The sequence below is a fragment of the Pleurodeles waltl genome, chromosome 2_1 (assembly GCF_031143425.1).
Source record: "Pleurodeles waltl isolate 20211129_DDA chromosome 2_1, aPleWal1.hap1.20221129, whole genome shotgun sequence".
In the NCBI taxonomy this organism is placed as follows: domain Eukaryota; kingdom Metazoa; phylum Chordata; class Amphibia; order Caudata; family Salamandridae; genus Pleurodeles; species Pleurodeles waltl.
Genome location: NC_090438.1, coordinates 818,932,182 through 819,004,270, shown reverse-complemented (window position 1 = coordinate 819,004,270; position 72,089 = coordinate 818,932,182).

The following is a 72,089-nucleotide window of genomic DNA, read 5'->3' as shown; positions in this document are numbered from 1 at the left end:
GCACATATACCACAAAGAAACAGTGGCATGCTCAAAACAAGGAAGAGGAAGAAACAATATACAGCCATGCAGCACAATGGGGCAAAAGAAAAAAGTAGTGCCCCACACTAAGGTTTATGGCCAATTGTACAATAATCTACATAACAGGGTCAGTCTCCGAGGTGGTAACAAAGCAGCCTCAAGGTGAAACAAACGTTAAGCATTTACCTATGAAATCAAAAAAAGTTTGAAAAGTAGGCCAAAGAATGAATGAAAGTGAAGGGTGTGAGATGGGTGTGGTTCAAGCCCACAGAGGTAGACTACAACATGTTGAGAGACAGCTCATGTACGTAACCTATGCTCAATTTAAACATGAATTTCAGATTTTTTCACTATCTGGACAGGATGAACACTTCAAAATTACATGTCCAACGTTTTAAATACACTGCACCCTGCCCTTGGGGCTAACAAGGGCCTAACTTAGGGGTGACTTACATGGAATACAAAGGAAGTTTTGGGCCTGGCAAGTGGGTACATTTGCCAGGTCAAAATGGAAGTTTAAACTGCATACACAGGCTCTGCAATGGCAGGCCTGAGATATGTTTGAAAGGCTACTGTAGTGGGTGACACAACCAGTGCTGCAGGCCCACTAGTAGCATTTCACTTACAGACTCTGAGCACACAAAGTGCACTTTACTGGAGCCTTACTAGTAACTCAAATACACTGATCATGGAGAAGCCAATGTTGCCGTGTTTTAGACACAGGACACATGCACTATAGCACATATCAGCAGTAAAAAAACAGTGCACAGTGTCCTAAATCCAACAAAAACGAAGTTCAGCACACAGTCCAGTCAGAACAGGAGTTCTGAAAGCGAAAATGTAAATGGAAACCACACTAAAAGATGCCAGGTCTAGCAACATCTTTGAAAATGGTAACATCACTCCCCATCTGTTTGTTTGAATGAGTGGTAGTGTACACTTAGGTACACCTCATGACTCACTTTTTATGTGCTTGTACAGTTCTAACTTTAGATGTGTGGGCTTTACATGTACAACTTATACCAATGAAATTTCCACAACTGGTAATAGAAAAAGTAACCCACTATGTTATGGGGTGTTCTGTGCAAAAAAGAAAATCCATTTGTATCAAGGCTTATTGATGGTGAAAGAGAATGGAGCTGTCCTAGTATAGTAGACCGAAACAGCCATATCTGTGTGTACATCCACCGCTAGACTAGCCCGGTGTAATGCAGGTCAGAATTGAGGCGTAGGTCAACTGGGCTGCAGGTGGGCAATTCAGCAGTCTCTTAGATGGAATCAGGGATTTTTGTATTGAAAATAGCTTCAATATTATTCCCACTTTTGGTAGTTGTTTAATGGAACAATAATTTGTACAGTGCTTAATTTGTTTAAGAAAGAATACTGGTGCCCAAAGCTCTGCTCAGAAGCCCACAACTGGTACAATTAAACATCTGTGTGCCGAGTACCGAGGATACTAGTGCTGAGTCCACCTCTACCCTCTTCAATCCACTAGCGGACACCCTCTACCCCTTCATCTCGCTTTTCAGGAGGCTGCTTTCTTTCTCTGTGATGCTTTTTCGTCTTTCTTTTTCCTCCATCTTACCAATTTGTGTGGTTTTCTCTCTGATGGTCTTGGAAAATATCTGGCGTGGAAAATTAAGTGCTGGTCCCAAAGAGTTAGTGCTGGCAGCGCACTACTGGCAACGAGCTGCTCAAAGTAAGTACTGACTCTGTAGAGTCTGTCTGTTTCGCCTGCAGACACATTTAATTCCAATTTTCAGGAGTTGCAGAAAATGACATATTAAGACAATGGATAGCTGTCTCTCACGGAAACAGGAAGTTTTGCAAGAAGGGATGGGGTCACAGGGGCACCAACTCCTGTCCAACACATGTGCACTTCTCTCAGGGTGACTTAGCAATCTCAAACTCACCTTTATTGGAAGTTGTAATATTTGTGAGGGAGAAATGATATAATTAATGGTTTTGGAAATAAACCAGGAAGCTTGGAGGAAAATGGACACAAAAAGGAAGAAATGTCATGCATTTTGTCTTTGTGTGTTCTAATGTGTATACTGGTGTTAATTCCTTCAAAAGGTCCCTGTAATGGATACCTACAGCATTGATGAAGCAGCTCACATAAGTGATGGGAAAGTACAGTGACACTGGAGCTTGTAAATGTTTTTTTTTTTTATTAACTAAGCACAGACTGAATAATATGAGCAGTATTTACAAAAATACTTTATGCAAATCAGATTTGTGTTCTTCAGGCAGAATGAGCTAGCTTTAGTAGAAGGCAATTTTCATTATTTGATGTATTCCCACCAATGGGAGATATGGGCTCATTATCACACCTTCCTGAATTAGCCCGTAACAAGTACATTTTGGAAATCAGAATAATACTGCCCTACAACATTCATATATATTCATATATACACACACATATATATATATATCAATATATATATATATTTATATATATATATTTATATATATATATATATATATATATATATATATATATATATATATATATATATATATATATATATATTCATGTAAAAAATCAAAGGTTATAAGGACGTTATAGTTAGGTTCTGAATTTACTCACACAAAACCCTAGAAATTCAGCAGTTGTAGTTAGAGTTATTTCAAGTAACTACATATTATGCCCTAGGGTATCTAGAACTTGCGCCTTCACCATGCACAGCCTTTTCTTCAATATTTTGACTGCTAATGTTTCATTTATATATTTAATGATGTTATAGAGGTTGTCATGAGTGCTGTAATATCTGGAGTAATTAGCAGTGCATGGCAAGAGAGCAAGTTATAGTTACCTTATTGCGCAAGTTATAGTTACTTGAAATAATTCTAACTATAACTGCTGAATTTTTATGGTTTTGTGCAAGTAAATTCAGAACCGAACTATAACCTTGCTCTAACTTTTGTTTTTTAAAGTGAATTTCTATGTTTTTGTAATTCCATTTCCTGACTATAACGTCCCTGTAACCTTTTTAAAAAAAAGTAAAGTGATATTAATTATATATGTAAATCCAAACACTGCCTTTGGCGGTGCACAGCGGGGTTGGTGCGCTGTGGCCAAGCCCCTACTACCACCCAACCCCTCGTCATGCATTACCAAAGGCCGTGTACAATGAGTGTTGGACGGAGTGCCTGGCTTGTGACCAGGCCCTGCGGCCAACCCCCTATTCCAATCCAAGCCTTTGTTGTTCACGGCCTTCGGCTGTGTAGAGCAGGGGCTGGCAGCAGGGCCTGGACTGTGGCCAGGCTTTGTGGCTAACCCCTTATAACCACCCAGAGAGTTTTTCTACACTTTGATGGCTGATATACTTAAGATGAAATATCTTAAGATAAATTGAAAACAAAAATGTTTTTGTCAAGTAAAAAGAGTGTGGTATGTATCTTACATATTTGTATTTGAAATGTAATTAAAGCAGGAATTTGATAGCTGACACACCTAAATTGGACCTTAACCTCTAGTTCTCTAAACCTTAACCTCTAGTCCACAGGTGATACTTTGCTATGCTGTTTCCAGACATACATATGATATCCATCCCAAAGATTTTGTTGTCAAAAAAGAAGTAAATGTTCCATCACTAGAAATTTTTAACAGTCAAAACAATAGTAAATACACGGATGAGATACCAGGATTTGAACCTTCAATCTAATGAGTGATAATCCCAGACCTTTAACAGCAGGCCAGATGTCAACCTGTTCTGCTGTGCTTCAAAACATAACTAGAACATTCAAAACAAACATCTTGCCTTTGTGCTGCTTTGAAGTCATTCTATGGAAAGACTATTGTTCTTGCAATAGTCTCTCCACAGAATATTTTCAAAGTGGCACACAAGCAAGATGTTTGTTGCCAACAGAGGACCGTGGGAGGAGCCTGAAAGACCCCTGTGGTCCTAGCCAGCTCCCCACATCCTGCAGGAGCAGGCATTGCTCCAGCAAGCAGGGAGGTGCATGAAATAGCAGATCCCTGCTTGCTGGAGCAATGTGTTTATCTGTTTCCCTCCACACATATTTGCGTGCAGGAAAACAGATAAAAGCTCTGCTTTCTGCAAGCAGAAACTGGAGTTATTTTTGCTTGGTGGGAGTTGTCACCTCGGGAGGTAGCAGGAGATGGCTCTGGGGGGTGGCGATCTCCAGGGCCAATTTATGGCTCCATGAGGGGGGCAGCACTTCCACCCTCTATTGGTTAAAGTTTGTCCTGGGAAAGTGGGTAGTCCCCATGGCCAGGGGTCCATAACGAACTCCATCCTTATTTTATTTAATAGCTCCGGGGAGATGGTGGTTTTTTGCCTCGGGGAGGTGGTGGTCCCCATTTCACGGGGGCATGTAGCTTCCATGCATACTATTATCTTTAAGCCCAGGGGAGGTGGCGGTTCCTGGGGCACTGATGTCCGCAGTACCCCCACTATTATAGTTCATGTATTTTGGCCCAGGCAGGTGTAGGTTCCCAGGGCGTGGCCCCCAATATATTACACTTATTGCTGCAGGGAGGCGGCTTTCCCAGGGCAATATTACAAGCAAGCGCACTAGTCTGTGCTTGCTTTTTTTTTATTGCAAATTTCAGCGCACTTTTTTTTAAAAAAGACAGTGCTTTTTAGCCATCAAGGGGGTCCCTGTGGGACTCCTGCATCCCTATATATATAAATTTGGTTTTTCATTAAAATTAAAAAAACAATTGAACAGATTTACACCAAATAACTCAAAAGATCACTTTCTGGACAAGAGCTACCTTTCTGCCAAATTTGGTGCAATTCTGTTCAGTAGTTCGGGCCCTATTCTTGTTCAAAATCTGTATGGGAAATAAAATGGGAAAAGCATGTTTTTTTACATCCCCCCTTTTTGTTGGCCCCCACTTGATGGATCACCCCAAACTTTATAGACAGCAGCTGACTTGAACATTGAATTTTCTTGGGAAGATTTTGGGAAGATTCGTCAACAGGCGTCAAAGATATAGGAAGTAAAAATGCCTTTTTGATAGAAACTAGGTCCTAACTATAACTACCTACTGGTAACATAGAAATTCACTTAAAAAATAAAGGTTACAGGGATGTTATAGTTAGGCTCACATTTTAAACTTATCAAAACATGAAAGTTCACCAGTTGTAGTTATTTCGTGCCCTAAGGTAACTATAACTCGGCCCTCGCTATGCACAGTTATCAGATCAATAATTTTACTGCAGATGTTACAGTAACATTATCAATAATGTTATCAAAGATGTAATGAGTGCTGTAATTTGTAGGGTAATTAGCAGTGCATGGCGAGGCTGCAAGTTACAGGTACTTTAGGTCACGAGTTATAGTTACTTGAGATAACTCTAACTATACCTGGTGAAGTTCTATGGTTTGATATGTTTAAAATGTAAGCCTTACTATAAAGTCCCTATAACTTATGATTTTTTCAGTGAATTTCTATGTTTTAAAAGAATTCTATTTCCTAACTATAATGACCCTGTAACCTTTGGTTTGTTCAGTGAATTTCTATTTTTTTTAAATGTATAGTAATTTTCATTACTAAACGTTAATCTAACCACCACGGTGCAACCCAATATGTAAGCACCCAAACTAGCACCATGCATGCCCGTGGCCTGCAGCCATTTCATGCGGCCAACCACCCAACCATACTCTGTACATGGTCCTTTGGCCGTGTGTGGTGGGAGTTGTCCTCAGCCTATCTCTCTGGGTGTGAGAATAGGTGTAGCAGGGTGTATCTGGGGGACAGGTGGCTGTAAGAGTCTCATGCCTCAGTGTCTTAGTGGGTGTGTCAGTGTCTGCGCAGGTCTGTGAGTGGGTGCAATAGGGTGTCAGTGGGTCTGTGAGTGGGTATGTGAGGGTCTGAGGGGGTCTGTGAGTGGGTGTGTGAGGGTCTGAGTGGGGCTCTGAGTGGCTGCTTAGGTCTCTGAGTAAGTGTGTGAGTCAGAGAAAGAGATTGAAAGAGAGTGAGAGGGAGAGGGGTAGAGAGTTTTAGGCTTTGATAGATGATATATTTGGAATGAGATATTTCTGCCCAAATTCAAAATAAAAATGTATTTGTCAATGAAAAAGGGAAAGATCTCCTTTCAATGTGAGCCATAACACTTTAAAAAAAAAAGGAGGGAAACAACAAGGGATACACCTGGATTTGAACTCAAAATGATCAGTCTGAAGGTCTGTGACCTTCACACTTGAGTCATTTATTTACTTTTTTCATATTTGTTTTTTAGCCCTTTATGGGCTATCTGGGACCACAAGGGGAAGCCTCAAGGCCTACTATGCCGTACAATTGCTCCAGCAAGCAGGCAGCCACTTTAAGTAGCAACTCTGTGCTTGCTGGAGCACAGCTTTCAACTCTATTCCCTACATGCATATCTATGTGCAGGGAACACAAAACTTTGCTTTTTGACAGCGAGACCTGTTTGTCAAAGCTGCAGCCAAGCCACAGCAAACAGCTGTGTCCTGGGGCTGGGCACCCCAGGACATGGCACGAGTCAGCCCTGGGGGGAGGTGCTCCCTAGGTCCATCAGTGGTTCCGTGAAGGGAGCCCTGTGGCCCCCTCCAACAAGTATAGCCCTGGGGCGGTGGTGCTCCCCGAGGCTAAGCAGGGTCCAAAATGGGCACCCTTTACATATTCTACTATTTGCATGCCCCGGAAAGGTGGTGGTCCCCTGGGCTGTTTGGGGGCCATGGCCCCCCACACCATATTGGTTAACTGCTCTGAGAGGTGGTGGTCCCAGGGGCTTTGGGGGGGCCCACGTGCCCCCCTGCACTTAATTTCTATAGTGCCCTGGGTTGTGGTGGTCCCCAGGGCACAGGGGGCCCATGCAGCCCCTGCACATATGTGAATATATCGCCCTGGGGAGGTGGCGGTCCCCAGTGCTGTGGGGGGGAGTCCATCGGGCCTCCTACACATTATAAAAGCATTTTGCTCTGGGGAGGTGGTGGTCCCTGGGGTGTGTGGCCACCCGCACACATTTCATTTATCACCCCAGTAAGGCTGTGTTCCCTCTATTAAAAACAAAACGCTGCTCCCGGTACCTGGTCCACGGGGGGGAGAGGGAGTTATTTTAAAAGTAGCACAGGAGCAGGTGCTTGCTTTTCCTTTTAATGTTTACCATGGATTCCCAATCCTGTTGTGAACTTGCAGTGAAAATTATAAAAAAACATGCTTTTTAGCCCTGGGTGGTGGGACCACAGCACCGGAGCTAAGGGGTCAGGGTGACTATACCCTAGCCCCTTTTCTTTATTTTTAACCTTTTTTGTGGGACTCGACTGAAGTCAAGTCCCAACATGGCTGACAACACTTCCTTGTTGAAGTGCCAGCCAATCAGATCTCAGCATAAGATGAGGAGGGGTAGCGAATCCCTCGCGTCCCTATATATACATCCAAATTTAGATGTCCTTTAATTTCTTGAAAACTGCTGAATAGATTTACACTAAATAACAAAAAGGCCTCTTTCTGGTCCAAGAGCTACCTTATGTTAAATTTGGTGTAATTCCGGCTGGTGGTTTCGGCGCTATCACTGTTCAAGATTCCCTATGGAAAAAAGGATGGGGAAAAAGTGGTTTGGGACCCCTTCCTTTTTTCTCGGCCCCCGCTTGACAGATCACCCCAAAACTTATGAAACAGCAACTGAACAATGGCGCCAAAGTTATTAGCCACAAAAAACATTTTTTCTGTAGAAACTATGCCCTAACTATAACTACCTAGTGGCGTTTAGATACACATATAGATACACACACATCTATCTATCTATCTATCTAGATATATTTTTTTCACAGAAAAAAACAAAGATTACAGGGGCGTTATGGTTAGGAAATAGATTTGAAAAGACATAGAAATTCACTTAAAAAAACAGTGATTACAGGGACGTTATAGTTAGGCTCACATTTCAAACGTGCAAAATCATAGAAATTCACCAGTTATAGTAGGAGTTATCTGAAGTAAACATAACTTGTGATCTAAGGTAATTATAACTTATATATATACCCTATTGATGTTCGCCAGTAGGTAGTTATAGTGTTATAGTTAGGACCTAGTTTACATAGGAAAAGTTTTTTTTTGTTTTGCTAATAACTTTGGCTCAATTTGACAAATCAGTCCCCTGGTCGCCTCAGCTGCTGTCTGCATACATTCGGGGTGATTTGTCAAGCAGGGGCTGACAAAAAGCAGGTTCCCAGAATGCATTCTCCCCAGGCAATTTCCCTTAAGAATTTTAGACACGGCTACAGCCCGAACACTGAACAAAATTATACCAAATTTGGTAGAAAGCTAAATCTTGGTCCAAAAATACCTTTTTGTAAATAATTTGGTGTAAGTATGTTCAGTAGTTTGGGAGATATTAAAGAAAAAAGATGTATGTACATCTAAAGTTGCAGGTCCACTCAAAGACCCAAACAGCTACTTACACACCTACTTACACACTGGCTCACACACCCACTTACACACCCACACATCCACTCACACACCCACACAGCCACTCACACACCCATTCATGGACCCACAAAACCACTTACACACCTACACAGCCACTCACACACCCACACAGCCACTCCCACACCCACTCACAGACAAACACTGCCAGGCACACATGCACTCACACACCCACCACACTCATACACCCAATTGCACAACCACACAACCACTCACACACCCAGGTTACAGCGACATCATAGTTAGGAAATAAAATGTACAAAATATTAGAAATTCACAAAAAAAAAGGTAACAGGAACGGTATAGTTAGGTTCCAATTTTATGCACCCAAAACCATAGAAATTCAGCAGTTATCTCAAGTAACTTTAACTCGCTCACTAAGGTAACTATAACTCGCACCCTTGTCATGCACTGCTAATTAATCCACATATTACATTACTCATTACATCTTCTATGAAATCATTGATAATATCACTGCAACATTTGCGGATAAATTATTGATGGGAAAACTGTGTGTGGTGGGGACGTGACTTCTAGTTACCTTAGTGCACGAGTTATAGTTAATTGAGATAGCTACAACTGATGAATTTCTATGCTTTTGTATTTGTAAAGTCTGAACCTAACTATAATGACCCTTTAATCTTTGTTTTTTTCATTGAATATATATACATAAGTTCACAGAAGACAACAGTGGTTAAATTGACGGTAGGTTTGGGTGTTGGAATGAGAAACAAGCTAATATTAAAAATGGAAAACATTGAAATACACCGGTTATAGTTTAATGAACCAATTATAACTTGCAACCCCATCATGGCCTGAAATGCATGATAACTTCCATCAACAAAAGTCGAGAGGTTTCCAAGTTTGAATGTACGTTTATCAGCGAGAGAATAGTGGGCATGTACTGGTTTAAACATTATTTTTATACGTGAAGCAAAATAAATATGGATAAACACTGAAAAGAGAGATAAAAAAATAACGATGGATAAATAGAGATGGCAATGTGAAGAATATAAATGCAGTAAAACTGGGAGCCTGACTGACAAAAGAATGGGTCCAAAGGCCAAGTTCCTTTATTATATCATGGAAACTCCAAAGCAACAATGTCCTTTTAATGCATTGCATAGGGTACTTTCAGGGTGACTAGAATCATGTGATTGTGAGGCCGCAGTGATTTTTGCATAATTATAGATTTCCTACAATTGCTACATAAATACATCATCTGCCACATAATCTGCAGATTGTAACAAAAAAAAGTTTCTAGTTTAAACAGTTTAAAAGTTACTAAAAACGGAGTGACACGTTGCCGCACATTGGAAGGCCCTTTGGGAAGCTGGACTGGTCACCTTTCTGTTGATTATTGCAATGTTTAGGTGTTAACTAAGTACTAATGAGGTGCAACCAATACCCGGCAGTGTTATCAAATTTAAAAATGATGAAATTATGAAGTAATACTATTACAAAATATGCGATTATGCCGCATAATATGCCTTTTCCTGTGGCATAATTTACTCAAACCTGCCACATAATTTGTCCCTCTCCTGTCGCATAGTTCCTGACCCTGGGTATTATATTCCTCATAATACAATGTCACATCATCACTCTTCCCACATACAGCTTAAATTCATGGTGTCCTGCTCCTTCATATAAAAGGCATAGTATGGTTGCAAACAATAGGAATAAACGCCGACTATGTAGTGCCAAATAAATGACAAAAAGGCAGTTAGTAATTTGCTGCAAACATAATATAATCCGTTTGTTTAGTGTAAATCAGTTTTAAAAAGGGTTTTTACTCCGATTTAGTAGTGCCTTGTGGAGACATTCTTCACTCTGAACTATGTGTAAAAATAAGCACGTTGACATAAATCTTTCTGGCTGATTACTGTTCATTTTATAAAAACAGAGAAGAAGAAGGAAAAAACACCTGTTTTCTTTGTTTGAACTACAGCTGCATCGTGGTCAATGATCTGCCTCTCACCTTTGCTGCTGGTAGGAGGCATTTTGATGTCACAACTCAACTGTAAGAAGTTGTTACAGTTGACAAGCTACACCATAATCTTATTACAGGTGACTATAGATGTAACGACTCGACTGTAAGAAGGAAATTGGAGACAGGCTTTTTTACTGTGATTACAGGCTGCTATGTATTACAGGAAGAGCAATAAACACAGTTCTGCACAACAGCGTTTCCCGCCTTCATGCCTAGCTGTATCAAGTCAGTTTGTGTTTATCTGTGCTGTTTGCTTGTACCCAATTTGCACAAATGAACGACTTTGAATTTATTGTTGTTTTTGAGCAACGTGCAAATTAGCATATCATTGCATGTTAATGAAGTGCTAATTAGACTTGTTAATCACTTTCAGGCAACCAGCACTGGCGCTGTTATGTATCCCTAGAGCATAGCAGATTTCAAGTGGCTTCTGAGTGGGGGATAAAGAGGAAACCATTTATCTGAACGCAATAAAAAAAAAATCAAGCAGTCAGTCCGCCTGGCTGTAGATCAACCCTGCTCCGGGAGCACAAAAGAACACACAGAGAGTCAGGGAAGTACAGGGAAGGTTCACTTAGAGTCAAGATTCAAGAACCTGGATGGCAAGAGTCAGTGAAGATTGTCAAGAGGCTGCAGAGCAAACAGGATTTGCATTTCAACGTTAGCCAAACGCAGTTAAATCGTTGAAGCTTAAATTGAATATGGGTATGCTGGACTATTTCAAAGGGATAACCGTGGATTGTCCATTTTTGTACGGAAGAGGGAAAGCTGTTATTTGGTTTTGTCTAATATTTGTTGACGTTTGATTGTGCGAGATTAGCCTAGAGTAGGCGCAATGTCTAGTTTAGAAGATGTTTCTGTTGGTTAGTGTGAGGGTAAATTTTGTTCGATGTTGAGTGGTCTTTGTAGAGTCAGGTGGATATGCCAAATGATTATCACATTTTTCCTGCATTGGGTGATCGGTTATCCATTGTATAGCTGCAATAAAGTGTTCTCCATGCTTTACAATCCAGGGAAGTCATTATCATGGAATGTTTTCATGAGAGGGTGATATACTCATACTTGATATATATGAGGAGTACTACGATGTATGTTACTGTGGTGTCTGATACTGCTCTTTGTCTAAGGGCTCTATCTAACGTGTGATGTCTGTGGATAGCCTTTTCAAGGTGTTTCCTGAATTATGGTGTGTGAAGTTGTTGCATGTAGTGTGCTTTTGAGAATTCAATGCAAACCTGTTCAAGGGATTGTTGGACCTGGCCCTTTTTGCAAGGTCATCTCCAATCTTTTTGCCTCTTTCCTCCTATTTTTTCTGACCTGTTTTTGTTGGCTTTAGGACTCTGGGCACTTTACCACTGCTAACCAGTGCTAAAGTGCATATACACTCTATGTAAATTGTATTGTTGATTGGTTTATCCATGAATGGCATATTTGATTTACTAGTAAGTCCCTAGTTCAGTGTACTAGAGGTGCCCAGGGCCAGTAAATCAAATGCTACTAGCGGGTCTGCAGGAGTGATTGTGCCACTCACATAAGTAGCCCTGTAACCATGGCTTCAGACCTGTCACTGCAGTGTCTGTGTGTGCAGTTTTAAACTGCCAGTTCGACTTGGCAAGTGTACCCACTTGCCAGGCCTATACCTTTCCTTTTATACATGTAAGGCACTGCTAAGGAAGGCCCTAGGTAGCCCCATGGGTAGGGTGCAGTGTATATCAAAGGTACAACATATACTGATGTGTTTTACATGTCCTAACAGTGAAATACTGCCAAATGTTGGTTTTCACTATGCAAGGCCTATCTCTCGCCTAGGTTAACATGGGAGCTGCCTTTGAATATTCTTAAAGTGCAACTTCCCTCTGAGAGCAGATAGAAATTGGGAGTTTAGGCTGTCTGGACTCACAATTTCAAAATACATCTTTTAGTGAAGTTGGATTTTAGAAGAAGGAGTGGTCACTCACACCTGAAAGGGCTGTGTCTGCCTTCACACAATGCAATCTCCAACCCCCCGGTGTCTGTATGGGGCCTGGCCTGGACAAGGAAGGATATTGCAAACAACCAAGTCTTTCCTTTGAAGTTTTCTAACTTCAAAGTCAGAAGGGGGTATAAGTAGTGGGCCCAAAACCCTAGACTTTTAGAACCTTTCTGGAATCAAGAGGAACCTCTGCCTAGGAGAAGAGCTGAAGGAGGAGTACTGTCCCTTTGATTTCCCTCTTGCTTTGCTCGACTGGCCTACAGTTGCTGCATCTGCCTCAAAAGAGTGCAAAGGGTGAACTTTGTTGTGTGCTCTGCTTGAGAAGGTTCTCCAAGGGCTTGGAGTAGAGCTTGCCTCCTGTTGGACGTCTCAGGGACACCAAAGACTTCAGTTTTCTCGACCCCCAGCACTGGGAACAGTGTGTTTTGTGCTGCGATGCCGGCAACGACGCCGCTGGCCTGTACTGTGACCTGATTTTGCCTAACCTCTGCTCGCAGCGCGACCTGTGTACCCCGCACTCCAGCATCACCTGCTAAACACCACAGCCTGGGCATCCCTGACACTGCTGCTCCTGCTGACGCCAGTGCTGCTGCCTGCACCTTGGCCTGTGGACACCGCTCTTGAGGTACACAAAGCACCATCCAGTCCCACACCACAGCCCCAGTCCACCGACGTCAGCACCATTGACTCAAATGTCGTCACCAGTCAACCCTGCCTGAACCGTGACCTGGTGAAACCGCATGTCGCACCGCCCGCTTCACACTGCAGCCCTGCTCTCACTGACGACGCTGGATGGCGTCACCGAGCTGCTGCCTGCACCGTGACCTGAGTACACCACACGTTGCATCATCCCGCTTCGCACTGCAGCCCCAATGCCATCCACACCAGAGCTCCTGACTTCATCAGCCCAGAGTTCAATCTGCAACGCTTGTGACTTCAAGGGACCAATGACTCCTGCACCGACTCTGGAAACGACACTGCAACGCCAGTCACGCTGATCTCCGGATCCCATTGGAAGGATCACGACGCTCTGCAAATCCAAAGGTACTGTTTGCAGCTCTTCCAGACACCGTAGTCAGCCCGCAATGCCACAGCCAGCCTGAACTGTTAGTTTTGTTGTTCACAATGCTGTGATAGCTCCAGGTGGAGCTATTGTCTTCAAGGAACTGTATTTCTGAGTAAAGTTTGCAGAATTCATATTTTTATTACTGTATGTTGGATTTTTATCGTATTCGGTCTTGTTTTATATACATGAATATTAGCTATTTTTCTAAAACTGGTGTGGTGTTTTTTTGTAGTGTTCTAACTGTGTTACTGTGTGTTATGTGCAAATGCTGTACACATTGCTTTTGAGATAAGTCTGACTGCTCGTGACAAGCTACCAAGGGGGTGAGTAGGGTTAGCTGAGCGGCTATTTCCCTTATCCTGACTAGAGTGAGGGTCCCTAATTGGACAGGGTGCAAACCGACTGCTAACTAGAGACATTTCTAACAGGGATATTGGGCCCACACATGTGCGTATGAACTGTAGATTGTTTACATTGTACTGACCATGAATATGTGTGGTGAGTTTTGGGCTACGTTCATGTGTGCATCTTACAACTAGCTATCCTCTAGGACAGATCCGATGCATGTGCAGGTGTGATTGATCTTAAGCAGGACTTCGTGAAGAGAGAACATTTATTCACTAAGGAAACAGCCCAGCTTGCAAAATGAAGTACAAGACAACAGTTTTAGAACTATTACCTCCCTAAAAGAGGTAAGCGGCTCAGTAAGGCCAGAGCATACATTTGAAACAATATTCCTTGAATTATAGCAAAGATAGCCATTATAGTTCAACATAAAACCTAGAAAAACATGTCCTGTATATGGCTTTAGGCCTGGGGCAGACTACTTTGTTTGTGTATAAAAACAAGGGGCATCATTTATTGAGTTATTGCGTTTTGCTAAGTTGTGCTAAGTAAAGAGAAATCCCTGGTGTAATTGTAGACATCAGAGCATGTTTATATAGATTTTTTTGTTATTAAAGAGTATGATAAAAGCGTGGATGGCATTTCATCACGTGGGAGGTGGTGAATTGTGAATGAGGTGCAATTTCGATCTTAAAAAGTTGAATATCTGGAAGCCTTTGTGAAGTGTTAGAGCGGTGCGTTTTATATTCATGAATGTTGGCCTATTAGCAAGGTGCTCTCACCCATTAGTTCGATACTTCCTGTTTTTTGCTCTCACGGAGTGAGCTAGTGCGGAATCAAGTGTTTTTTCTTATTGAAATCATTGCATTATTCAACTCTGCTTCTCTTTATATGTTGGCAATGATAACGTAACCTTGAGTGCATAAGGCTAGACATTTAACAACAGGATTGACGGTTTTGTGAACTAACTGATGGGTCAGAAGGGTTGTGATTCTAGACAGAAGGCTTGTATATATTTAAATTTGTGGTTGGAAGCTTCTTGGTGTCAGATTAAGGCCCTCGCTATGACCCTGGTGCAAGTGATAAAGTGGTGGTAATACCACCAAGAGGCTGGCCATAACTACCGCCAAATTATGACCATGGCGGTGATAACTCCCATAGACAGCCAATGTACCACACCAACTGCAAGGGCAGAAGAAACACTCACCACGGCCATAGCTGCCAAAGCCAGGCAGGAGACAAAGTACCAACCACAATATTATGATACAGGAAACCGCCACCTTTTCCAGGGTGGTACAAAAGCCACCAAAAGCCTGACGGAAACACATCACTGAAGAGAAAAAACTCACCATCAGAGACACAGGGAAGAACAACGCCGCCATGGAACCCGAACTGCAGGTTTTCCCGATGACCTTCTACTTTATGCTCCACCCGGAACACCAACGCCAATGGCGAGTACAGCTGCCTACCACACAAGGGAGGGAGGGAGGAAGATGAAAGTGACACACACGCATGACACAAAGCATACACACACAAACCATACACACATCCGGCTGCACATGAAAAACTATTTGCACCCGATACACAGCAGAATAATGCAAGGACAACAGGAATGCACAAAAGGGAATGTATTAATATCAACAGCTAATAAGTTATTGATTTGTCCGTGAAACAGATATGTACACATGTTCACAAAGGGACACTGCCCAGTCCAATGTTCAAAGGGCCCACCTGGCTACAGGAAGCAGTCCAAGGCCCAACTTAAATCCTGACCTCATCCGGATAGAACTCTGCAGGGGAATCAGTTTGCAAGTGGGCAGGCACCTCAGGGGGAGGGAGGATCACCTCAGCCAGAAGCGGGAACAAGCCTACTGGTTCTGGACGGGGCTCCATGGCCTTTGCTCTGTCCAGGGGAGTGCAAGGCCACAGTCCCTGGAGTGGTTGACTTGCCCACTGGTTCTGGAGGGGCCAACATGCCCATTGCTCTGTGCTAGGGAGTGCAAGACCACAGTCTCTGAAGTGGGTGACTTTCCCACTGGTTCTGGAGGGGGCAACATGCCCATTACTCTGTCATGGGGAGAGCAAGGCCACAGTCTCTGGAGTGGGTGACCTGCCCACTGGTTCTGGAGGGGGCAACATACCCATTACTCTGTCCTGGGGAGCGCAAGGCCACAGTCTCTAGAGTGGGTGACTTGCCCACTGGTTCTGGAGGGTGGCCTACATTGCGTCCGCTGGTGGTGATGGCTGCACGTTGGTGGCAGATGGAGGTGTCTCCTGGGCAGCCTCTGCAGGTGGTGATGGCTGCACTTCCTCAGCTGGCAGTGGTTGCCCCATGACCGCTGGTGGTGGAGGTGTCACCCTGACAGTCACCAATGGAGTAGAGGACTTCATCCCCTCCATGAAGTGGGGTGTGGATTCCTCACCCTTCATGTCAGGGGTTGATGGCTTCTTCGCCTTCTTGGCTGGAGGTACAGGCTCCTTCCCCTTCTTGCTTGGAGGTGCAGGCTCCTTCCCCTTCCTGCCTGCAGGTGCAGGCTCCTTCTCCTTCTTGCCTGGGCGTGCAGGCTCCTTCCCCTTCTTGCCTGCAGGTGCAGGCTCCTTCCTCTTCTTGCCTGGAGGTGCAGGCACCTTCCCCTTCTTGCCTGGAGGTAAAGGCTCCTTCCCCTTCTAGCTTGGAGGTGTGGTATCCTTCCCACCATGACTAGGTGGTGCCACCACTGTCCCCGTGGACTATTTGGCTGAGGTGCTGGACTGGGTCATTAAGACCCTGCTCTTACAGGCAGGACAGGGGGGAGGGAAGAGGTCAAGTTGGGCACGGAAAAGCTTCTTAGGGACAGTGGGGCGGGAGGAGTGATGGGAGGAGTGATGGGAGTGGAGGTTGAGGGAGTGGTTGTAGGAGGTGTATGCCTGCTGGAATTGGGTGCAGGTGCATGGGCTGTATGTTTATGTGAGGTGGATGACTGTTGGGTGTGTGACTGCTTGCATTTGTGTCCTTTGGGGGGACAGACAGGGTGGGAGAGGACAGAGGGGATGCGTGCATGGATGTTGTGGAGGTGTCTGCTAGTGAGGTGTGTGTTGCTTGGTGTGGTGATGCTGGTGGTGGATGTTGATGTACCTCATGCAGTGGAGGCAGTGGATGTTGTTGTGTCTGCACTGTATGGTGTTTGTGTGAGTGCTTGTGGGATGAAGGTTGGTGCTTGTGTTTGCCTGTGCCACTCTTGGGTGTTGTCTTGTGTGCATGCTCGTCTGTATGTGTGCCTGGGATGGGTTGGAGTTGAGGAGAATGGGACTGGGAAGTGATGGTTGGAGGGGGGACGGTAGAAACAGGGACAACGGCTGCCGTCAGAGAGGAGGCCAGAGCATGAATCGATCTCTGTTGGGCCGCCAACCCCCTGTGAATGCCCTCCAGGAATGTATTGCATTGCTGCATCTGGGATGCCAGCGCCTGGAGGCCATTCGCAATGGATGGTTGCCCTACAGAGATGGATCTCAGGAGGTCAATAGCCTCCTCACTCAGGGCAGCAAAGCTGACTGGGGCAGGGCCTGAGGTGCCTGGGGTGAAGGAGATGCCCACCCTCCTGGGTGAGCGGCCACGGACAACTCGCTGAGGGGCTACTGGAAGGGCGGTGCTGGTACAGGCGGTGGCAGCTGTACCTGCAGCTGGGGTGGTCACAGACGTGTCCACCACCACCATGGAGCTTCCATCGGAGGAGGTATCTGAGTGTGTGTTGTCACCTCCTGTCTAGGCTGTGGTGCTCCCCTCGCCCTCCGTCCCACTGGTTCCCTCGGCGTCGGTGGACTCTGCCTCCTGGGTCCTGTGGGATGCAGCTCCCTCTGTCACCGGTGCCCCTGCTCAACTGCCAGATGATGCTAATGCACAGAAGGACAGGATGACAGAACAAAAAAGGGGGGAGAGAGACAAAGGAAACACTGGGTCAATTACCAAGTATAACACCACAGATGGCATACACAGCACTGTCACACACAGGGAACAGGCTTAAGCTACTATGCATTGCACTGCCAGTGGCATGGCTAGATGCTAAGGCAAGATGACGGCCACACAATGCCAACTGCACACCTCCTGGGACCCAAGATGCCCTGCCTGAAATGGACTGCTAACAAGCTAGGTTAGCTCTATTTGATATACACCCATTACCCTAGAGATGACCCACACTGCAATGTCTGGCCTGGCCCCAGGGGCACCCACTAACTCACATCTACCACCCGGATCCCACCCCACCTGCCAAAATTTGTGATGATACCCACTGTACTCACCCCCTTGTGGCTGCTGTGAGTCCCTCAAGTGCACATGCAGTTCAGGGTTGGCCACCGCCAGTATGCAGGCCATCAGGGGGGTCAGGTTCTGACGGGCACCCCTTCCTCGTTGAGAGTTCATCACCATCTGGGCCTCCACGCTCTTCCATGCCCAGCGTCTCAGGACTCCCACCGTTTACGACAGTGGGTGCGCCGCCTGCCATAGACCCCCAGGGTCCACACGTCCTTGGCGATGGCATGCCATAATCCTTTCTTTTGATGGGTGCTGACCTGCAGAGGCAATACAGACAGGAAAACACCATTAAACAAACAGTCCAGCCTATCACACAAATGGCCCACCATATCCCTTTCCATCACCATTGGCACACACATCGCCTGGCGCACACCATATACACCACCACAAGACATTTTCCCCAACTCCCCATTGGCACGATGCTTGCACACACATCCCCATGCATGCTCCCACAGTCATTGTGGCCAAAGTGTACTCACCTGTTGGTCTGGAGTCCTATACAGCAGTCCATACTGGGGTAGAATCCCATCCACCAGTCACTCCAACTCCTCCAAAGTGAAGGCAGGGGCCCTTTCCCCGGTCACATGGGCCATGGTAGGTTCCAGACACAGGTCACCGCAGCACATGCAGCATAGGTGTTCTACTGTTGAAGGTCAGGAAACAAGTGAGGAATCAGATAGAAAATGGCGGTCATGTCCGCAGTGGTGTACACCGTCACCACTGGCGCAGATCCCCATCGGCCACTGTATTCCATAGAGCCCTATATTATTCAGTGAGGAATTGCACAGCAGTGCAAGACCGCCTTCTGCCACAACGCCCAAGGTTGGCGGAATTACCTCACTTCCACCTGTCCATACATACAGGACAGGCGGTCGCCATTTCAGGGGGAGAACAGTCATATCAACATATACTGCATCGCAGATGAGTTTGGCACATACCTCGCCATTAACATTGTCCCATTACATAAGTGCTCCAAGTAGACTGCAGTTGTGGTTCAATTTTTCCAATTTTGACAGCCTACTCACTCTTGTGTCCCTTAGATACCTACTGCTGCAGATTAATAGGAGGTGGAAACATACCACCACGTGCAGACCCCTTATGGACTTAGCTACACTGGAGGACAGGCATATTATTCTCACCTATAGACAGGACAGGGCCATAATCACAGAGCTGTGTGCTCAGTTGGAGCCTGACCTGATCTCATCTATCCATCATCCAACTGGGATCCGCCCTCTTATGCAAGTGCTATCAGTGCTCCATTTCTTGGCAACTGGTCATTTCCAAGTGACAGTGGGCTTGGCAACAGGAATGTCACAGCCAATGTTTTCAATTGTGCTGGCAAGAGTGTTGTCTGCCCTAGTAAAACACATGTGCAGCTACATTTCTTTCCCCCAGGTGGAAGAGTTGGCCACTGTGAAGACCAGATTCTATGGAATGGGACATATCCCCAATATCATTGGGACGATTGATAATACACATATTGTCTCCCCTGCCAACATGAACAGGTGTTCAGGAATTGTAAGAGTTTCCACTAACTGAATGTGCAGATGGTGTGCCTGGCAGACCAGTACATCTCCCATGTCACTGCTAAGTATCCTGGGTCGGTGCATTATGCCTTTGTTCTGAGGAATAGCAGCATCCCAAACGTGATGGCCCAACTACAGAGGCACAGGGTGTGGCTTATAGGTGAGCCTTGGTCCCCACCCACTGTATGTTAGTATATGCCTTTTGGTGTTAACCCAATAGGATTGTGTGAGGCGAAATGTGCTCCCTGAATATTTGCAGGTGACTCTGGCTACCCAAATCTATTGTGGCTGCTAGCCTCGGTGAAGAATGGCAGGACAGGGGCTGAGGAACGGTATAATGAGGCACATGGGCAAACCAGACGGGTCATCGAGAGGACCTTCTGCCTCCTGAAGGTGGATCCCTGTGGTACTCACCCAAGAAGGTTTGCCAGATAGTAGTGTCATGCTGCATTTTGCACAACCTGGCTCTCAGACGCCATGTACCTTTTCTGCAGGAGGAAGAGACTGGAGATACCCCTGTGGCAGAAGTAGTCCCCGAGGACAGTGAGGATGAAGAGGCTGAGGATGAGGATGAGGACAACAGAACATCAGTTATCCATCAGTACTTCCAATGACACACATGTGAGAGAGTGCAACTGCACATTCCTATCACTATTGGTGTATTCTGTGTGGCTGTAGCATGATGGCATTAACTTCCTTTGCATCTCAACTTCCTGTCACCTATGGTTTGTCATTTTATAGATGTTGGTGATATAACAACTGTGTACTGATGAGCTGACTACAGACAGCTACAGGTCATTATTTCTATGTTCTCACAGTGTACAGTTCATTTGCACAAGATGGGACAGTTTCAATAAATACACATTTTCAATCCATAAAATACTTGTAGTCAAGTTGTGTTCAAGGGTGTTTATTGCAGTGCCAGGAAATTGAGGGAAACGTGCAATGAAAGGGGGGGATGATGGAGGACAGTCCAGGGTATTGTTCCAGTCTGTTTGTAGCACAGGTGAGGAGTCCAAAGGGCCATAGGAAGGGGAGCAACGACAGTTCAAAGTGAACAGGGTGACTGAGTGTGACACAAAGGGCACAATCAGGAGAGTCTCATTTCCTGGCGGGGGTCTTGGCAAGTGTCTCTGGCTTCTGTCTGAGTCACAGGAAATGTCTGCAGGGTGGTTCACCTTCTGCATGGAGAGGAGTGCTGGTGGTCTTTGAATCCTGTCGTGGGCCTCCTGCCCACCAGCTGCAGTGGAACTGGAGGGTTGGTATATGGACTGGCTAGTGGTAGGGGCCCGCTGGTGAGCTGTTGCCTCCCTCATGAGGTTGGCCATGTCTTCCAGCACCCCTGCTATGGAGATCAAGGTGGTGTTAATGATCTGCAAGTCCTCCCTGATCCCCTGATGCTGTTCCTCCTACAGCCGCTGGTTCTCCGGCACTTTGTCAAGGATCTAGCCCATCTTGTCCTGGGAATGTTGGTAGGCTCCCAGGATCTCGGAGAGTGCCTCCTAGAGAGTCGGTTCCCTGGTCCTGTCCTCCCCCTGGCGCACAGCAGGCCTCCCAGTGTCCCTGTTGGCCTGTGCCTCTGTCCTCTGAACGGTGTGCCCACTGACACTGACTCCAGGTCCCTGATTGTCTTGGGTATGAGGTGTGGCCTGGGGTCCCTGCACACTGCTGATTGATTGTGTACTGGGGACAGAGGTGTGGGTACGCTGGGTGGGTGCTGTGGTGTTGGATACTGAAGAGGGAGGCTCTGTGGTGGACTGTGAGTGGGCTTGGGGGACCGGCTGTCCAGTGTTCCCTGATGGGCCAGGTAGATCATCCAGATTCTAAAGTCCAGAGTTACTATCATCACTGGGGGCATCTTCTGTTGAGGGACTGGACAGTCGTGGCACCTCCTCTCCGCTGACATTGACTGAGGTACCTGTCGGGATGTAATTAATGTAGTATGCTTCATGTGTGTGACATATTGTACATCCCTGGCTTCCCCTCTTTCGTTTGTGTTGCCCTGCCATCTTTTGCTTGTGTTTGGTGATGTATTGTGGGATTGTTAGTTTCCCTATGTGTTGCATGCTTTGGTGATGGGTGTCCACGCAGGGCTGGGAGGGCTGTCCATGCATTGATATTGCATGCAGGGCTTGGCATTGTTGTTAGTCATATGGATAGGTGCAGTATGTGGGATGGAGTGGAGTGATGGGAGTGAGGGTGAGGGCGTGAGATGGCATGCAGGTGTGGGAGGGGATAAGAGGTAATTGTTGACTTACCAGTGTCCAGTCCTCCGTCTACTCCAGTGAGTCCCTCAGGATGCAGTAATGCCAAGACTTGCTCCTCCCATGCGGTGAGCTGTGGGGGAGGAGGTGCGGGTGCACCCCAAGTCCTCTGTATGGCGAGCTGGTACCTTGCTGCTATGGAATGTACCTTCCCCACAGGTCGTTCCACCTCTTCCTGATGTCGTCCCTTGTTCTTGGGTACTGTCCCACAGCGTTCACCCTGTCCACGATTCTCCGCCATAGCTCCATCTTCCTTGCAATGGACATGCACTGTACCTATGCTCCAAACAGCTGTGGCTCTAACCTCACAATTTCCTCCACCATGACCCTTAACTCCTCATCAGTGAAACGGGACATTGGTGGTGTGTGTTGGTGTGAGTGTATTGAGTAATGTGGTGGGGTGTGTGATGTGGGGTGCGTGAGGGATGTATGGGTGTAATTGGTGTGTGTCTAGTTATCGCAGTGGTCTTGGTGTCAGTCTGGTGGCAATGATTTGTATTTTGAAAGGGTTGTGGGTAATGTGGGTGTGTGTTTTATAGTGGTATAGGTGTGGTGTGTGTATGAATGTCAAGTGTGTGTTTTCGTATTGGCCAATGTAGTGTTGTTTTGTTTGTGGGTGTCCATTCTGAGCATGGGAGTATGTACCACCAACGGTTCACTGCCGTTGAATGTCCACTGTGGTGATTCATGGGTCATAATGTGATGGGTGTTGTTTTGTTGGCGTGACAGCAATGGTGTTGGTACTGCCACTTTAGCACTGACCTTTGGGCTGGTGAATTTGTGTATGTGGCAGTATTCTGTCGGATTGGTGAGTGTGTGTCATAATATGGCGAACGCATATTCGCCACCGCAGCAGTATGTTGGCAGCAGTCACCGTGGCAGTGAGCGGCATTTACCGCTATTGGAAAATGGGTTATTGGTAAGGGCAGGTAAGTACCTACACTTAGCAATAGGCCACTAACCTCCACTTAGGTCCAGTTAGGTCTCATTAATTAAACCCAGCTCAACCCTTGGTAGCTTGGCAACGAGCGACAAGGCTTAACTTAGGAGACAGAGTGTAAAGCATTCAAATATCACAAAACAGTGATTAAATAAAACACAGGAAACTGTTTAAAAATCCAAAACCAATTTATAAAAATAGATTGTCTTTTTATCTTTACAAATGACACAAAAATGAATAAAATCGGATAAGGGGAACCGGAGATATGAATTTTTTAAGAATTATTGTTTTTTTAGCGCCTAGAAACAAAAAGTGCCAATCGGGTCATCTGGTTGAACCTCGACAGGGGCAAAGTCAAAGTTTAAGGCCGACCGCGATGGAGCCCGGTTCGGCTACAGGCCGCGGGAGGCCTCGGTCAAAAGTTTACCTTTGCACTTAGTCGTTTTTCTGTAAATTTTCTTCAGCGGAACGAACCTGTCAGTCCAATCCGGCCTCCTGGAACCCTTCTCCAGATACGCGTCACGGGAATACTTGGTGGAGATTTTTACCTTTGGATTTAGTCGTTTTTTCGAGGTGAAAATCCTTCGACCGGGGTAAACCTGGATCTTGATCCGATGTCCTTGGAGCCCTCCTTGGATACGCTGGCTGGGAGGTCCCGGTCAACTTTGTACATTCGGACTTAGTCTCTTTTTTGGAGATTTTCTTCACCGGGACAAACCCACAAATCAGGCCAGGTCGCGGTTGAGGCAAGCCGGCTAGAGTTGCAGCAGCGGGTCGGTCCCTCTATGGAGCATTTTTTCAAACGTTCTCCAAACTTCTCCAAACTTCTGGATCTTCTCCCAGGAGTTCTTTTAAGGTTCTTTTGGGGTCCACAGCTCACCCCAAGGGTCCAGAAGCTCTGACATGATCCTTGGGGATGTGGCCTACAACTCCCAGAATGCACCTGGCGCAAACTCCTTTTTGGCCACTGGGCAGTGGTCAGCTGGTTGATTTCTCCAGGAGTTGGTGCAGGGGACTCTGGTTAGCAATTTTTCACCTGTAGCAAACAGGGAGTCTCTCCTTGAACCAGTTGAAGCCAGGCAAAGTCCTTCTTGTGGTGAAGCACAAGTGTGCAGCTGGTGCAGTCCTTCTGAGTGCAGGTTCCAGGTGAAGGCCAGAGGTCCAGCAAGGCAGTCCTTCTTCTCCTTTGGTTCTTCCTTGTTGGAATCTGATGGGGATCTGTGGTGTGGGTGCAGGTCTGCCAGTTTTATCCTTGCTCCTGGGTAAAAAACAGGGGGGTCCTGATTCTCCAATCAGGTGCAGGGTCCTTCCCCCTGTGATGACCACTTCCTGGGAAGTGTGGCAAAAATCAATCCCAGGAGGCAACATTCTTCAAAAATCCATAATGGCTGAAAATGATTTTTGGAGGTTACATCTGGCTGAGCCCACCAACTGGTGTGGCAAAAAATCATAAACACATCCCTCTCCTGCCCTCTCCTAATCTAATCAAGGGGGCACCTAGTTTTCTGGGGTTGCAGGATGTGGGGGTGTTGCTGGGTTGCTCCAAATGTCCTTTTCTGCCTTTGAAGACCAGTTTGGCAGCCCTCCCCTTCCTGCCTCACCATCTGCTGAGGGGAGATTCCCTCCCACAGGCACATCAATTTGTGTGAAGCCAGGCCACTTCACACCTCATCAAGGCAGCCTGGCCAAGCTGCCAGAGGCTGGCCAATCAGAGCACAGCAGCAAAAAGAATGCAGGGCTGAAATTGGCAACTTTTCAGGTAAAGTTTAAAACTCTTTACCTGAACAAGTTATATCAAATCCAATTACTGGAAGTCGTGGGATTTATTATAACAATTAATTTGATACCAAACTCTTGGTATCTGTCATTTAAGGGAACTTTTAAAATTAAAATAAAGTCTCCCCATTCTAGCCTATGAAGGCCATTCACTACAATATGGGAAAAACGAATTTGGCTGTTTTTACCTCACCAGGGCTTACAAAACTACTTTTATAAGGTCCCTGCTTATAGTTACATGGCACCCAGCCCTGGGGGCACATAGGGCACACCTTGGGGGTGACTCATATGTAAAAATAAGGTAGTTTAAGACTTTGGAACTACTTTTAATTCCAAAGTTGAATTTGCATATAACGTTAATTTAAAAGCAGCCAGCAAGGCAGGTCTGCCTTCAAAATGACACTGGGCACCTCAGCAGTGCACCTATGGGTGCACTACCTATGCTGTGGTACCTAAACCTACATGCCCTACCATATACTAGGGACTTATAGGTAGGTTAACTTACCAATTATAATTAGCCTAATTTGCATATCCACTTTACACAGAGCACTGGCCCTGGGACTGGTAAGCAGTACCCAGGGCACAGCCAAGAGTCAGTGACCACCAGTACCTGTCCAAAAAGTGTGGGGGTGACCAGGGCAAAAAGGAGGACTTTCCTGCAACCGCCAATGTCATAATGAGGGCCAAAGTCACGATGTGATGAGGTTGGTGCTTTAGGTATAGGCAAAAAAGAGAGAGAAGAAAAAAAAGCTCTTACCTAATCAGGTGGGTGGTTGAGGTGACATGCCGTGGTTGGCTGATGGATTTTTGTATTCATAACGCTTGGAGAAAAAGGCTTTGCTAAATCATCAAGCTGAAAAATGCAACAATATACTGATTTAACATTGAGATTCAAAAGGATTAGATTGAAAGTTGATTGATCTTTGAGGTGAAAATGTAAAGGCATTTTAAAAACGTGTGACTGTTGTGTTAAAGAAGCAAATTAATTATATCAGGTCAGAGCAACTCAGTGAAATTGGACAGAGTAGCAATCATGGGCTGGACTGCAAAACATTTTGACTGGTCCTATTACTTGTATTTGGTGGTAAGACAAGGTGATGCTCGGTGCAAAACAGCTTTACCACCATATTAAGAAACTTTGTGGAAGTGTGACACAATATTTGTGCTTGTGTGTTGTATTGCGCTGTGTTGTGGTAAGGAATTGTTTTCATGGTTTTTTTGGGCTGTTAGTGTTTTTGTGCTGCTTTATTGTTGTGTTGTACTGTGGTTGTTTTATGTGTTGGCTATCTTGTTTTGTTGTGTCCTCTTATGTTTTATTCTCTTTGCTATTTTTCTTTGTGTTATGTTATTGTTTTGTACTTTGATTTTTGCTTTCTAGATGTCAGTAAATGTTGCTACAGCTTGAGCTAAAATAATCACATTTTTCAAAACTTTAAGTAACAAACAACCATTTAACAGTGTTTGAGATGGTTAAACAATGTTGCTCCAGCTCTTCAACTATTCAGCCCAAATCTGTGGCAGAGATACCACACTATGCACCCAAATAGGGCATGCAGTGTAATGCCCCTCCTCTGAAGACCCCTACTCCATCTGGTTTGCTTTCCATTCACAGAGCCAGTGGGGGGCTCTTTCAATGCAAAGGTGAGGGTCCTTCTGACATAATTAGTGTGGGAAGATATTCAGTTAGGCGGACAAGGTACTCTGTCACTTTTGTGACAGGAGGATGATGTCTGGCAATTGTAACTCTGGCCGCTAGACAGCAAGTAGAGTGGAAATAGCCCTGGTTCACCTCAAAAGAGAAATATATGAAGCAAGCAACAATGGCTGCCTAACTAAGAGCAGAGTTTGCAAAGGATTATGTCTGGGAAATTCTCACAAACTCCAGCAAAACTCTAACAAGAGAAGAAGAGAAACTAGAAGTATTTGAAACTTGTGGATTGGAAATGTTTTCAGAGAATGCTTACAGAAAATACAAAGCTCAGGCGAAGATTCCTACACTAACACAGATTCTTGTTGAAATATTAGTATTCACCATATCTGCTAAAAATGAATTGTCTGCTTATATGCTCTACGTACTAACAAAGCCCAAAGTTCAAATGACTATATAGGAATTTCTCATGAACACTGTATGACTCAATTGATTTCTAAACTGGCATTACTGTAGAGACTGAGCTATAATAGAGCCTGAGAAGATGAATCTTGAAGATGTCACAATGGTGATCTTTAAATTAGGGAACAATCCCCATCTATTCTCTTCATATAGGCCTGAAGCCCTTCATAACATTAATATAAACATTTGTGCAAACATATTTCCATCCAGACTTTCACAATTACTAAATACCTGATCTGATCCAGCCAGATCAGTTGTGATTTGTCAAGGACAGGTAGATCAATAAGAGTGTTAAATAGGTACTCCACCTGGTTCAGATGTTCTACAAAAGTAGGTACCAGCAATTCTGGTGTTGTTAGATGCTGAGTAAACATACAGCAGGGTGAACTGATCATTTCATCCGATGGTCATGAAGAAGATCAGCTTGGGGTATGGATTCTGCAAAAAGGAAATGACCACTGAGCACTGAGCACTGAGTTCCTCTACGTTTTTTGTATGCAAACAGAGAACATCCAGGTCATTCCTTTTGTCCAGATCAGCACAAGCAGATTATGGGGGTCATTCTGACCCTGGCGGTAAATACCGCCAGGGCCGGGGTCGACGGTAGCACTGCCAACAGGCTGGCGGTGCTCCGCTGGGCATTCTGACCACGGCGGTACAGCCGCAGCCAGAAGCGGAAAGCCGGCGGTGTACCGCCGACTTTCCGCTGCCCATGGGAATCCGCCATGGCGGCGCAGCTTGCTGCGCCGCCATGGGGATTCTGGCACCCCATACCGCCATCCAGTTCCTGGCGGTTCACCCGCCAGGAACAGGATGGCAGTATGGGGTGTTGTGGGGCCCCCGTAAGAGGGCCCCACAAAGAATTTCAGTGTCTGCTTTGCAGACACTGAAATTCGCGACGGGTGCAACTGCACCCGTCGCACCTTCCCACTCCGCCGGCTCCATTCTGAGCCGGCTTCCTCGTGGGAAGGGTGTTTCCCGCTGGGCTGGCGGGCGGCCTTTTGGCGGTCGCTCGCTAGCCCAGTGGGAAACCCAGAATGACCGCCGCGGTCTTTTGACCGCAGTACTGTCTTCTGGCGGTTCCCGCTTGGCGGGCGGCTCCTGCCGCCCGCCAAGCTTAGAATCAGGGCCTATGTTTGCTGATGATGCCCATTTTACTTTGACCAACCTTGACAGTTGCCTAGCAGCCCTCGTCAATCACTTACAAATCTTTCAGGATCTAACCTAGCAGGTTATAGAATCGATCTAGAGAAACCTTAGATTCTGAATATCATATTGCCTGACAAAACTGTTTTTCCACTAATGAGACACTTACCAATTCCAATGGTCTACACAACCTTTTGAAAATATAAGTAATAAGATAACACAGAATATATCTGACCTGTATTAAACTGATTATCCTCCTAAACTTGCTGAAATCAGTAGACAGCTGAAGAATGGTCTTACTGTTGTCTAATGGATAGACAGGATTAAAATGAATATACGTAAAAGGGTCTTATATCTTTTTCAGGCTATACTGATGAATGTGGAATCTATTTTTTGAGGAAGCACAACAATCTATATTCCATTTTGTATGGAAGGGAGTACACTGAGAGTATTGGTGGCAAAACTAGTACAGCATAACTAACTACAGGGGGTAGTGCAGCTAGCCATTCATCTGTATCCATGCTACTTGACCCAGCATCCAGTCCGTACCTTATAACCATCATCTTTGACTTTTATGCTAAACTATCACAAACCTTTCAAATAAATTGAGGATAAAAATATTGCAAAGGTGGGCTTCTATGGAGAAGCATAGTTTTACTTAATGTAACTCCACATATATGTACCTTGATGATAGATATATCTTCAAGATACGTTGATGTGGAGTTAAGAATAGTAAATCTATTCTTACCTATTTACACTTACCTTCTTGACATTTTGGTCGTCAATATTTAACACAATAGTCTACCCACACAATATTTGTATTACCAATATTCAGTCAGAGATTCTTTTTTTACTGTTGCTGTCTGACCAAATCTAGAAGTAAGACTATCACAGGAAGTTTAGATAGTGGAAGAAATGGTAAAGCACAGTGTGCCTCATGCAGGATATCCCAAAGCAAGATTGTCACTAGCTATTTTGCCTATTTTGTCTAACCACTTTTTCTTCCCAACTAGGCACTTGCGAATGCAGAATATTGTTTTTCTCAGGATACCTAGTGCACATGTACCATGCTACCCTCCAATGCCTGGTTTCTCCAGCCTCCACCCAATCTTTGCCGAATTCTTCTCTCAGGAACAGCTGCCTGTAACTGGCCACATTGTTCTGGTGCTAGGCCACAATTACAGCTGGATCCCAACAAACCCCTATAATTTTGAAGGTTTTCTCTGCCCATGTGCTACATCAGAAGTTCTTACCCAGTGGTGCGGGGACCACTTGGGATCAGCAAAGCCCGCTCAAAGGGTCCATGACTGCCTAGAACTTGAACGAATATTAACAGATTAATAAAATGTATATAAATAAAAAACAAAATGTAAACTTGAACATTTAAAACATTCTGTAAATGTGAAGAAATTTGAAATTGGATGTTAAAAATTAAGTTATTATCCTTCCTCATATTGAATAATAGGAGCACTGTGGATCAAACGGAATTTAGCATTGAGTGACCTCAAATGAATGTAGAAAAGCTCCAATCTTCCCATTAATCTTTTTATTTTTCTATATTTGTTTGTGAATTAAATACAATATTTCCTAATTCGTGCATTTGTTTGATGAGTGCCTATTTCTGTATATTTTGTGTATTGCTTTCTGGTTCAAATCACGAAAAATGGTTAGGCTGGGGTTCCTGACTTCCAGTAGTGACTCAGTGGGGCTCCCTGGACTCTAATAATGACTCAATGGGGGCCTTCGGAGTCCAATAAAGATCAAGCGGGGGTCCACAATAGTCAAGGAATAGTAAAGAACCACTGTGCTACATGAAAGTTCAGCTTAAATGTAAAATTGACTTGTACGATGGCAAGGAATTCAAAAATTGTGAATTTAGACCTCTAAATCTATTACTCATACATAATATTACTCCCACTATGGTTTTGTTTTATGCATGATTGATCTTTCTACTAAAGGCAGGGAATGGAATCCAGGAAAGTGTGGGAATATTCACATTTGTAAGAGTTTGTTAGGGTCCAGAAACATCACCATCCTAGCACAACTGGATATAGTCAGAGATTTACACCTTGAAAGGGTACACATAGATTCCTCTCCAGCGAGGAACTTAGCAGGGAACACCCCTAAATTTCTTGAGGAATAAAATTGTTCTAGTGAAGAAAAAAATGCAATTCCACAAATCGGAAGATATTTAGCATGTTCAATTATACCTCATGTCCAACTGTGCACATGGCAAACTGCTTGCCTGCTACTTTTTGAGCTCTTCGGTGTGAAAAAGTAGTGTTCAATAAAAGTAAATATTCAGCACAAGAAGACAAGGTCTACAATTAATTCAAAGAAAGAGGCTACCCTGTTTCCACCATACTACCAGGAGATGGCGAGAAGAAACAGTAACGATCTTTAATGGACCAAGAACTAGCCAACCAATAAAACAATTTTTTTTAATTCCAAATATCCCTCCCAACTCTACAACATCAATAAGATGGTAGTGAAACATTAGGTCATGTTAAAGATAGAATAGTAAATAAGTCAAGCTTTATTGTTGTCAGCACCTGCCTTAACAGTTATCAAGTAAAAACGGTTATGCTATAAAAGATCTTCATGGATAAATCACAACAACAACAACAAAAATCAGCAGTATAATAATAATGACATGCAGTAGTCATTGCTGGCTTGTTATTCTATGTTATTCAGGCCCTCGCTTTCCTAAAAGGTGACAAGGCATATATTTCACACATACGACAGGACAATGATGATCATTCAAGTGGCAGACTTGCACACTCATCAGTAATCTGATGCTACATTCTTTATCTTCTCTCCATTTAGTATTGCAAATCATGAACCTGGCAGACCAGGGGACGTATTATACAATGCAGTGTATTTTCCTTTTAAAATGTGCGCCCTGCGCAAACAAGGTGAGTGCACCATATTAGATTAAATTTGCTGTCCCCAGGGCAGCAGCGAACATGCGCTACCCTGGGGGCAGTGCATTAAAGTGAAATATGGAGCGGGTTTGAAGAAGCTGCTCCATGTTTCACTCAGCAGACAGCATCCCTCCTGCACATTTAAGAGGGGTGAGAAATCTCAGTGCGGGCCTGTTCAGCGAGTAACTGCCAGGGGATGTCTATGAGGTCCAAAGGACCCCCTTCATCCCTTCCAGAGGGCTGCCATTAGTGGGCGCACTCACAGTGCGCCACCCTTTTGTGACGCACTGTCAAGTGAGCCTTCTGATGGCTTCTTAGCGTTTGCGCCCGCGTCCATTATGCAGTGCAGAGGCAAAGAGATTCCCTCATTTGCATGGGCTACGTCCCCATGCAAATGATGGAACACCCTCTGATGATAGCACTAGTGCTGTATGTTCTGTATTATGGAAGCGGCCAGACAAGCGTCTGCGGCACCTTTTGCAATATCAAAGTGCTCCACGGGCATGCAAAGCGGGTCTAAACGCTTATTGCGTCCCCGGGGCACATTGTATAATATGGCCCCAGATGTAAGTGCCTGCAGCAAAGTATGTTAACATTTGGTCTGTCCTCTTACAAAGTACAGGTGCGCTTGTGGGTCGAGTGACACCATCAGATTTAATAGGGGTTGCAACCACCTTTGACAAATTGTCTATATCTTTGAACTGAAAAGTACAGCATGGAGACCCTGCACTCTTTACTTCACAGAGGCTGATTTTAGGTCTAGGAACATTTCACACATTTCAGGTCAGTGTCCTAGAATGGTTTGTATTCATTTTCGAAGCCTGCTTGTTCATAAGATAGGATGGCTTTCAGTCGGCCCAGCCCTGTAAGCGATTCAGTAGTACCCATCCAAATACCTTGCCGGCTCCATTTAGCAAGGAGATGGGTCTATAATTTTCAGCGCTACTTTGACTCCTATTCCTACGCACAGCGACAGTTATAGCTGTTTTCCATGAACAGGGTTAGAGCAAGCTGCTTATCCTGGGGTAAATCCATAACTTAAAATCAGTGCTCATTTATTGGGTTCTACATAGAATATGTCCACCAGTACTATATCAGGCCCAAGGACTTTTTTCAAATTCGTGCTCATTAAAGTTAATTCTACTTCAAGCAGAATTATGAGATTAATGTCCCTGCATGGTGGCTGGCAGGTTTCATCATGGGCCTTTTGTTCCTCTGTGTCCAATGCATATATGTGTTTAAAGTATTTTACCAATTCATGAAAAGCTATGTACTGTATGATGCCTGTTACTCGCACCATAGTATCACAATAACAAAGGCCCCCTTTCAGTTTGTCTCACTGATTGACTAAGTTCTTACCACAGTTTCCACAGGGATTCTTTTTTTTGCTCGCTGTCACCTTTTAATATTCCGTCCTCGATCTAAAGATATGTTGCTTGTCATTGGCTGAATGATAGCGAGCCATTAAGATGCGAGAGAGTTCATATTTCTTTTGCCAGCAGTCATCATCAAACCATTCACATTGCTAAGGTTATATTTCCCTATCAAGGGGTAAACAGGTGATCCAGTATGAGATGATCATTACAATCGCTTGGCTTTATGAGTTCAGTACCATTCATTCATTTCCTTACATGCAGGAGAGTATGTCATTTAGATCTTCTGCTAGTGTCCCCATTAGCAATGGAGCCAGTTTTGCGAATATCTCTGTTTATCATTTAATTAATCTTGCATTATTTGATGGGAAGATTGCTGGCCAGTATATATTGTTTCTGCCTTTTGGAGCTTGTAATGTCATATTCAGTATGACTGTGGTCACTAGCAGAGAGTGGTAACTTTCTTGGCATGGTAGTACCTTCATGTCTGACCCTGAAGACCAGGCTTCAACATTGACCAAGATGTTGTCGATTAGGCTTGTCCCAGATCCTGATTTATAGGTCTTCTTGGCTGGAGAGTCTAAATCAGTCCAGCCATTGAGAAAATGCAGACTGCAGACCAGCAGCAACAATGGGAGGCTCATTTACCGCCTGTTTTTCTTACCCCAGGAGCCCTCATACTATATACTCATCTGTAATTATATTATCTGCAATCTCTTTGATAAGGGGAGTTTGGAAGTCTCTGAAGATCAATGCAGTACGCTGGACTGCTTTTGTACTGCCAGTTCTTATTGCCTCCATTGTCTTTAAGTGCTGCAAGCACTGACATGTCATGGTTGTTAAGTTTCAAAGGGATGTAACTGTTCAATAAGTTTAACCCTTCCTCTAGAACCAAGATCGAATATGCCAAATATGCTGGATGTTTGAGGATGCATTTTCTACACGACCTCCTACTGAACTTTGACATGGAGTGAATTGGACATCCGTGTCGAGGTTTGACTGCCGGGATGCGATATTCCAGAAAGCAATCTATTTTGTCTTCTGTCAAGGCCTACATTTCTTTAAAACAACTTTGTTTAATAAAGGATTGCCTATTCATGTCTTCTATTTTGGAGCTCATTCCTGAGATGTTCCCCCCGAGGAGGAGCAGTACATTAGGGTGTAGCCTCACAATCTGGTTCTTCAATGGCAGGCATCTAACGTGGTAAAAGATGGTGGGCTGGGGAGTTGGCAAACCAAACACTTCACAGCCATTGGGAGACAGAAGGGTTCTTCTTGTGTTGCTTAGGGTTGCTGAAAGGCAGGCCTATTGTGAGTATGGTTGCTTTTCTTTTCTGGTTTGGGCTGGCCAGGCTTAAACTAATCTACTTTCCTTAATTATTGTTGCTATAATTTACTGTGCTTGTTGTGACTTTTTTGTGGGAGGTTGAAAAGGCCAGTGGGACAGAGATAGTGATGATCCAGGTGTTGTTAGGAATCTTCCTGGGTTCCAAGGCTCTGGTAGGGGTCATCCCAAACTGTTTTATTGATGCCTATAGAAGTGGGGCACAGGATGACATCTTTGCCTATTACACAAAGTTGGTTTATGTTGTTGGAAATGAGTTTGCATACATTGTGGGATTCAAATTCTACATGTATAATGGGTAGCCTTTGTTTGGTGCTTTTGTTTAACACAGAGTTCACCCATTCAGTATTACTAGTATTGATCAACCACAAGGTGGGGATAGCCTAGCAGAGGCTACTCAGGCGATATTTATATGTTAAGTGTATGTGTAGGGTGTAAGATCAACACACATCAGGAAATAAATCAATTAAGTAGATGTTTAGTGTTTCCAAGGCAGTAGGATGGCTTATCTCGATCACATCTAAAGAGATGCAAGCATCTCCTAAGTAGACTGAAATGAAGAAGGAGACAAGTGGATTTAAAGGCAGGATTATGATGGATTTGGATAGAAAGGGTAGGTAACTAGGTACAGTACAGGTAGGAGTTTGTATACATTAGTTGATAGAAGTGGAACTCCGTGTGACAACCCCCTTGTCATGGCTTCCTTTTGCAATGTCGCAAGTACTCATCCATGTTATAAAAGATAAACAGATCACACAGTGTGACTATGTTCTTGTCAGTCACAGCCTCGTCTTGGCAATGTTAACCAAGATACATTGTTTAGAGCGAACTCAAGTACTCATCCATTTTAAAATATACATACAAATCCCACACCCATACACCGAATACAAGTGCAAACTCAATGGCTGTGCCATTTGTGACACCTATAATTGTATAAACTTGTTGAACCGAGCTGTATTTTGTTAGAAATCTATGGCTGCACCCCATTTCAAGAATACTCAACCACAATCTGAGCCAAATGCAATGGTAAGTACTTTAAATTGTCAAGAAAAGATGCAAAAATGGACGACAAAAATGTGTTGTCGAAAGAAATATGCTATATTAAATAACTCAGCCTAAGTGTCAATGGTCAAAAAGTGTGTATCAAACTTTAGTCCTTTTAATACTGATGCATAGGGTGTCCTGTATGAGGTACATCTGTGAGGCTATATTTTAATGTAAGCACTTTTGTACTGTTTGCGTCTTGGTTTTCACCTGTAAAGAGATATTGGATCAAAGGTAGCCCTCCCATAGCATGTGTCAGAGGATTGGCAGTCCAGGTGTCCTAAGTAGCCCTCTCTTGATTTCTTAGAGATTTCTTCTGAAGTGACAGATATAGAGTTTCAGTTTGAGGCACAGATCTTCTTGGACATTTTGGCATGTTTTGATGCATGTTAGAGCCGCAGTGTTAATCCTTGTGATTTTAATATTTATTTTAGTTAACGTACAGCACTTGACCTTGCTGTGTCACAAGGAGTCCATCACAAGAGACTTGTATTTCAGGAGCACAACAACATATTTTCAAGTATTTAAAGGACAATGTGTGCGGAGGATATTCTTAGGCATCAGATGGTCTTTCTCTGTATCTTTATGACTGTTTAGTGCGCAGCTTAGAGGTAGACCATATAGCAACATTGCACAGTGGACGTCCTGTGTAAAAACACATTGTATAACAAGGAAAAGGTGTGCATAGCGAAGTACCATTTTAATATTTTAATGGAACTTTGGTTAATAAAATTGTTGTGAGAACTTCCTGGTTTTAAAGAAAAATTTTAGAAACATGCCAAATTTTGAGACATATGTAACATGATTGAGTCAGGATGAGGTTCATCCAATAAGATTAGAATTTTGTTGAAGAAATATTGTGTTAATCTATCCTTGTGGAGAACCCTTACTGTCATGTAATTGCATGCCCAGGTTCTGCTAGGGTTGCCTAGGTTTCCTTCTTTGCTACTTTGTGCTTTTTATAATAGGCACGCTATTCTAAGCTGACAACATTGCTCTCAGGTGGACTCCCTCCATTTATGTCCAGAAAACTCTCATAGAGCTCTCTGACTGGCCTGGAGCAGATGCATGCATGTCATTGCAAGAAAGTGCGGGCAGAGCGACTCCTACTGAATATTCCAAGCATCAGGTAACAAGCACTGGCAAAAGCCAATTGGTATCACCTTTGGGACTTATTGTCTTTGCCAATTCCATTTAGTAATGTTGTACAGCATTGGGAAGATGCTGCGCAGCCTGGCCAAAAGAAAAGAAAGGCACAATGATAACAGCTACTGCAGCTGCATTATTTGGCAGGCATGCACTTGTGTCATTTCACATGAGTGCCTACAAAATGACACAGACTCCATTTTGTTTTATTTACCGATCTGAGGTGGATCAAAAGTAGCATGAAAATCACTTTTATGTATGGTGGTCGGGTGGGCAACAATTTGCTGCCCTGCCACTCCTTCCCACAAACATAAAATAAGTATTTTAATAAAGATGGTATGTGGTAGGCAGTAAGAAAGAGAGGAGCAGGTGAAGAGAAGCAACACAAAATGGGTGGGGTGAGAGGGAGTGCAACTCAGGGGAGAAGCACGAGAAAGCAACACGGACCACAGGAAGGGATGTAGTTTGGCAGGAAAACAGTGCACAAGAGAGAGCTTGTAACAACCGGAAGAAAGAAACATGGAGCCTAGGGGTGATATTTGGTGGTGGAAGAACTGCACGAGGGAGAGAGCTGTGAAACACTTGCAATCCTATGGAGTGCTTCAGCAAAAAGAAAAAGGCAGTCATCTAAAAGTGAGCAGTGGATAGATGGAAGCCAGACAGTCAGAGTAACGGTAAAAAGGTAATACTCTATACACAAGATGGACAAACTGGGACAAGGAAAGCCATTGAATAAGAAGCAAGCAAATGAGAATGACAAAAAAGACAACCAATGGCACATAACAGGAGGGCTGTAAGCCCTTGCAGGTTCTTGTTAAGCCCAAAATAGGTCTTTCGCAACCAGGCGGCGTGAGCTATCTAGTAATCTTGACCTAAAAAATTTGACTATGCCAAAGATTGCTAACATGGAGATTCATTTTAACTAGCATGCTTAACGGTTGTACTTTGTAATGTGCTTGTAGATTGAACATCTCATTTGGAAACATATAAAAACATGATTTGCATCCTTTTCATTACTATTGCAGTCTCCTGATACTGCTATGTTCAATTTCACATTCCATACCTTTGATAAAGTAAAAAGAGTGATACACTTACAAACCCTGTTCCTCAGAGGTGTTAAGTATTTGAATGAGATAGATATATCGTTAATGTGCACGTAGCTGAAGGGTGTTTTTAAGTTTCTTGTTTTGTTGTTTCCTCATAAGTTATATTAGTATGAAATCTCTATTTGAAAAAACAGTTTATTTTGTATACTTGATAACACCCGCAACATATTAATCATGTACTTGATCATTAAAGATGAGAAGACATAGGGGGTCATTCTGACTTTGGCGGGCGGCGGAGGCCGCCCGCCAAAGTCCCGCTGTCAGAATACCGCTGCGCCGTCAAAAGACTGCCGCGGTAATTCTGAGTTTCCCGCTGGGCTGGCGGGCGACCGCCAGAAGGCCGCCCGCCAGCCCAGCGGGAAACCCAGGAAGGGGTGCGACGGGTGCAGTTGCACCCGTCGCGATTTTCAGTGTCTGCATGGCAGACACTGAAAATTTTGGTGGGGCCCTGTTACGGGGGCCTCTGCAGTGCCCATGCCATTGGCATGGGCACTGCAGGGGCCCCCAGGGGCCCCACGACACCCCATACCGCCATCCTGTGCCTGGTGGCCAAAACCGCCAGGAACAGGATGGCGGTATGGGGGTCGGAATCCCCATGGCGGCACAGCAAGCTGCGCCGCCATGGAGGATTCCCCAGGGCAGCGGAGAACCGGCGGTACACCGCCGGTTTTCCGTTTCTGACCGCGGCTGTACCGCCGCGGTCAGAATGCCCAAGGGAGCACCGCCAGCCTGTTGACGGTGCTCCCGCGGTCGTTGGCCCTGGCGGATTTTACCGCCAGGGTCAGAATGACCCCCATAGTATCAATCAATATATTCTTTACCAATGGTGAACTCAAGTTGATAACCAAAGAAGTGACAGTCTTACTTTTTCCATCCTCACTCTAACTAGTACTCTTAGATGGTAACTTGGGGTTTTAGTTCTTACAAAAAGTAGATATAAAAAAATGAAATAAAACAAAATAAAAATCTATAAACATGATTTCTCACGTAATTCTCTATACAAGTCGAGCCGTGTGGTATTTCTACAGGAGATACCACCCTGCACCTTTCCGAGTTTGCTAGGCATGGCATTACAACAGGCAAGTACTCCTTTGTTCCCGCTTAGAAGTTCCACCTCCTAAAAACAAGTGGACTCTGTGAGTGGGAACAGGTCCAAAATTCTGTAAAAACATTAGGGAAAAGGCACAGTAACTCGGAGACCTGAATGATATTCTCCATTCTGGGACTAAAAACATATAAGTGCCAGTTACACAGGTGGATATACATGCCAGAAACAGGAATTTTGGGCCTAGTATTCCTGTATTTTTGTATTAGGCAACTTGTAATCTGGCCCAAGGTATCAGGCATCAAAGTCGTTGCCTAATTGTCTCCAACTTTCCACACTACTCATGTCTGCTTCTATGGGCATATTGGCCACTGGCAGCAAGGTAGAAGGCCTTTGTCTCCTTTATTTTTTATAGGCCTGATAAAAAATAAAAAGGTGGAAATTCTTTAGAAAACATATTTGTTTACAGGTTTTGCAACAAAAGCTGCTTAGACTGTTGCCCATCTGTCTGTTTAGATCACCAATTAGCCACAACTTTAAAGACAAAACAACAAAATCGTATCTTAAAAATTAATGTAGCAGGACGGTCTTGGACAGGAGACCCACCAGCTTTCAATGTCAGCAAAGGCCACAATCTCCACTCCTTTATTGGAATACTGTTTAATGAGATGGCCTTCTCTGCCTGTCAGGGATCTTAGTCTCACACTGAGTGTTTCTCTGATGGCAGATGAGTTTGCCAAACACATCATATTGTTTTTCCTTAGCTTGGCATACTTGTTTGTTTTTCAAAAGAAACATTTCACAGCAATGATTTCGTTTTTAAAACTAAAACATACCACATCCCTGGTGCACATTGAGTTTTCTCAGGGTCATAATTTGAATCTGTGCCTTTTCTCACAACCTATAGAGCCCAAATTGCAAGCCTTCTCTATGCAGATTTTCCCATAAATTTATTTTAGGAGAGAATGTTCAGGTGAGGCAGAATTAGGCAAAAAATAATCAAACATTGTCATTTCTTGAAGTACAAAAATACTTCTCCCACTTCTGTGAGTTATCTGTACCGTTTTCCCACCCCTAATCCCACTACTACCTTTCATTCTTAGAAAATAATTCTGAGGTATTTTCAAGTCTGGACTGGGAACAGCCCAACTCCATCTAGTAAACTCGTAACAATCGATCAATCTCCACAAAATGCATGGAACTTTCAAAGGAATGCCATTTTCTGATTTCTGCTGGAAGTGAAACCTCTCTGACTTTTAGGAACAGTCCTCCAGGTTTAAAATGAAGAACAGTGTAGAGTTCCACTGGCTTGCTCGGCTCTCGAGCATTTTCTAGTATTGTCCATTAACTCAGCAAGGGACTCCTAGGCCAGAGAAGCAATGGGTGGGGCTGAGGGAAAGAGAGAAGAAGAGCAGGTGTGGTATCCAGTTCCCCTCTGCTCAAGAAGAAAACCATGATGATCCCTTCTAGTCATCTGCCTAGCTGTATACATATGAATATATTGATGGAGTGAAACATCAGTGAGTTAAAGTAAGTAAACATCACTTGAGATGTAATTATGAGTGCTCCGGCTATTCCACAAGTCTCTAAGATTTTGCAAGCTGGTTGATAAAATTTCCCAGAAGGGTAGTTACAGAGGTCACAATAAGGTCTCATTTTATCCTTGATATCTCATGGTGTCTGACAATTGCTCAACAGTAATAGTTTTTAAGTGTGCCATGGTGCTGACCCCCAGTGAAGGACTTATTTATTTTCATGAAGGCTTTTCTGAATCTGGGTCATGCAAATGACTAATTACTGGGGTACATAATTCGTATCAAACGCAAATTTGTTACACGCAACATAATACTAATATATATTATGTTAACCAGCTCTAAAATATTTTGAAGTGGTTTCTTTTTGTATTTGATGCTTTGGGTGTATACTGAAAAGGGGTAAAATACTGGTTTTGACTGATTTCCCATGTTTTTTACTGTAATAGGAGTGACAGTTCTTGCTTTTGAGACAGAAAAGGCCTCTGCATGGTAAAGATGTGCACCATCTGTCGAGTGCTCTACTGTACTGTTATCTGGATCCCTAATTCTGGCTTTTTTGTCATAGGCGAACACCTATAATGCATATACGCCACAACATAGGCATGTCTCACAGATTGCAGTCTTGTGTAAGGGGTGTCCAAAGTGCTGCCCTCATAGTGATGGAAGGCTACCACCTTCGCCAGGAGTTAAGCAGCACAAGTATATATTGTGAAGTGATCTGTAGTAGTGTTCTTGATTTATTGACAATCCTAATCTATGCAAGGGTACATTTCCTCATGTATTTTTAAGGATAACACTGCTCCAACCTGTGCAGGCGTATTCTCTTTAGGTTATCTAAGAAGATAGCATCAACAGTACTATTACACCATTGAAAGCACCAGATTGCACGAACAAGACCACTGGGAGGACCTGTTTAGAAGACTGCAATGCTGAAACTTTGAAAAAAAATCAAAATAAATTCTATGTGATTTAGAGGTTCAGTCAGACCCAGTACCAGGACCCCTAGATTTATTTTCTGGGCACGCTAAAAAATTATTATTTTGTTAAATATTGCACATATTGCAACCCTAACCTTCCCTAGTCTTAGGCAGAATCTAGCAGGCTAATCTTGACTTTTTGATGCATCACTTCCTTAATAAGTATATAGACGTGCCTTAAGACAACATCCAGAGAAGTATATCAAGAATTTTACAAGAACCCACATTTGGTGGGGGCCGATATATTGACAGTGATATCATGATTCAGTGATTGTATTAATCCAACGGTTAATTGTAATATTACTGCAAATTTAGAATAAAGGCTCATGAATGCGGTGGGTAATGGCAGTTTTCAACTGCATCAGGAATGCACGATCTGTGGAAACGCTGTGGGTCAGGAGTTTTTCACATGCATATTTCACCTGCTATAACCATGTAAAATGCGAGGGTGAAACTGATCGAAACAAAATAAATCATACAGAAATAGCAGAGAAAGCAGTGATTCTCGCATTTTATTTCCGATTAACATGTAATAAGAGATAATCTGCCGCCCCCCAAGAATTATGGATGCCTGCAATGTCTGTAGTTTGGGCCTGAGGAAGTACACCAGGACGATAACTGACCCATTCGTAAGGGACCTTCTAATTGGGGACTAGTAGGTGGAAAGTATTTTCCCACACGTTATCCCGTATTCAACAGAGCAAAGTTAGCACATTTTTACCACATTTTCTGTGCAATAATACCCCGTGAATTAAATAGCAGAAACACGCTAGATGCACAGAAATCTGATTATTACGCGTGAACACAATTTCCCTCATCCTGACCTTCCCTAAACCAGGACCGAGGCTTTTATTATTGAATTCCATATCCATGTGACGCCCCAGGCTTTGTTTGAAAGAGACGAAATTAAGTGCAGCCTGCTTCCACCTTCCCTTCCCCCAACAAACTCATCACTATTCCCTTATCAAATGTGAACTGAGTGCCTCCATTCCAGACTCTTCTCCCCCCAAATCCCTCCCGCATCCCGCGCCCTACCACTCCCTCTCTCTGTATTTAGTTATACTAGCACATTGCCAGTAAATGTATGTGTGTGCGTGTGTATATATTTATATATATATATATATATATATATATATATATATATATATATATATATATATATATATATATATACACACACATACGTATATATATATATATATTTATATATATATATATATATATATATATATATATATATATATATATATATATATATGTATCTCGAACAGTAGTGGAAAGTTACATCACATGCATTCCACGGCCATTATCTGGAAATTATATTCTGTTCCGGTGAAAAATTGACTAAAAGCGCACTTTGAGAAAGAGACTGCAGCTAATGGGCTAATGGTGTCACAAGTGAAGACGACGGAGCGCCTCTCCAGTGAAACAGTGCACCTTGCACTGCAGCTCCTGCAAACGGGCTGCTCATAACTCAGTGTCGAGGTTTCCTCGGGTGAATGATTCAGTGATGCACGTTGACAGAGATTTAGTTCCAGGTCACAGCTGAATAATGAGAAAACAGCAGCGGTTGCTAAAGGTTTGATTTACAATGCCGAACTGACTGGGTGACAGACTCCTTTTGTATGCAGCGGAGCTCAGGCCCCTAGGGACAGACACTGGAGTGGCAGGCCTTATGATTCCCCGCCTGGGTTCGCTTCCAGGTGTTAATTGTAGAAAGCCCTATTGTTGTGCCTTGCTGTTTCATAATATCTAGAATAAAGCACCCCCTATCATATAGAACAAAATTATTGCAATTCACTGAGGAGTTGTGTCCAAATAGAGGAATGAGGCTGAAGGCTGAGCTCCTTTGTAACGTCACTGATGTCTGAGGTGAATTGCAATATCAACTACACACACAACAGTGGGTATTTTATTACCTATAATACATGATCACAGCGCTATTCACCCGCACCAACCAAAAAATAATGTTCCTGGTTTCTCACTCTTTTTAAAACATAGGGATCTTCCAGGTGCAGAAAATATATGATTAATGTGACCTATGCAGTATAAAAATAAACACATCAATGGAACCTTAGCATTTCTTCAAAGCACCATCTGAAGCACTTTAATAAAAGCCAGCATCAGTGCTGCCTTTGTACATTGGAATGTGTGGATACATGCAGCTAGAAGCTTTCTCCCCCGCACTAATTCTCAGCAGCGCCTTAAATAAATAGGAAATTACAGCTCATCACAGTGGATGTTCTGGACAGGGGCCTAGTTATCGTTGGTACAGCAGGTGCAGTGGCACCTGGCCCAGAGCCCTGTATGGACCATCGGCACCCGATAATTGCTGTACATTGCTACCCAACAGCAAGCAAAGGGGCCACTTTCTTCATTTGCACCAGGGCCCATGGCATCCTCCCTGAGCTACTGGTTCAGAATTGACAGTTTGGAAGCAATGGACCTGATAAGTTAGTCTTCCTTTAATTGTTTAGTGGTGGGTTTGAGTTCTACTGAGACAGCTGCTTTTCTCATTTTCTTCTTGCTGTGGCTTAGACATTTTGATCTCGCAAATGAATAGCAGTGGTGTATTTATTCAGGAGCTTTGTAAAGCACTGTGGGTAGTCTTTAGGGCAATGACATTACATATACAGTTACAGAGAGGAGGAGGCATTAAAGAGTAATGGAGTTTGATCGGGTGGGTGACTGCCCAAAGTGATTTGCTTCCATCGCATCTCCTGTGTCTTTAAATTGAATTCTACACTTAAAGGCAAGTCTACAGTAAGTTAATTACAGTAGATTAGCAACGTATTTTTTTATGTATGACACATGCACATTGTAAAAAAAAGCTAGACATAGGCATAATAGGGGAATTGCAGACTTCCATGTATTGTAATGCCATTACCTATCAACAACAGAAATCCCCTTCCAGAGTGGACCGATTAAGAGGGGCTTTCATCAGTACCTGCCTATCGATGCAAGTCTTGTTATTTGATGAAGTGTGGGCTCTTTTGACATTTACAGCAGAGACGTTTTAAGACATGGAAAAAGCGGGCTCTGGCCCAGGGCCATGGTCTTTTAGGGCGCCCCCATGATAGAGCCGACTCAGTTAGGCAGTGTCTCGCCCTAGTGACCCTGAATAATTCTTAAACAGATTGTTTTAAATACCGTCTTCCTTTAATTTATTTTTCATGTGGGTGACATGTGAAAGTCTATTACCAGCATTTTTGTAGAGAAATGTTGTGTTTATACTTCATGCAGTTTCCATAAATAAAAAGTTTAGTTCAGAGGAAAACAGAACCTTTCATGTGAGAAATGGGTTGGTGTCACAGAGATTATTTACAGTAATACTAGTGAGCTGCTGTGCTGTTACAGCATTAACAGCACAGGCCATTTCCACTGAATATTACATTTCAATACATTTATAATTCGGACAAGTGCACCTATGCACTGTTAGTGACCTGATAAAGAGGGCATGAAATAACTGAAATTGGGTCATACATTCAAAGCTGATCCGAACAGGAGGACCAAAAATACGTTTGGTCCATGGCCCCCAAAATCATTGAAACGACCCTGATTGACAGTGGTGAAATCATACTTGAAGGCATCCTGGTTTTAGTCACATTTGCCTTATGATGGAATTTTCTTTCCTTTTACTGTTAATGGCTTAGTCAATGAAAAGCAATCTTTCTGTGCATCAGTGTCACATTTCAAGACTATATTACATTTCCTAACACTTGAAAATAACTTTTAATCTGGGAAAGAGATGTATTAGGAAAGAGAAAACCATTACTGAGAGCTAGCATCTCTGGTTCTTTTATTGGCTTTATACATAGTCAAAATATACTGGATATGTATTAATCATAACTCATGTGATACAACCCTTGAATACAATTGAAGGTGGGTGGATGGACAGGGTCCACTGTACTTAGCCATTTTGCAAATATCTCCTCTTTCTGGTTTTATGTGCCCCCATGGAAGGGGAGATCACAATCATTCCTGGACTCGCAAGAAAACATTTTGCCCATAATGAGCATTAAATGTGATTAAAAGATGACAGAGTAAAACAGCACAGCATGTGTGTCACAGGTCTAATCTCTACCAGAAAAGCACTGCTTTGTAGTTCTGGCCTCAAAAGGTCTCTGACTGCAAGCTGAACTTTGAGTATAGGCTTCCTTTACAGTAAAGCTCTGGACCAGAAGTCTCCATCCTTTTCTGTGATAAGAGCTGCTTATGCTCAATGAAAATGATCCAGAGCTACTAAGATTGTTAGAGTTGTAATTGTGGCCATATTGGAAAATGTTATATTAGTGGACACCAAATGTAACATTACCAACAATGATAACCTCATTTCATCAGACAAGGTTGCCAGAAGTAATGGAAAAAGTCTTTGTTGAATATCTCTACGTGGATAATACATAACAGCCCTAGCTGCAATGCCCTAGCATCACAGTAATAACATTAGGAATATGTGTTCCCAACAGAGCCATGATTTATCATTGACATCTCAGTTTTAAATATATTTTGGAAAATTAACAATTTTTCTCCAAAAAACAGTTAACGGGATCTGAAAATACACACATCTTCGTCTCAATTACATACTTTTCAATTTTGGTATAAATATTTTACTTGAACTAAGCAAACACTTCAAATGTAGAAGGTTCGGCTGCACACAGAAGAGCTATTTAAAGGTAGCTGGAGAGCAGTTGGACAAGCCTGCTCTGGACTCTGATAATCATGCTTTAAGATGCCTCTATGGGAACATAAAACCCAGAAGTATATATACACTTTGCATCACAGTGGGAGGGAAATCTTATTGCTGCACAATGGGTGCAGTGCCAAAAGTCCCTGTTGCAGTGTCCAAGTGACAACTGTGCCTCATTTCTTCATTCTGACTGACTAGATTTGTGTTGTTGTGCAGTAGACATTTTTTTTTATCATAGGTGCTACTACCCCTCTAACTGGACCATAATATTACTAATTGTTGATAGCAGATGATTATAGTATTAGGCTACAGACCTTTTTTACTTGCATCCCAGAGTACAGGTTGCCTATTTGGTCTTCCTGTATAAAATCAGTGTTCTACAATCAGGGTCCACCTAGTTCCTACTGTGTTTGTGTGTACTTGCATGAGAGTCCCTGGGTAAATCAGAGGAAGGTGGGATATTCCATTTGAAGCCCCAGACTCCTTATTTGTATCCCCTAAGACCGTAGTCTGCTCCCTAGAGTGTAATGGTAATCTGGCCTGCTATGTCCACTTCTCCTTGCCTGTTTTCCCCACCATGGTGCTGATTCATCAACCAAATCACAAGAGTATGCAGTTCCTATTGTAGACTGGTTCACGAGTATTGAACCAGAAAAGTGCTCTGACAGTGATGAACAGGTCAGGAAAGGGGTGAGCGCCAGGAACCAAAGAGTTCTATTGCTCAGCAGCAAGAGTTCTCACAAACCCATTTGGTGTCATGCTTTATCCTCAGGCTTAGCTCCGTGTTGGGTCGGCACTGGAATGCAGGGGGGCACTTTGCCAGAGCTCTTTTTAGATGAGCTGAGTATGAAGTAGATGGAAGAGGTTTTCAAGTAGTAGATTGGTGCAAGAAGGTGAGAAATGAAGCTAAAAAAACTAAGGGATGCCCTAAAACGATATTGTGATAAAGGGGTTCCCTTGTTATGGTTAAAAACTGGAGAGGTCTGCCAATTGATCCAATGGTCAGTAGCGATATCAATGTAGTTTTAAAGTCATGGTCAACATGTTTCTTGCCTCTATTGTCAATGGATCTGGGCAATTTGTCAGGACCAGTAAACCTAATCTGCGTGTAAGTGTCATTAATCACTCAGTAGTGATGGACTAACAGATACCAAACATTGTCTTTTGTAGTCACTCTTTAAACACAACCCCAATAAGGCCAATAGAGTGCCACCTGGGTAATCAAAGGGTGGCGCTAATGTGCTGCTCAAAAAGAATACCAGCTGCGCTTCTTGCTGCAATCCACCCCTCTCTGTGATGTCCAAAGACACGTCCTGTAGTAGGTCCAGGCAGGTCCTGAGGGAGCATGGTGTGCAAAATAATGATGGATTGGGATGTGGCCCGAGAAATTACCAGTGTCTGAGATTCATTCAAGCATTCCACCTATCACTTTTTTGTATATTTTAGTGTGTCTCCTCAAGTGGGATGGGTATGGCTAGATGTGGGTCCCTTGTATTGTGTGTCACTAGAATCAAGTTATACCTGGCTTATGAGCCCCAAGTAGGTCAAAAGTGGACCTGGGTTGCTTGTATTTCAGTTCAAGGAGGATCTAGCCTGGCAGTCGGGTTTGACTGTTTCATTTGAAGCAGACCTGATACTGATTTGCACATGGCTGGGTCCAAACTGAGGTGACGTGGTGTGCACAATAATGATGGATGATGTGTCCCAGAGTAATTATCAGTGGCTGCAATTAATTGAACCATCCCATCCTCTTTTTTGTATACTTTAGTGTGTTACTCTACGTGGGATGAGTATGCCCAAGTGTGGGTACCATGTACACTGTGTCACTGGAATCAAGCTATTTCTGGCTGATAAACCCTTAACCAGGGCAAAATCAGACCTGGGTTGCTTGTATTCCTGTTCAGGGAGGATCTGACCTTGCAGTTGAGGCTGGATTGTTCCCATTTTAGCAGGGTCAAGACTGATTTGCATATGCCTGGGTCTAAACTAAGGTGGCATGGTGTGCAAAATAATGATGGAGTGGGATGTGGCCCACATAATTACCAGTGGCTGAAAATATTTCAAGCATCGCATCCATCACATTTTTGTATACTTCAAGATGTTTATAGGTAAGAATTATTCGACCCCAGGAGGATTAATTATATAGATTTATACAAAGATCGACCTCTGCAGTAGGAGAATAAACCACTAAGTTAACTCAGAGGGATTACGACGCAAACATGTGGCCTGTAGCTTGCACACAGGTCTCTGGAGTGGGCATTTAAACTCCTTGTTCTACTCTGTTCAGATCAAGACTTGTGGAAAGCAAGTTATATGTAAACCTCTTTGGTAGACTTTCACCACACTGGAGCATTTGATCAACCTGTGTGCATATTCACATGAAGAGGAAGCACTACATCACTATACCATGACATTATATATCCAAGACTCCACGTGTGCGATGGACATGTAGCTACCTTTAGAGTTCCCTTGCAGTCTTATGCAGAGAGAAGCTTGCACGATAGCAGGTTCTGTTCAGTGAGTGTTCTGTGTATGAGAAAAACATGCACATTCCTGCCACTGAAGTGCCTGGCCTACGTGTGATGGATGATTACACTGCTGCTACCTGTGTTGTGTCATGTGTGTCTGCGACTGCTGCATTGCTGCGGCCCTTGCTGCACTTTCCTGTATATGAGAGAAACTATACGGTTGCTGTCTTTGCTGTTTGTTCTGTTTCAAAGTGAGAAATAATGCACTCTACTACAATTGTGATTACAGCTCTTTCATAGCGCTGCACACTACATTTCTGCTGTAAAAACATATGTTAATAGTATCCGCTTCATATTGATCAACTTACTGACCTCAGAAGGATGGAAAGCTTAGTTTGCATTGCTAGGATTTGAAACAGTGACCTTCACATGACTTCTGGCAGTAGCAAGCATTGAACTCACTGAGCTATTGTAAGGTTTTAAGATGCTTATGCTGCTACAGTGCTTCACGTTTTCTGTGTGCAAGAAAGCATTGCACTGCTCTCTGCTACTGTTCTCTGCATGAGGTAAAGGAGCACTGCTGCTCTACTTGTTATGGTCTATATCTATTACTTCTCCGAGAAGCCAAGCAGCTAACCTTCATCTTAGTATTTACCCCTCTTAATTTACATCATAGGACCCGTTGGCTTACATTTACAATGAAGGGAATCTAAATGAAAAGACAAAGGCCCATATTCATCAAAACTTCAATCAACGCAGTTTGCCACCTTGCTGTGCTGCGCTACATGAAAAGGAAGGAGCAAGAGTGCACCACATTTACGACTGTACTGTGCATTCCTGTCCTTTCCTAGTGCTAGCACACTTTGGCTGTCTAGTACCAACGCAGGCACCCTTGCGTCATGTTGCAAGGATGCCTGCGTTGTAAGTAGGACCGTTTTTGTGCAGGAAGGGGCACCTTCCTTCATTAAAACAATCGTTAGAGGCATACTCCTCTTTCGATGTGCTCTGCAGAATGCAGCACACCTTGAAGGAGGAAACAATGAGGAGAAATAAAGATATTTCCCCTTGTAGCGCCTCTGGTGGGCAGGCATACAATTCTGGCGCATTCCAAGGTCTAGCATTGTTGGTCAATATGGGAATGTGTCAGCATCCATGGGTGGAAGTGTGGAAATAGCCACGCTCCACCCATGGAATGCCTCCCTGCCACAGAGTGACACAAGGCAGCGATTTGCACTGCCTTGCATTACTCGAGATTTATTAAGCCACTCAGCACCACACAGGGTGGCCTTGTGTGGCTTGATAAATCTCATTCAGGTTTTGTGTCGCCCTAGCACCCCCATGAGGGTCTCAATGGTGATGCAAAACCTTGATAAATATGGGCAAAAGTATACAACTCAATAAGTACTTTGGATCTGTGACCTCACACTGGGCATAGGCTACATCCCACTACTGACCTTGGTTGTGCCTCTTACTTTGGGAAAAAAAGAAGCAGGGTTGCTGACTAGGGATGGAAAGTTCTCAGCCCCCAACAACCTTTTAAGTCTGCTTAATGGCATTCTGATCACTCTTATCCACCCTGCATGCCTCGGTGCTGCTGGAGTTCTTCTTGGATGGCCATTTTGTGCGCACAGGTCAGGTCCTATGTCCTTGCCCTTCTGCCGCACTCCTCGAATCTCCCTTTTCAGATAATTTATAACAGCACCAAAGGAGAGGTGAAGATACTCGTAGGGTGGAGGATGGTGGTATAAGATATGGAGAGAGGGAGAAACGAGGGAAAGGACGAAATTGGGTATTCACAAGCAGAGATCCATCGGCTGCAGAATAAAATATTTAAGGCAGGTTGCACCCTTGGTGAGGACCCCATTGGACTTTTATTCCCTAATGTAATTACACAGAAAAAAATATACACTGCAGGACCAAGCAGTAAAATAGTACAGGGGTGTGGACCCAGCCACAACAGAGATGGGTGGGAGGACACATCGCAAAACACTTTGTCACCAGCGTCAAGCTTTTCCTCTGCACTCGACCTCAAAAATCTTCCTTAGATTAAATACATAAGGAATGATGACGGTTTGAAACTAGCACTGGTTAAACTGACTCTTCCTGGCCACCCAAACCTCTGTAAGAAGTGCCTGTGAAAGTTCAAATAATTTACGCTGCAAAGAGCTTGCAAAACGTCAGTAAAGTAAAGATGCCTTGTTAGAGGACACAGCAGTGTACGTATTAAAGCTGGGTTTGATCTGTCTCTGTAAAGCAGTCTTAGCTGAACTAGAAGTGATTTGTCCACTACCTGTGAATTCAGTGGATAAGTCACGATTAGTGCAGCAAGCGCAGTAGTGCTACGTACCATGGGTGTGATGGTCCCACCACATATGGTTTATGGGTGTCGTTTACTATTCACTCCGGGGAATCGGAGATATTGCGTTGCCTACTGCACTCTTGCGACACCACTGCACAGTGTAATTTCCATGGATTGTAAACCAATCACAACAAATGACACATCTTTCGTGTTACATTGCATCGCCAGTTGTTGTTGTTTTTTTTACAAAAGGAGATCAAAACAAAATTGCAAAGATTAGAATTGCAGTGGTGTGAAGAAGCTCATTTTTCAGTGTACAAAAAGGTGGCTCGAGGGCAACTATGTCAAGCTTCAGCTGTGCCGTTTATGTGATAAATTACTGCTCCTACTCTGGGAAAACTATTTCCTATTTGAATGCTCTTATAGAGGCAGCACTGCTTGGCACACAGACGGTCGCCTCTTTTCCAATTCAATGCATGAATTTTCTTTAAGAATCTGAAAATCATTGTTTTTGAGGAGACAAAAGCATCCCCTTGTAGTGGAGCTGGTCCAAGTTCTCTCAGCCCAAGGTCATGGGTCAAAATACGGCCATGGGGTTCAGCATAAGAACTCCAAGTTTTGTGACATTTACTCTTTTTGGCCTTCACTTGACCACTTGACCTTCCAGAGCCCGAGTTCACGGACTACAATTTCTTTTTTATGTTATAGACTGTGAAGCAACACAAGACGCACGCTCACGCTCTAGTATGCACTGGCGCACACATACACACGTTGCCTTCATCTGAAAGGCTATACAATTTGTTAGTTGCTTAATTTTTTTAAGACAATTTGTTTACCTAATGCATGTATACCATTCGCCACGAGTTATGAAACAATAGCTTAGACATTTGTTTGCAGAATGCCAGTTTACATCAGTGTTAAAATGAGCTGGAACTGGAATTTTTTTTTTAAGGTCTGTTTCGCCAAATACGGACTGCGCTGGAGAGTGAGTACGGGAAACAAATTCGGCAGGCGCATTCTCTGTACCTAAATTTATTCCAGGTTTGAAGAAAACAGATCCTAGGTACCGAAGCAGATTTTATGATGCTTTTCATTAGGGTGACCAGGCGTCTCTGACAGATTTTAGTGAATTTAGCTCATGGCCAGATTTTCACGGAGTGTCGACTGAGAACACGTTTTTATGTATTGCAAGACAGGACTAATTGGCACCTCCTATCAAAAAAGCAATTTAATTACCAAGGATGATACTGGATGTAAAAGTTGCATTTCATTTATTCCCTTACTGTCCCATTGTCTGCTTTTTTGTGGGGATGAGCAATGCCAATCTGTGCCTTTCCTTTATGTAAATTTGTAGTTCTTCTATTTTTGGAAAATGTCAAGGTATTTGCTTTTCAAAATCTAGTTGCCCTTACAGCATCCATTTTAGGACATCCTCATTCCTCACTCCTCATCCCTACTTCTCAACCCTGCTTCTCATCCATCATCCCTACTTCCCATCCATCATACATCATCTCTACTTCTCATCCATCACCCCTGCTTCTCTTCCATCATCCCTACTTCTCATCCATCATCCCTACTTCTCATCATCATATGTCATCCCTACTTCTCATCCTTACTTCTCATCCCTGCTTCTCATCCCTGCTTCTCATCCATCATCCCTACTTCTCATCCATCATCCCTGCTTCTCTTCCATCATCCCTACATCTCATCCATCATCCCTACTTCTCATCCATCATATACCATTCCTACTTCTCATCAATCATACATCATCCCTATTTCTCATCCATCATCCCTGCTTCTCTTCCATCATCCGTGCTTCTCATCCATCACACATCATCCCCACTTCTCATCCATCATCCCTACTTCTCACTTCTCATCCATCATCCCTACTTCTCATCCATCATACATCATCCCTACTTCTCATCCATCATCCCTGCTTCTCATCCATCAACCCTACTCCTCATCCCTGCTTCTCATCCATCAACCCTACTCCTCATCCCTGCTTCTCATCCCTACTTCTCTTCCATCATCCCTACTTCTTTTCCATCATCCCTACTTCTAATCCCTCATCCCTGCTTCTCATCCCTCATCCGTGCTTCTCATCCCTACTTCTCATCCATCTTCCATCATTCCTACTTCTCATGCCTCAGCCATCATCCCTACTCCTCATCCATCATCCCAACTCCTCATTCCTTGTCCCTCAGTCATACCAACACATTTTCAGTTTTGTGACACACACCTTCACACAGAATGCATCTTTTAAATAGTTCACACATAGGGCCATATTTATACTTTTTGACGCAAAACTGCGCCAACGCAGTTTTGCGTCAAAAAGTTTAACGCCTGCTAACCCTATTTCTTTGCGCCACTCAGGCGTCAAATTTATACTTTGAAGCACGGTGGCGCAAACCACTGGTGTGAGTAATTTTTTTTTGCTCAAACCAATGCGCCACGTCGTAAAGAAAAACAACGTTAACACAGCGAAAATGACTTTGAGCCGGTTCACGACGTCGCAAACCTGATATGCGCCTTTTTTTGCAGCAATTGCGTCAAAAAGCGGCGCAAACACTGCAAAATGTGCAAAGGAGAGCCACAATGGATCCCAGAAGCTTTGAGAGACCCCAGGAAGATGACAGCAGACCAGGAACCAGCCAGGAGGACCCAAACAAGACCCAGGAGAGGAAGAAGAAGAAAAGGAAGTGTTGGTTCAGTGCAGAGGAGCAGGAAATACTGGTGAAAGAGATGACGGAACATCAGCACCAACGTTTTGTCACCTCCAAATTGCCAATTGGTAGGAGAGAGGCAATTTGGCAACAAATTGTTGACAAGATAAACAGTGTGGCTGAAGTACGGAGAACAGTCATCGAGTGCAAGAAACGCTGGCATGACTGCAAGCGCAGGACCAAGGAAAAGATGGCCAGGAACAGGAAGGCAGCATTGCAGACCGGAGGTGGGAGTCCAGCACCACAGGAAGCCCTGGACCACATGGAGGAGATGGTTGCAGCCGTCATCCCTGAGGCTATCGTCACAGGGATTCAAGGACAGGACAGCGCAGACTACCAGGAGACAACACAGGTGCAGGGTAAGTAGCATGGGGAATTTTTTTTCTCCATTTGTACACTGTAAGCGGGGGGGACCCACCTACTACACAATGCATGGAAGTCATGATATTCAGGGAGTGGAATGGGCAAAGGGTCATGGCACGGGGCATGGGCTGTTCAGAGGAAACTTGGGGCACAGTACTACACTGCACACTTTAGCGTCACAATGGTAACTCCGAACATGGCCATGTAACATGTCTAAGATCATGGAATTGTCACTCCAGTACCATTCTGGTGTTGGGGGGACAAATCCATGATCCCCCGGGTCTCTAGCACAGAACCCGGGTACTGCCAAACTGCCTTTCCGGGGCTTCCACTGCAGCTGCTGCTGCTGCCAACCCCTCAGACAGGTTTCTGCCCTCCTGGGGTCCAGGCAGCCCTGGCCCAGGAAGGCAGAACAAAGGATTTCCTCTGAGAGAGGGTGTTACACCCTCTCCCTTTGGGAATAGGTGTGAAGGGCTGGGGAGGAGTACCCTCCCCCAGCCTCTGGAAATGCTTTGATGGGCACAAATGGTGTCCATCTCTGCATAAGCCAGTCTACACCGGTTCAGGGATCCCCCAGCCCTGCTCTGGCGTGAAACTGGACAAAGGAAAGGGGAGTGACCACTCCCCTGACCAGTACCTCCCAGGGGAGGTGCCCAGAGCTCCTCCAGTGTGTCCCAGACCTCTGCCATCTTGGAAACAGAGGTGTTTGGGGCACAATTGACTGCTCTGAGTGGCCAGTGCCAGCAGGTGACGTCAGAGACCCCCTCTGATAGGCTCTTACCTTTCTTGGTAGCCAATCCACCTTTCTTGGTAGCCAAACCTCCTTTTCTGGCTATTTAGGGTCTCTGTTTTGGGGAATTCTTCAGATAACGAATGCAAGAGCTCACCAGAGTTCCTCTGCATCTCCCTCTTTGACTTCTACCTAGGATCGACCGCTGACTGCTCCAGGATGCCTGCAAAACCGCAACAAAGTAGCTAGACGACTACCAGCAACATTGTAGCGCCTCATCCTGCCGGCTTTCTCAACTGTTTCCTGGTGGTGCATGCTCTGGGGGTTGCCTGCCTTCACCCTGCACCAGAAGCCAAGAAGAAATCTCCTGTGGGTCGACGGAATCTTCCCCCTGCTAACGCAGGCACCAAAAGACTGCATCACCGGTCCTCTGGGTCCCCTCTCATCCTGACGAACTTGGTCCCTGGAACCCTGGAACTATATCCAAGTGACCCAGTGATCCAAGTTTGGTGCAGGTAAGTCCTTGCCTCCCCACGCTAGACTGCAAACCTTTGTACTGCGTGATTTGCAGCTGCTCCGGCTCCTGTGCACTCTTCCAGGATTTCCTTCGTTCACAGCCTAGCCTTAGTCCCCAGCACTCCGTCCTGCAGTGCTCAACCCGCTGAGTTGGCCTCCGACATCGTGGGACCCTCTTTTGCAACTCTGCATGGACTCCGGTTCACCAATCTTCCAAGTGCCTATTCAGGTACTTCTGCGGGCACTGCCTGCTTCTGTGAGGGCTCTCTGAGTTTCTGAGCGCCCCCTCTGTCTCCTTCTCCAAGGGGCGCATTCCTGGTCCTTCCTGGTCCATAGCAGCACCCAAAAACCTCTACAGCGACCCTTGCAGCTAGCAAGGCTTGTTTGCAATATTTCTGCATGGGAACACTTCTGCAACCTTCATCGCGATGTGGGACATCTTCCTTCCAAAGGAGAAGTTCCTAGTCCTCTTTGTTCTTGCAGAATTCCAAGCTTCTTCCATCCGGAGGCAGCTTCCTTGCACCTTCATCTGGGGTTTCCTGGGCTCCTGCCCCCCCCTGGACACTGTCACGACTGTTGGACTTGGTCCCCTTGCTTTGCAGGTCCTCAGGTCTAGGAATCCATTTTCAGTGCACTGCTGGTGTTTGTTGTTCTTGCAGAATCCCCCTATCACGACTATTGTGCTCTTTAGGGGTATTAGGTGTACTTTACTCCTAATTTTCAGGGTCTTGGGGTGGGGTATCTTGGACACCCTGACTGTTTTCTTACAGTCCCAGCAAACTTCTACAAGCTCCCATAGGTCTGGGGTCCATTCGTGATTCGCATTCCACTTTTGGAGTATATGGTTTTGTGTTGCCCCCTAGACCTATGTCTGCCTATTGCAATCTATTGGAATTCTACACTGTTTGCATTACTTTTCTGACTCTTACTTACCTATTTGTGGTTTGTGTACATATAACTTGTGTATATTACTTACCTTCTTACTGAGGGTACTCACTGAGATACTTTTGGCATATTGTCATAAAAATAAAGTACATTTATTTTTTAATAACTCTGTGTATTGTGTTTTCTTATGATATCGTGCATATGATATACATGGTATGGTAGGAGCTTTGCATGTCTCCTAGTTCAGCCTAAGCTGCTTTGCCATAGCTACCTTCAGTCAGCCTAAGCTGCTAGAAACACCTCTATTCTACTAATAAGGGGTAACTGGACCTGGCACAAGGTGTAAGTACCTTTGGTACCCACTACAAGCCAGGCCAGCCTCCTACAGGGGCAGTTCCACATTGTTAAGTGTGGTGCAAGTGCCATCAGAACACCCACAGCCAGTGCAAGGCCACAACATGAGAATGGAAGTAGACGGAGGGTTGAGTAGGACAAGGTGGCAACATACAATTTGCACCTAGAGGATGTGACGCTGACATTGCCCCAAACTGCCCACACTACATGTGACATGCAGGTGGGGCATAGACCTGGGAGAATGCTAATATTAATGACAGGAACAATGAACAGGAACCAATATCACAATGTGCAACTAATAGGAAGTCAGGCACGTCACATTACAAACAGAGGACGATGGTTCTCCTGGGGATATGCCTGTCCTGGAATTCCCTGATGACGAGCTGACAAACATCAGCCAGCAGACCCTCCAATATGTCCTCGGAACCCTCCAGACCCCACCTTCAGTCACAAGGAGGAGCACAGATACAGTAGCCATCGCAGAGGACCCACCCATCACCCCAATAGTACGACCTGCCAGCTCCAACCCAGCTGAGGACTCTGACGACACTGGCACCAGCTTTGAGAGGATTGTAGTTAGAGTAGAGTGGGAGCTGGCCAAGGAGGTGCTGGTGGGGATGGAAAATATGGCAGCCAGCCTAGAGGGGGTGCGTTCGTGCATGATGTCAACTACAGAACAGGCAGCAGCCGTGCAAGGGCGAACATCAATCTTGCAAGTACTTCAACAAAGTGTGAAGGAAATCTGCACAGCAGTAAGACAGCTGACACAACACCTCCAACACCAAACCTTTCAACGCATGCACGAATGCAATAGTGGCACCCTCAGGCTGACCTGGCTGCCTACCACAGTGATGTAGCTGCTATCCTTAAGAACCAGCAGCTCCTCCTTGCTGCAGTACTGCCCTTAATAGCCCCACAGTTGGCAGCTACCGAGATTTCTGACTCCATGTCTTCAAACACTGAAGTGTGTGTTGCCCCTTCAAACCCACCACCACCAAGGGCAGAAGAGATGACACACACATCAGAAGATGAAGATGTGGAACAGATCATCTACACCCGTAAGAGTACCCGGTAGCAAAAGTCCCTGCCACATGGCCACTTATAACCAAGGTCCTGTGCTTTGTAACATGCCAGTCTTGCAACAGCTGCTCACAAGCACTGTTCTCCAGCTCACTGTTTACCTTGTCACTATGCCCTGTGATTGTCTTTCACTACCTCATTGGCAATTCATGTCCCTCTGCACTGTATGACACTTCACCCCAGCATGTCCGATGACATGTCCTTTTGCACTTGTGTAGGATCACAATGGAAGGTGTCACACTAATGGACTCACAATCCTGGACTATGTAAAATAGCACTACAGCACTTTAAACTAAATAGCACTTACACAACCACTTTGTCTCTGTGTAATGTGACACATCAAACGTGAGGGAGATTAGTGATGTTTGCCTCATGTCAATGGCCATAGAATGTCAATACAACTGCCCTGAAAGAATGTGGGCTGATAACTATGCACTGTGGTCTGGATTGTACCATCATCTGCCCTTCCTGAGGGTTAATTCAGAGGTAAATAGAAACTATACAGTATAATGCTGTGTTGGACAGAATAAGTCTTCTTCAAGGGATGTCTAAGCAGAAAAATATTGTCTTCGAATTTTCCTTCCAGACAATCTTTACGTATGTGACATTTGACTAAAATTTTTCCTCACACAAATAAGTTACCTAGCTGCACAATGTAACAAATGATAGGTGTGAGTAATGTATACAATACTACATGAGATTATACCACCACTCACCTTATCAGGGTTCACATGACCATCAGGCTGCAGGCAGACGTAACACAGTGTCCTCAATAACAAATCTGGTTTCAAAGTATGTCAAATTGAGAACATACATCCAAACCTAACAACACATTGGGATCCATAGTAACCTTGAGATGGTGGGGGAAATGGATGGCAGATGCATAGAGAAGCATCTGTGATGTAGCTGCCAATGTGACAACTCAAGTGGGATTTGGATGCAGGATGGAACACAAATGCAAATACAAAATTGACACTGTTCAGCCATGCCAAGGCCCTGATCCCCAATATATGACACATACTGTAAAGGAGTACCTAAATATTTATTTCACAGTAAAAAAGGATACTAAAACTAGGGGAAACACCTTAACTAACCTAACCTATCCTAACTACATATTACCCACAACTGGCCCTAACTACCCTAAGCTAAACTTACTTATCACATTTAACTAAACACTCTAAACATCAACTCCTCATCCCCCTTATATGACGGGACACATGGAGGACAACATATACTAACCTAAACAAATACTATCTTATACTAAACAAATATATATTGTTTTGTATTAAAAAAAAACAAAACGTTTTTTTTTGTTTGTTTTTTATTTAATACACAAAAACCCCAACATCATCCCCAACCACCCACCCACACACATAAAAAAACATGTAAAAATATCATACCGCCACCCCCCAATCCACTACTACTAACTAAACTAACAGCCTATTCTAACCTAACACTAAGCCCCCTAAACCCACTAATTAAAAGAACCAGGAAAGAGGAGGGAGGGGAGGGAATCATGGGTGAGGGTATCTGATTCATAAGTTCACCTTCCGCAGGGTCTTCTTAATGGCACGCACCCTCTTATTTATTTGTGACACCTCCTGCTGCAGCCTGTCTAGTCTGCGCAACATCCGTTGCATGTCACGTTGCATAGCACGAAAATCACCAGTGTCAATGACTGCAGCAGGGGTGGTCTGAGTGCCAGTTGTTGAGGGTTGTCCACTTGCTGGTGCCATGCTTGGAGGGGGAGGTGCAGGTGCTGCTGTCAGTGGTCCTGGAGCTGAGGAATTCGATGGTCCTGCAGTGGTGGCTGTCATCCTTGGTGCCACCTGGGTCATAGTGGTGGTGCTGGTGGTGGCGGTTGTTGTGGACACAGAAGGGCCCCATTGGGGAAATGCCCTCCACACCCCTGAGGCTCTTTCATGGCGATAACGCCATGCCATGTGGCGGAACCCAGACTCCACATCCAGAATGTGGCAGTAACGCATCGCCCGCCGCTGAAATTCACGGATTTGGCTGGCATCCATATTGGCTGCTGTTAAAAAAGATAAAGCCAAACATTAGGTACTTCATTGTGTGATATAGCTACTGATGAGAATCAGACAATACATCTAATGTAGCTGAAACAGGCCATATCACCATACAGATCACAGATTCTCCCTGAGGAAGTACATGCCAACGCAGCCTATACATGTCCTATCTAACAGCACAGCAATGCTGTAAAAGATGTGTACCAACTTAAATGATCTAAGCATCATTGTTTAGCCGTTATTCACGTAAAAAATGCTGCAAGTCCTCCACATGTGACAGGCCAACTAATGACTATCTTTTGTATGAAAATCAAGGGCCACAAGATCTGTGATTTGTAAATGGAATTGCCAGGATGGTATGCAGTTGCTAATCAAGAGCGGGTATCCTAGGTTTGGACAAGTGATTTACAGATTTACATGTCTGTGTACTAAACCTGGATCATCACACCTAGGTACACATTTCATAACCCTAAGCCTGTGCCTCAGGGGGGATGGACAAGCAATACATACTTTCAAACATCAAGGACACCCAGGAAGCTTTGGACAACTGTACATGGGTTTAGGCAGTCCAGGTAAGGAGGGTGTCCAACTAGGATAGACACAATCCTTGGACAATCCCATCCACATTTATGTTTGTAACATCATTTGATACCACTAATACTTGTCCTACAACAAGCAGATAGATGCAAGCACACATCTGGGCATGAGCTGCATGCACACCTATGACATTGTACTCAAGTGCCACATACACGTAGCACAACATGTGGAGCAACATGCTGCAAGGAAGTCAAACATACAGTCGAACATGTTCATCACTATTCTGTGAGATTCAGGGTCTGACTTGCTGACTAAATCATGAATATGGCCCTCTGCTAAATTTTCTTAATAAAAAATTTAACAACAAATGTCACCCTATTCACATGGCCATGCCTACAGGGCTGCACTACAATCCCAAAATATGAATATATGCTACTGATTGTCCAACTCAAATATAGAAAAAAAATGAAACTCCAGTCAAGTTACATATCAGATCATGTGCCAGCACATCATACCTTCCTATGTGTCCAACACACAGGAGTCAATCACACAACAGCTGCAAACACAGAACAGAAATATCAACACTTACTGGATATGTCTGGGTCCGCAAATTGAGCCACTTCGCCATTTGTGTAAGGGGCAGGTCCACCTGTAAAGAATGGAAGGGTGAAATGTGCTCAATGTCTGTGCACTGTAAAACACTTTCAAATAAAGTTACTGTGTCTGACATTATATCTGAAAGTCCAGCCTCTCAGGCATGATGATACTCCAACATACATAGCACTGCAAACATGTATGGACCCTTTCATTCCAGTGAGTGATACACACACATCTGCACACATGCAGTGGCCCAAACTATCATCTGGTGACAAACATGCTCCATCGACTGGTTGCAGACTCATTTATGGAGTGTACTCCTCTCATCATTTGTAGTAATGAGAGACATGCAAAACCACATTCCTGGAGCACTACAATACCAGTCACTCAGGTATTGTGGCTTGTGAATCAAGGGACAATCAGTTACTGTGTGATGTTCATGTGGGTTGATTGAAGGTCATGATTTATTATGCTTTCCACGGTACCTTACATGTAGGGCTTGTGTTGTGTGTAGGTTACAATATGCTACATTAACAGTGTACCCTGAGCCACATATGCCCCCTATGACACCATAATGGCAGGGATCCTGTGCGTTACTTGGTGACAATTTGAGGCAAGACATGGATTGGCCATTTTTAATATTTTAATACAACATTGAAATATATACTGACAGTGTGTATTGTGGTCATCCATGACAGAATGCATGGGCACAGGTGCAGTCATTGCATCTGAAATGGGTCACTATTTGCCCTGTGCACCCATAATGGGTTTTGGAAATCACAGTTAGCCACATTCATCATCTTACATTTGCCAAGTTGGGGTATACAGCACACTGACACTGTCACATTATTAAAACATAGTTTAGCAAATGGACCACTGTGTCAATCATGATGATCTATGTTTCAATTTGTATGTACCTTCGGAATGGCAGCAGTCACAGGAATGTTGGTCTTCTGATCTTAGCACACACCCATGTCTGTGATAGCCTCCATACTGGGAAGTTAGTTATTGTACATATGCTGCACTAGATCAGCACGGGTATACCAAATGAAACTAGCAAAGTATTAGGGAACTTTATATGTATGATGGAATTGGTCAGGGGTCCCTTGCATGACATCATGCACGTGATATATTGTGACCATGCATTCCCCAACGTCAGGTATCCCATGATGACCCCATAACTTATGAGAAGTGCATGGCTATAGAGTAACACAGATGGGAAATGCAGTAGCTCTGTTCCAGCTATTGTGCCCAAGACCAATTTATAAAAAACACAGGTACAATGAACAGAGAGCCAGGGATAGTTGTTATCCCTCAATTTGTATCATTTGCTTCATGTTATATGCCACAGCTATGGAAAGTAGCACCAAACATTTAGATATGAACCTGTATGCATTACTTTGACATCCATTCCTAATTTAATTGTGGCACAGCCAAGTCAAACTTTCTGCCTAAGATATTACCGGAGGTTAGAAAGAATTTGGTACATATGGTCCGGAATACAACACATAAATTCTTGGAATTAGCCTGTGAAAAATATCTCTTTCCTGGTACAATCACAGACCATGAATAAAACATGTGTTTGAGCCGCATTAGCATCATCTATTTATGTGAAGGCAGCACTAATTTACAAGATCCACTTGTGTTTTGTAAGTTAGTGCAGCTGTTGCATCAACAAATGATGGTAATGTGTAGCAATTATTGTATAACTCAGGGCCACCGTATGTTTAACTTGCATTCCACATGTCCAAAAACATTGCCTGCAGCATATCACCAAATCTGCTACTGTCACTACAGAGAATTCAAATGTGCACATTATTCTGAATTGTACTCACCAACAGGGCCACCAATCACAATACCCAGGTGGTCCAGCAGGTCTTTCTCTCTGGCAACAAGGTCAGCCCAGCGGTGCTTTAGTTGGTGGTCGTTGTGCGGTGTGTTGAAGATGCAACGCAGATGGTACAACACCTTTGACCACCGGAGCCTCCTCGCCTCTGTGTGATACCCCTGTATCACCCTGCCACCTGCTTCGATCATCAAGGAGAGGAAGTGGCACACCAGCCTAATAAATGCCCCCAGCCCCTCCTCACCCATTCTCCCCATACATGGCCTACCCAACATGACAGAAAATATAGGAAAATAAAAGGGTACAGAGGATAATAATGTGAAAGGAGGGAGGAAAATGAAAGAAAAGTAACCCTAAAACAGCCCAACTATCCCTAAACTAACAATACCCACAACAGACTCCCAACAGTATAAAGACAAAATTAGACGCCAAATACGACAAATAAACACTTACAATGAACAACTGAGACAATTACAAATAAAACAGATGACAAATGGGATGGCACACAGGAGACAAAAGCGTAATTGGGACAGACAAAACTAAGCACAGCCACACAGTCTAGAAAATTCACAGACTGCAAAGTGAAAGTGAAAGTACACCCACTGTACCAATTCTGTAAACAGGATATCCTATTACATCACTTCCTGCCTCAAATGCGGTGTGTTTTTATTATGATGCGTCAAAATATTATGATGCTTACAGTCTGTGCGTAAATTCTTTTTACGTAAATGCTTCAAAATGACCCCGCATCTATAGTTCAAAATATTTAGCATTGGTAACCAATTTCATGGGGTACAGTGTAGGAATAACCACGTGGGGCCAATGGATGTATCATGGCTATGAGCGTCATTTCTCTACGCATACGTGGCGATCTTTGATGCATATGCTCCTTTTTTGACGTGTATGCGTCAAAATTAATGTCTTTTACTGGGTTTGGATCATTTCTCACATTTGTATAGTACCTGACAGCTGTAACTATACAGAGATAGGCTGTTTGCACCTGCATTGTGCATCCCAGTGTTTGGGCACATGTGGCAGATCACACTACTGTGGACCATGATCCTTTAGTTGTTGTACCGGATTAGCACTCTTCACTGACGCAGTAGATACCCAAACTTTTGTAATACAATTAGTATTACCCAGTTTGAGCAGGTTGTGCGTCAATAGAGGATAGCAAGGCTGTGCAACTTAATACATTTACTCATTGCCTGTGTGTCAATGTCTGTGAATTGGCTATTTCAATTTTAGTTGGGCCTCGGTGTGAACATCACAAGACGTGTTTTCATAAATGTGCTTGTATGCATGTGTTGTAAATGTGGATAACCATCAGATGCTATTCAGTGTGGAAATTAGTCTGGAAATGTGTTTGTCATACACGTAGCAACTAATGCTGGTGTGAACTTCCCTGACTTTTGGGACAAAAGCATCTCCCATGACAAACTATGCACAGGATAGATAGAGGACGGTTGATAATGGCAATTTTACAAGACTAAGGCGGTCATTCTGACCGCGGCGGGCGGCAGTCGCCGCCCGCCATGCGGTTACCGCCTAATGACCGCCCCGCGGTCAAAGGACCCCGGCGGCCATTCCAACTTTCCCGCTGGGCCGGCGGGCGACCACCAAAAGGTCGCCCGCCGGCCCAGCGGGAAAGCCCCTGCAACGAGGAAGCCGGCTCCGAATGGAGCTGGCGGAGTTGCAGGGGTGCGACGGGTGCAGTGGCACCCGTCGCGATTTTCACTGTCTGCAAAGCAGACAGTGAAAATCTGTATGGGGCCCTGTTAGGGGGGCCCTGCACTGCCCATGCCAGTGGCATGGGCAGTGCAGGGGCCCCCAGGGGCCCCACGACACCCGTTCCCGCCATCCTGGTTCTGGCGATGAAAACCGCCAGAAACAGGCTGGCGGGAAGGGGGTCGGAATCCCCATGGCGGCACTGCAAGGAGCGCCGCCATGTAGGATTCCCTGGGCCAGGGGAGAACCAGCGGGAAACTGCTGGTTCCCCTTTTCTGACCGCGGCTTTACCGCCGCGGTCAGAATGGCCCAGGAAGCACCGCCAGCATGTTGGCGGTGCTTCCGTCATCCGCAACCCTGGCGGTTTTGTACCGCCAGGGTCGGAATGACCCCCTAAGCCATCACCTGTACTGGAATGTTGGACACCACTTCCTGGTCACTTTTTTGTATACTACCCATGAGTCAGGCATTTGAAAATGCTATGTATGTACAGTGTTTGTGACACAGAGTCCCAAAACCAATCCAAAAATGTAATGTCACTCTGAGTCATATAAATGGCCTATGTTTCTCTTGTGGCAATGGAGGACCAGCAGACCAAGCAGCATGTCTTCACATATTTCCAGTGGTTAATTGCACAAAGGTGTCCAGTTCAAGTGTGTGGCTATGTGTACCCTGTGTCATTATTAGACTCCATGTTGTCACAGTTACACGCATGTCTCCTCATGAGTCTGTGGAGCCATTCCCTGCATTAACAGAGTATGCTTCAAAGAAGAATTGAACGAAAGCCAAAGAGGAATCAACAACACACATGGGGATAGTCCAGCTATGGCACTGCTGAAGTTTTATGAGACTGACAACAGGGCAAACTTGGTGTGCTCAGAACGGTAATGGATCAGTAATTTAAAACCGGCAGGTTTAATCACAACATTTGTACACAGAGTGGCCTCTAAAATTCCCACTGCAACCGAGAACATCAGTGCCTTTGTGCTGATTAATGTCACAGCTAGTCACCACGCAAGCACCATCATTGGGTTGCAACCAATGTGAATCTGTGTGTGGACCGTCAGGGCACAAACATGTTTTGTCCTTTCAGGCACATTAGCAAACGTTGTTTGTTGTGCTGGAGGCACCATACCCAATCCATGCATACAGCCATGGTACACTGTCACTGTTTGTCACTCATGCATACATGAAACCCAGACAACGGATAGGGCCGGGATTAGGCTATTTGAAGACATGTCCCAGACCATGAATCGATAAGTAAACTGATTACGCTATCCAATCTATTTGAGGATTCATCGTAGACCTACCAGTCACAATACCCCAGGAGGAAAGTGAGGTCATGGAAAGCAACTATGAGACAAATGTTGCCACAGGGAACCTTTATGGTAACACAAAGACAGGAACCAATCAGGCTAACAGGATGGAGGCTCTGTCAGGAACAAACATGAACAAGGCAAATGCACAATGAGCAGACTCTGACTGGGAAAAGCTGGAACAACACTGTGGAAAACGTAAACTGTATTTGTGCTGTGGGCTGCAACGTTACACAATCACCCAAAGCCTGTGTTACACAAGTGATTTATATGGCAATGCACAACAAGTATATACATAAAATGGCAGCTTCAAAGCCGTTCCAGGCAGCAGCAAGGGCAGTGCAGGTTCAAATGGCTGGTCTGCATGGAAGTGCTCACAGGTGTCTGCAGCTTCAGTCTCTCACAAGTCCTCTAGGTGAGAATCAAGTTGAAAGGGCCAACAGTACCTTTCACATGGGAAGCAATGGATAGGTGATTACAGGTCCTACAGACTACCAGGCAGTGCATTATCGGACCTGAAGTCCATGCAGACAGATGAACTATGACTATGGCATGCCATACTAAAGAGGAAAGCACACTGGAGTCAGAATGTGAGTCTGGGTGTGTGTAGATGAAGGATTACCAGGTTACAAATAGTCCATTTACAGGGCCCCCTAGAGGAGGGTGGGGAGAGACTGAAAACATGGCAGTGGCAGGATTTATAACCTGGGATGGCATGCGCAGGGCATGTCTTGTGAACAATGCTTGTCATACCTGGGGCACTCGTGCTATCCATTTGCAGCTTACATGGACTTCTTGTCACACATACTCCTTGCAAAGATAGCTTATGTCACACTTATTGCTGTCAAGGGTCTGGTCATACATTCCTATTACCAATGCAATAGCACATGTATGAAGCCGTTTTTTACCTTATGATTGATGGTGTCTTAGTTGTGTGTCATATGCTGCAATGAACCATGTTGCCAACATGGATGTGTGCCGTAGCTGTGGTACTTTGATATTGACCTTCAAATGTGAAATGGACAGGATATATGTTAATTACACTGTGTGTGAAGTTGGGTGTACATTCATACCCATCAATTGTGATGTGCCTTTTTCAGTATCCTATTCTGTATCTCTGCAATGCTCCAGGAGGCTCAACTCTGATTATGAATCCTGGGGATCATGTGATGCACAAATAATTACACAGACCATGATTTAGTGATTAGATTAGGTGTTTAATGACATATGTTAAGACAGTGGTGATGGTGAGTAGAGTCAAAAGAAGTTTTGTACAATGTGTTGTCTCCGACGCAATCCTGCAGCAGTGTTTGGATGGCCCCCCTCATGTTGATGGACAGCATCCTCCTCTTCCTCCTCTTTAGGCATTTGTGGGTCTGGTTCATAGAGGGGAATGTTCCTCCTTACACAAATGCTGTGCAGGTTGGCACAGGTCAAAATGATCTTGCACACCATTTCAGGTGAGTATAGGAGGCTCCCTCCGGTGATGTTGAGGCACCTGAATCTTGACTTCCGGATGCCAACGGTCCTGTCTACTATGGTGCGTGTCCTCCGATGTGCCTCATTATAGGCACGCTTTGATGCTGTGCTTGGGTTTGCAAATGGGGTCATGATCCGTGGCTGGAACCCGTACCCATGATCAGCTGAAACAGAAAATGAGTGAAAAATATTGATGGAGCTTGCACCATGATTATCACTTTGCATGGCAGTTGTTCTCTTCTGTTGTCTGTGACTCATCTGTGTTTGTGTTATTGTGTGGAATCCTGGCTTCTAGGATGTACCATCAGCATTGGGATGTTTCATTATCTGAACTGGTGTTTGGCTGATTGACCGGATGTCAGCGGTATTTTTGTAGACTTGCAGTACATTGTATACTCCCATGCATTATGTCATGTGATAGAGGTGTCCATGTGTCTTAACTGGGGGTGACATGATACTTCCATACACAGAATCAATTCCACAGTGGTGGTAACACGGTTGCATCTATATGGCCTGGCTATCCCATCCAATTTAACATATGCAGTAGAATTTGTTAAACATCAGTGAGGCTCTTTGATTTGGCAAGGTGACAATTTACAACACATCTCCATAAGTTGGCAGCACTGATGTGTTGACAATTGACAATGCACAAGTAACCCATGTGTGAAAAGTTCTATGCAGACCTATTTATCTGCCCTCACCGAGTTGACTTATGTTCAGACGTGTAACTAGACTACTGAACCTGGTCCAGTTAAGCTGGCTAACTTGGTTGTAGGGTTGAAGGTTTAAGTGTCAGAAGGTCCATATGCCTGTACATCTGTTGTGTATCTGTGTAATTGTCTGAAACCATATGTGTAGGAATGTGCACTTGATGTGATATTGTAAAACTAATCTTCCAAGTTGTACTGGCAGTTAAGGGCATGTCATTGTCACTGTGTGGTTTTAAATTGTTCCCTTGTGTCTGTAACCTGGCTTCTGTTGTTATTTGCATCTGTCATTTGTCCATAGGTGTGTATCCCATTGGGTGAGGAAATCAAACATGCCTAGCAGTGTCACAACCTCAGTGTCTTCCTGGGCACGTGCCAATGTAGTGGTGTATGTGTTGTGTGTCCTACAGGGTTGCTGTGCTGTGCGTATATAACTGGGTTTCTGTACTTACCAACAAGTAGGCCATTTCCAAATCGTCCATCCTGGAAGTGTTGATTGATGGTGCAGTGGCGGAAGATGAATGAATCATGTACACTCCTAGGATACTTTGCCAGGATGTTGGTGATCAAACCCCGATGATCGACAATGGCCTGCAAATTGATGAAGTGTGTGTGCTTCCTGTTGCGGTATAGATGCTCAGTTGCAGCAGGTGGCATAATCCGTACATGTGTGCAGTCAATGGCACCAAGCACTTGTGGGAAGCTGTTGATTTGGTAGAAGCCCTGTTTGGTCTCCTGCTGCTTCTGCTGTGTGTTAGGGAAGCTGATGTGGCGGGGTGTGAGGGAGATGATGGCATCCAATACCTTGGGTAGGAAGGCGGAGAATGAGGGCTGTGAGATCACGGCAACCAGGGCACCAGTTGTTTGAAACGAGCCACTTGCCAACATGTGGAGGACAGCTAGCAGCTTGGTCTCTGGTGGAATGATGTGGGGCGTCTGCAAGCTGGGTGCCAAGTGTGGCTCAATGTGGCACAGCAGCTGCTGAATGGCTTGCCAGTAGAGTCTGTACCTCTGGATGATGTCTTGTTGGCTGAGTCCCAGAAGGGTTGTCCTGGTCCTGAATATCCTCTCCTGCCTTCTGCGTTGCCTTTGGGGTCCCTGCTGGTGTGGTGGAAGCTGCTGGTATTGGTCCTGTGCTCTGCGTCTTCATGCATGCTGGATGAATAGCACCTCCATGTTTTCCTTTTGGAGCTCTGATGTTGCTTCTGTGTATTTTTCTTAAGTAGTGGTGTGTTTGCCCCATTTTAACGCCTGCCCTGACCCAGGCGTTATTTTTGGACGCAAATCGGGCTGTGCGCCATTTTCCGCCTCCGCCTCCCAGCCGTGTGGGATTTTTGCGCGATATTATAAATTTGGTGCACGGGTGTTTAAGTCATTTTTTGGACAGGAACGCCTGCCTTGCATGTCATTAAAGCAAGGCGGTTTCATGCATCCAGAAAATTATGTACACAGTGGAATTTTGCCGTTCGCGGGCTCTGGCAACAAAGTATTATTATGGTGTAGGGTTTGTGCCAAATTTGAGTCAAAATTGTTGACGCAAATTCGGCGCAGGCAGAGTATAAATATGCCCCATAGTTCCATATCGTTGGACAAAACATGCATGGAAAGAATGTAGGGAGTCTAGATATTAACAAGGGTTTCTTATATTTTCATGAAGTGGTGTTCAACTATGCATTGTTGTAGTATTACACTTGCTAATATACCCAGGGCACACTTGAGCCACTTTCCCCTTTTCTTCTCAAGAAAGCGAAACATTTCTTCCTGAAACTAACTTCAGAACTACTATTCATGCAATTGTATTCTTGCATCTGGATGATGGTAACATCCTGCCCCATGGCCTCACATACTCCACACCAGCACCACCTAAGGATATCCTAGATGGCACAGTTTCCCTCTTCCAAGGCATCAAGAAATATTATCACATCATCCACTTCCCGGTAAAACTTAATTGGTTCCCTTAGTCAGCATGTATCATCTTTAAAACCATTTGCATCATTTACAAAGCCATAACAACCTGCACCCCATTTTTTGCAGATAAGTCTATCATCTCTGGTGGTTCTTGGCACATTCACTGCCAAGACCGAATCAGACTGGGAACTAAGAAGTGTAAAAAAGAAAAAAAAAAAAAGCAGCAAGTCATTTTCATCTATAAATTCCGGATCTGGATCAACATCCCCATATTTTTCATAACTACAGCAACACTGCTCTAATTCTGGAAACAGTTGAATATGCTCTTCTTTAAAGAACATTCCTTCGCAAAGCAATAACGGTCCACAAACCAGCTACCTTTCCCATCACTTGTTGACTACATGTATGTCAATGACCTTGTATAGCGCTCTGCTTCCTTTTGGCTATGTTTGTGCTATAGAAACGCCACATACATACATACATACATACATACATACATACCTACATACACACATACAATCTGCTTTCTAGATAGCCTCCTTAAAGAAATTGGGGAGAAATACATTGAGTTGGTAACAATTTAGTAAGGGGTCAAAAACCTATCCCCATTTGTGGCAATTAGGGCTCAGTTATGTATGAAAAGGAACAGCAAGAAGGTTCATTTTTAAATATATGTTGCACATCTTCAGAAAGTATAATTCAAATACCTAAAAGCATATTGAGTTATTGTATTTCATCTCTACAATTCAATTTTAATATAGAAATGAAAATTGCTTGCAAGGGCTACAAACAAGCATATATTTAACACATATTAAAATTAAACAAAAAGTAGGTGAGAGTAAAATGGAACAAAGCTTGGGCATGAGATGGAAAGCTCTGATGATATGGAGCAAATTTCAAATGATAACAATGGGTCAAGTTTGATACATTTAAGTTCATAACAATTTATAATAAAATATATATTCAAAGCAATTACGTTTGTTTTGGCCCATGCACATAACCTGAACTAGTTCTGCTTCAGCATGGGATACTATCAATGACGCTCATTGGGGATTATTTCAATTCATTTCACTAACTTATCATAGAAGTATACTTTTGAATCTCATACTGAATTACACTTATGCTTAAATCGTAAGCTAAGAATGATTACAGTCCCATGGATTTGTCCAACCTTGGGGGCGGGGGTGGCTTGCTTCTAATGCAGTGAGTGGTGACTTTGCCATCTCCGGCCTATCGACCCCCCATCCGTAGCCATCCTCCAGGCCCTGTTGCCCCAATTTTGCCCATGTACTCCTTAATCACACCCCGTCACCGAGTGCCCCCGACTGATCAATCTACACAGCCCTGCAGACTTGCATTCTACAGCTTGAGGAAGGCCTTCCACAGCTTAATCAAGATGACCCAATGTGGCGGCCATTAGGGAAGTGGGCAGCTCCAGCTAGCCCTTCCACCCCCCCTACTGATGCGGATCTTGAGGGCACTGGGCCGAGTGTCACTCACCGTCCCTGCTATCTGCATACCGGCACCCACAGTTGTTGGGAGAAACACTGCACCTCGGCTTTGATCCTGAGAGCAACAAATAGCTCTTGCTCCCGTCCGGTCGATAATCAAGAACGTACTGGTAGGTACACAGAACAGAATGCAAGTCTTGGTGGCCTTGTGGAGCCCAGCGGCCTAGTTGAATGCATATGTACTGGGCCCCTGCTGTCGGCTGGAGGATCTATGTATCTTTGGTTCGTCAATGCCTCCTCAGACATCTGGAAGGACAAGATCCACAGTCCTGAGGCTTCACAGAACTCTCAACCCAAAAAGCAAAACCAGAAGTGTCAGAAATTAGACTTGAGCTGCTATATCCCCAAGGATGCGGAAGTACACCATGGGCAGAGGCAAGCAGTGACAACTGCTGAAGCTGTAAGCGGAGGAGGAGAGAGAACATCTAAGGCAATGGGTGTGGAGGGCACTCCAAATCCTGCTGTGACCAGTGAAGATAGCACTTCAGAGCTTTCTGATGATTAACTTTCAACAGTTACTCCTAGTACAGCAGATGAGGTTTTCTAACCCTATTGAAAGGTCACTGCTAATATGACAGATATTACAAATCCTACAACTGGCATGTCCATGTGCCTCTACTGGCATGTTTTATCAAAAACATTCTAAGGTGGAGGTACTCTACAATCCTGTGGGGGGCTATGGGCCTATTTACTTATGTTTGTGATTGAAAATATTACACTTTTGCTCAAGAATGGGGAGGACGTGGCTGGGGAATGGCGTATTGGCTGCGGACTCCCTGTTTATTAGTAGAGTGGGTTAACTCCCACTGACCTTATTTGAATGCTTCTTATTGTTTGAATGAGGGAAGTAGAGCTAGTTGTTCTGGGGTTGGGGAGTTGGGTCAGTTTAGGTTCTGTTGATGTTTGTTGGGGAAGTTGGATTGCCCCTTATTATTGTCCCTCTGCCTTACTGATATACAATGGGCCAGATCTTATGATGCATTCATGGCTCCCAAGGGTGACCGCAATTTCATTAAAAGTGTTGATAAGATGGCAGCCCCCATGAAATACAAAATCCTCACATGGAATATTAGGGGGATGCAATCGATGGCCAACAGGTATAAGATCCATTTATATCTGCAGAGACTTGGGATACAGATTGCCTTATTACAGGAGATTCACTTAAATGCTAAAGAGGGCCTTGCTCTTTAGCGTGGGTGGAGAGGGCAATCTTACTACGCAACATACTCTTTCAACACACCAGCCACCTGGTAGACCCAACTGGGTGCTACTTGATTGTAATGGGCCATCTCGAAGGTTGTTTTGGGTAGCATTTATGGTCTTTAAACTGACCAAATGCATTTTTTGCAAACCTTTCTTGTAGTCTCGCACCTCACTTGGTTGGATCTTTAATTCTGGGTGGTGATTTTAAGGGTGTGGCAGATCTGGCAATGGATTGATACCCCCGCCCCTCCATGATGCAGCAGCGCCATGTGTGGCTAAAACCTTCGCAAGCTGGAAAGTGGAGTTGGGACTGATTGACTCTTGGCGCCTACAACACCCAGCTGATCGAGATTACTCCTTCTTCTCTGGTATCCACAAACTTCACATTGGGTTGGAGTCCCTCCTCTCTCCATACTCAGGTGTACTCCCTGAATACTTTTCTCATGCAGTGTCTGACCATAACCTCTTACTCATGGGATTACAATGGCTGGGGAAACGTCCATGTCTGTCTACATGGGGCTTGCACCCGGAGGCCTTGGGAGATCCAGTTTTCTGGGACACCATTGGTACAGCTATCATACAATATTTAGAAGACAATACAGGCTCTGCTTCTTCCCATCTAACGGAATGTGATGCTGTCAAGGTGGTACTCTGATACAGGTGTTTCTCTGAAGCCGTGGGGTTTAGAAGGATTTTACTCCAAGAGACTCTTGCTGCTGAAGACACCTTAAGGGTGATAGAGCAACATTGCCCGGGTCATC